The sequence below is a fragment of the Mytilus californianus genome, unplaced genomic scaffold (assembly GCF_021869535.1).
Source record: "Mytilus californianus isolate M0D057914Y unplaced genomic scaffold, xbMytCali1.0.p SCAF_2, whole genome shotgun sequence".
NCBI lineage: Eukaryota > Metazoa > Mollusca > Bivalvia > Mytilida > Mytilidae > Mytilus > Mytilus californianus.
The window spans coordinates 31707271-31779359 of NW_026262668.1; the positions used below are offsets into that span (position 1 = coordinate 31707271).

Genomic DNA, 72089 nt, shown 5'->3' on the forward strand with positions numbered 1-72089 from the left:
GATTTTACTCATACCTATATATTGCTCGACTTGTGGTCAATGGACTGTAGTTTGGTTGGTATGTGTCACTTCGGTGGTGCAAGTCAACTACTGTTTGTAAATTCCAAGATGAAGCACTACCATAAGCAAGACTTATCCAAGCTGCACTTGCATAACTAAAACAATACATGTTATGTGTTTTCTCAATTAACCAGGTAGTCTCTGTGTTATCAAAAATTTTAATTGCAATTTGTCCCTTGTCTTAAATAGTAAATAGTAAAAGTCAATACATATTTGTTTAGGGGCCAGCTGAAGGACGCCTCCGGGTGCGGGAGTTTCTCGCTGCATTGAAGCCCCATTGGTGGCCTTCGGCTGTTGTCTGCTCTATTGTCGGGTTGTTGTCTCTTTGACACATTCCCCATTTCCATTCTCAATTTTAATAAATACAAAAACTTCAATTTATCTTTTCATAAAGTATATTTATATCATTTTGTCATAGTATGATAATGGTTATCCCTTTTTAATTGGTATAACATGGATTCTTTCCCCTGACACAAGTGCGTCTCTTATTCTGAACTTGTGTTCCTGATATTAGTAAATCCAGAAAAGCACTTCGATCACATACAATTTATAAAGTGTTCATTTCGGTTTTGTGGCACTTGGTCGGTACTGCTGCTGGTGGACTGTAAACCCCAATGTTTGAATGAACAGAGTTGTCAGTGCTTGGGTTCTTATATGATTTATAATATTTTTTTTTAATTTTTCGTTTATATATTAAGAAATTATTAAGAAACTAAGGTTCCGACTTGTTCCATTATTCATATGAAGCTGACTTCATACTACAAGAACTTCTTAGGAAGAAAGAAAAGAAGTTCGCAGTATCCTTTAAATTTACTTTCCGCTATATAGATGATTTTCTCCCTCTAAATAATTCATAATTTGGTGACTGTTGAACGCATCTATCCCATCAAACTTGAGATAAAGGATACAACAGATACAGTTAAGTCTGTCTCATATCATGACTTACATCAAGAAATTTACAATGAGGGCCGGTTGAAAACAAAACATTACGACAAAAGAGATGATTTTACCTTCCCAATTATGAATTTTCTATTTCTATCTAGCAACATTCCAGCAGCGCCTGCATACGGAGTATATATCTTTCAGTTGATACAATATTCCCAGGCTTGTATTTCCTATCATGATTTCCTTGATAGAGGGTTGCTGCTCACAGGGAAGCTTTTAAACCAAGAGTTCAAAGTGGTGAAGTTGAAATCATTCCTTCGTAAATTTTACGGACTCCATCACGAGTTGGTTGGCCGTTATGGAATATCCGTTTCACTGATGACAGCGGAGAAGTTCCAATTGTCGTAACTACAATCCTGTCACATTTCCCCAAATTTGACCTACCGAATTAGACTTATTATCGGGTTTGATCTAACATGAGCAACACGACGGGTGCCACATGTGGAGCAGGATCTGCTTACCCTTCAGGAGCACCTGAGATCACCCCTTGTTTTTGGTGGGGTTCGTGTTGCTCAGTCTTTAGTTTTCTATGTAGTGTTTTGTGTACTGTTATTGGTCTGTTAGTCGTTTTCTTTTTTAGCCATGGCGTTGTCAGTTTATTTTCGACTTATGAGTTTGAATGTCCCTTTTGTACTTTCGCCTATCTTTTAAAGCAAATTTGACCTTAGCTGAATTTTGGTTGTTCTATCAATGTACCATTTGATCATATAGCTCCTAACGTTTCTACGTATTTATACATTGCTGGCTTTCAAATTAGTTCGAGCGTTCCTGATGAAGGTTAATCTAGAAAAGCGCTTCTGACGCACGAAAATTGTAATGTGTTATTTTCATTTAAGGAAGAGTCCGACAGAATGTCTTGCAACTCCAGTTACTTCTAATGGCTTCGGATACAAGATAAACTATCTCATTCTTCCTTTTATATATTGATACAATGTAATTTCCCACCCCTAAGAAAATATTAAAATCTTAAATAATGTCAATAAAAAATGCAATTGGAGTTTAACATCAGCATAAACATTTGATTCTTTGGCATATTTAATCGAAATTCATTTATTATTCCTATTTGAAAGTTGTTATTTAGACATAACCAGCAGGATCTGAAAAAAGAATGGTATTTGCTGCATCTCTGCTAAACTAGATGCATTTAGGAGTATTAGCAAAGATTAATATGCTTGCAGTCAGAACATTGTGTCTGACAGAGTGTCATTACTTCTTATGAACTGTTGCCTTGTTACAAAATGTAGCTAGTACGTTAATTCCGGCTTAGCGTGTCAGTCTATTTTGCAAAGCAGAATTAATATTCAAATCACATCGTGCTGATATACATGTAATATTTTCCACTGGACGTTACACAGTCATCCATTCATCTGTTATTTGAATTTTTAAAGCTCGTTTTTTCGATTTACAAACATTTAGTTTTTTGAGAAATATATTAATAGAATGTAAATGGAGTTTCAAATTAAATAAGCTTTTGTTTTGTTGTTGTGTACAAATTGTAATGTTGTACAAATTAACAGAATTTATGTACAAGTTATCAGTGTACTATGAACTGCTTAACACAAATGGATGATACAAGCACGCAATCTTTTGTTTCGCATATTTCTGTCATATTTCCATGACTACATGATTGAGCATTGATACAAAAAACATTATAAGAACACAATTCCTATGCAAATTAAATTGGCTGTTATGATTTTTTATGAACATATCTACACAGTCATTCCTATGCAAATTAAATTGGATGTTATTTTTTATATACACATTCTATGCAGGTTTACCTTTAGTAAATCATATATTAAGTAAATTTTTACAAATGTCGTTACTCTTTAATTTTTCCTTCTGTATGATATCAATGCAATAATTGAAAAACGCAAGTATCCTTCAAGGAGGCTGGAAAATCAATGTTGTGTTTACTTGATCTTGTATTTTCATGCAGAGTAAGATTATATCAAACTATGCTATAAATATTTCCATAATCCCTACGATTTAATTTGTTTTGGCTATTGTTTTACAATTCTCATATAAGTGACGGAAATACGAGATTTAATTTACTAAATAAAAGAGAAATGATTATTTAAGGGTTTCTTTATGTCATGTTTAATTACAGTTAGTGGTTTATTGTTGCTCGATAAAAGTCCAGTTGTAGTAAGTGCAATGTGAATACTCTGTAAATACCAAATCGAATCAAACTTTAATTATCAATAAAAGAAAACTCACAAGCAACGAACATTTTACGCGTTATGCATGTAATCACAGCCAAGTAAGAGTTACTTTAATAATAAAAAAAATAATATGTATTATTTTACCTAATTCTGTAAGGACCCTTGGTTGGAAAATTAAAGCTGAATGTTTTCTCTCCTTCTTCCCAGTCTTCGGCAGCATTTGATCCGGTTCGTACATAAGGTCCAGAATAAACAGTGAGACTTGATCCTCTATTTACAGGGACTGCCCTCCATGATGCTGAACTAGCTCGGGAAAAGCGCCATGCAAGTTTGTACTTAAATTCTACCTATGAATATACCGTATATCATGTTTTTAATATAAGAATATCTTAAATTAATCAATATTTTATCTATTGATGGTAATTTGCAAAAGTCAACTTCTTAGTTACGTGGATTGTATTTGTTTGTTCAGTATTTGTATACGTCAATCATAGCCTTTACGCTAGTCTTTACCTTGTTACCTGTACCTAGGTATCTCCAGCTTATTGTTCCACCACGAAAGTGATCCCCATATACCACTGTAAGAACAAAACAAATGCATGTACATACAAAAGTTACATTGGCATTCATTTTACTTGTAATTTTTGCGCTTTGTAAATTTTCTATCTAGAGGAGGTGTCTAACGTTCTTAACAGCTACTGATTGCCTTAAGTCGGACCGTATTTAAAATTGGAAATTGTTTCTGCTTTATATCAAATGAGTATCCAATGAAAATCGACAAGGATGTCTAAGCCTTTTACTAATATCAGAAAAATGTTCTTCCATATTTACATATTTAAAATCAGGAAGATACAAGAATCATGCACTGAAATATACGACCATTCGAACTGTAGTTACTACACGTACTTTACACGTGTTTCAAAGACAATCGGTAAATTACTTGCTACACAGTGTAAGAACATAATTAGATTTCAAAAAGTAGAAATAAAAATGTGTTTTATTCTTTTTTTTATATTTTAATGTGTAACTTAAACAAGTTAAAGAAGTCAGTCGAACATGGAAAGCATACTAGTTATGGTAATGAAAAGATAAATTATTTTACTTCAGTTGTAGCGTGACAATGAATATGTGAAGGTCATTAAACGATCAGAAATCCTTTATTCTCCAAAACCAAATTAAACATTAACATACAGTACATGAAGTTTCAAAATAAATAACTAAGTGAAACTGCGAGCTACTGCTCACTGACGATACCCCCAGCCCAAATACTTGACGGTAAACAGGAAGTTGTTGAGTGATGAATCTGAAACGCATCACACGGTATAGCTGACTTATATAAACACTGAAACCAAATTTTAGAAATCTTTGTAAAGTTGTTCCTGAGAAAAATGTGACGAAAATTTTCAACTTGGATGTCATGTGTAAAATGATATAAGTGTTCGGTAAACAGGAAGTTGTTAAGTGATGAATCTGAAAACGCATCACACGGTTTAGCTGACTCATATAACCCCTGAAACCAAATTTCAGAAATCCTTGTAATGTAGTTCCTGAGAAAGATGCGACGAAAAATATTCATGGGACGGATGGACAGACTGACGGGTGGACGGATGGACGGACGGACAGACAGAGGTAAAACAGTATACCCCCCCCCCCCCCCCCCCCACTTTTTTTAAAGCGGGGGTATAATAATTGAATAGTTATACCAAAAGAACGATCGCGAAGATAAAGCCAAAATTCAATATTAAAAAAGACAGGGTTAAGATTTAACAAAAAACGATTTTTATTTCGCCGTATGTTTATATGCATGTGCATGTGCATATACCAGTCCCAAGACAAAAACCTCGTTCGGATTCATGTTTTGAATCATATCGTAATTTTTTGTCATTTTGGGGATATGTTTTGATGTCAAATACATGTTTTTGAAAAATCTCTGTTAAATTATAGTTGACCTCGATACATTAAGCGGTTAACACATTGTATGTAAACTAATATATTGTTGAAGACCGTATGCTAATTTTGTTGAAAATCGTTTTTTGATTTTTAAAGATGACCGGATGGGCAGTTGGACAGTGGGAAGTTAATACACACATGCGATTCTAAATGTACAGTGCACAACACGTGTTTTTTGGAAAAAAAACCCTCAAGATCAATAGATAGGATAGCTAAATATAATATATTTCGTATATGCATCAAACCCAAAAGACACTTAATTAAGAAGAGAACTAACTTAAGGTCACTTTTATTTATATATTCCTATGGATGAAATGAGATTTGTGTATTCGTCAACGAGACAATAACCGAACGATATAAATAGTATCTAGAGGTCAATATGCAGCCCTCAACAATAGTCAGATGTCTACAATATGTAAAGCTTTTTTATTGCCCAGAGTGTAACGAAAGCTGTTCATTAGTTGAAACAAAACAATCGAAGATTGGCCATAGAAACCATTTCTATAAGTATAAAAGACTCATTAAGATATGACATTATAACACCACCGATGAGGTTCCTAACTTGGTACAGTTATTTAAGACAAGGTTAAAGGCAGAAACCAAATTGGACTAAGCCGTATCAATATAAAATGTCTTTTACTCTTGACCAACATTTTTATCTAGGCTGCGACTAAAGTCGCAGAATGCGAGACATAGGTTACAATCTGGCGGCGTCGGCGTTAACCATTTGTATAAAGCTTTATATTAATTTCAGAAGGTAGAAGACCCGAATGCTTCATACCTTGTATACAGATACCTTATGTTACCAAGTTTCCGTTTGTTATATGTCCGTTGTCCTTGACCTCATTTTCATGATTCAGTGGCTGCTTGACAAAATTCAGTTGTTTTGTCAAGTGAAATACTCACTTATTATAAGTAATAGGATAACTATATTTGGTATATATGTTCCTTGCAATGTCTACATGTCCATCAGGTAAGGTTCACTTGACCTGTACCTCATTTCATTGATCAGCGCTCTAGGTTAAAGTTACGTAGTCAAGTCCGTATCTCAGATACAGTACTATAAGCATTAGGTCAACTATATTTGTTGTATAGAATGATTGTAAGGTACACATGTCCGTCTGATAGGTTTCATATTACCTTGATCTCATTTTCATGGTTCATTAGAAGCTGTTTAGTTTTTGTGATTTGGTCTATTTCTCAGATTTTATAAGTTATAGGTCAATTATAGTTTGTGTATGGATTGATTGTAAGGTGTACATGTCTTTCTGGCAGGGTTCATATGACCTTGACCTCATTTTTATGGTTCATTGGTCTATGATAAGTTTTTGTAATTTTTTAGTTTATTAGATACTATAAGTTATAGGTCATATTTGGTGTATGGAATGATACAAAGGTGTACATGTCTGTCTGACAGGGTTCATATGACATTGACGTTATTTTCAAGGTTTATTGGTCTACGATAAGTTTTCGTAATTTTGTTAGTTTATTAGATACTACTATTAATAGGTATTAACTATATTTGATGTATGGAACGATACGAAGGTGTACATGTCTGTCTTGCATGGTTCATCTGACCGTGACCTTATTTTCATAGAACATTGATAATGTTAAGTTTATATGTGATACTTGTAGTAACACCTTCATATTACAGACTTTCAATTCAATTAAATGATAAGTAAAACATGCGAGACATTTCAGCGTGTGCACTCTTGTTTAATATTGAAAGTTGCGATAATTTTTCGCGAAATATTTCACATATTAATTTTTTCCACTCTTTGCTTCAAGCGTACAGTAGTATATTTTGGCAGTGGGTGGGTTTTGTTCGTCCGTTCGTCCGATAGCATATAAAGATTGATACGCAGTATAAAGTCCTGTATTATAACTGTGAAGTTGTATATTGTCATTGTTATTGAAACCACTGCAGACATTCAGATCTTGATAAAATATTCAAATATTTTAAATTCTTTCAAAATATGTCGTGAGGTGCTTGTATTGAAAATTTCAATTAAAAAAAAATGGCTCATGACAAAACATCTCCCCTGCAAGCACTTAACAAACCAACTGCTAAGGAGCAAGTGCTTCTAATGTTGTTGTACATCTGAAGTTCACAGTTATGCAATTTATTAAGAAGTAGTAATTTATCTCTCACCTTATTACTAGTTCACGACGGCGCCTAGCCAAGGTTTGAACAAAATATTTTGCTAGCTGTCGATAATGTTAAAGGGTCTCTGTAGCCGAGGGGTTCAACTCCAATCTTTGATTCGATTGTCACTTATGATCCTTTTGTAGACGAAAAGCGCGTTTGGCGTATTCAATTGTAATCCATGTATCTATGATGAGTTTATATCTCCGGGAACTTCGGCTTCTTCTACCAATAAAAACTGACTGCCAAGAAAGAGCCAACAGTGCTGAAAGTGGCGCTAAACACTTACCAATTAATCAATCAATCGATAATGTGCATTGAAGACTGATTTGCATGCCGGGTGGTATTACTAACAAATTACAGGGTATAACGTGAGGGTACCCAAATTGCACCTATTTTGACATTTTTTTCACCTACGTTTATTTATGATCTAGACAAAAGTTTCCATTCTGTGTTTATTTTGTAGATGTATCATTATTTACTATATGGTTCCACCAATTTAATTTTGAATCCATATTGAATCATAAAAAATGGGTTTGAACAGACCTTCAAACGCTTTAATGATTCTGTAATGAGGAGTATCCAAATTGCCTCCATACTTAAATTCACATCCTTAAAAGTCGAATAACAGATATTTTGTTTTATTTCTTTAAATATTTAGAACAATTTGACATTAGTCCATGCTTACTATTCATTTTTTAAGAATTGAATGTTTGTAACATATTTTATTTGCTAATTTTTAAAAGATGACTTTTTTGTGGACGTCGCATGGCGACGTTTCCGTACATTTTACTTTTTCCAGTGAACACTACATCTTTTTATATATACTGTGAACTTTTTGTGTGTATTTAAATATATTTACCTATTTTGAAAGACGTGCATAGTGGCAAATCATAAAAATACAAATAGTTTAGTCTCTAGGAAAACTTGTAAGATTTCCTCTGCTATTTTTGCTAAATAGGTGCAATTTGGGTACCGTCACGGTAAATTTTTAGTTAACTAGCAAAGAAATCTAAAAAAAAAACTTCATCTTTAGTTTTACTGTATAGTTATTCAAATAACGAAACAAAACAAAACAAAACATTTGATTCGAGAGTGGAAAATTTTGTTATGAGATCAAACCAATCGTCTGTAAGATCATAAAATAAAACACCACAAAAAGATAAAACAACATGTAGCGTTGACTTAATTGGTTACACGTGTCGATCAATATACAGCGACAAGTACTTGAAGTAGCTAAAAAGATTTAAATTCTATATAATGACTAACTATAAAACAATAAGTGTTTTGCACTCAATGAATTTTAAAAGGTTTGTAGTTATGGGAATTTGCCTTTTACATCGATTTGTTCGATAGTGAATTCTTGTCAATACAGTATATTATAATAAGTTGTATTAGTGCATATATCTACAAACGATCTTAATATGATCAATTGGTTATTGGATTTGATAGTTCCTGACACTACATAACAATACGTAAAACTACACTACTTATGAGAAACTAACAATATCATTTTGAATGTTTTCAATTATTTGAAAAGACGAGTTGATTATTTAACATAACAAAAGGATTTAAGTGTCTAAACATTAGGGTTTATAGTTCTCGTATCAGTTTTTCAAATTGGCATAAATGACAGTATATTTTATAAATATAATTCAATATAAATGTTTAGTGTAAAAGTATTCCCCTAAAAATTTTATTTAATTATGTTTTAGTCACAAATCATATAAGTTGATTTATATGACAATAAAGTTTGAATTGAACTAAAAAAAAATATTAAAAAAAAGCCGGTCGAAAATTTTTCGTCTTGTAATTAAAAAAAATCGCAAAATTATTCACATTAACAGTAATTGATTTTCTGTTTTTTTTTTCTTTTAGCCATTTTATTGTCTTTTTATCTTTGACCTATGGACATTTATAGCCCCTTGGTATCTTTTCCCATTTCTTAACATTTTAATCCCTCGTTATTTGATGTCCAGTATGGATTTTGACTGATGAGTTATCAAGTTGAAGTTAAAGTTGAATTTCACACATAACTTGCAAACACGTAAAAGGCTACGGTTTGTTGATTATCGATTGTTATTTGCGTAACGCCAAGTAGAAAATATTTCCTGCATATTGAGGATGAGACCAAATAAACAATAAATACAAAAGATAAGTTCTATATACGGCAGGTCGACCGGAATAAGTGGCGAGAAATTTGGACTGCCATTTGAAACTGAGGGGGTAGGATTTATATATAGGGGGCAGAAACTTTGCCTTGCAACAGGAGAACTACGTACCCCAAGAAGAGTTGTTGCATTCTGTAACGGTGCAGAGTGCGTGACGACACTCATCCTATGCGTGGAATCGGATGTTACGTTCCTATTCCGACCGGGCGAAGACTGAAAGAAAAAAATCAAGCTTATGACTAAAATAGATCACTCCAAGAATTAAAGATAATCACATCATATAATGAAAACCAATTAACAACCTTTATTATACTTTAGTGAGGTGAAGTATCAAAATCTGATTCACTCAAAACTGAGTTAAATTTTGAGTTTGAGTTTTAGTCAGGGTTTGAATTTGTATTCGAAATAATCTTCATAATTTTATGTAACTTACAAGCTTATCAAATACATCACGCATACACATGTACGATCAAATATACTATTCAAAATAACAGAGGACAATCAACATATCTAATATTTATACATAAGTGCCCTGCAAGCTGAACGGAAACGAATTGTGGAAAAGAGCAGAGAATTGTTATTTGAATATAGCTAAACAGAATTAAAGACATTGCAGGAACTGTCGAGATAAGACAGCAATTCAACTTCGTGACTTTGGTTATTTTTGTTGTTTTTCAATAATTTGTCATGAGACTTTCGTCTTTTTCGATCCACCATATCACGACTTTTACAATTTGGAACTAAACGATATGAATCATTTGAAGTGTGCCATTCAATGTGCTCAGTTCTATGATATAAATACTATTTTCAAGATCGATTATTAAAAACTTGAAGTTAAGAAACAAACAAATAACTCTTTTATCTTTTTGAATAGCATGATTATCAATGTCTTTTTTTACATCTGATTCAAATATTTCTTTGAAGAAGGATACTGCGATATGTTTTTTAAAACTCTATAAACATAAATAAATAAAACTTTTATAAATTTTGACTTGGATGGAGAGTTGTCTCATTGGCACTCATACCACATCTTTTTATATCTATATAATACTTTATTTCAATGAAGAATACTCTAGAAGGAATAAGCAAACCCATGTAATGTTTTGAGGTGTCCTTTGCAAAGCAAAATGTATATAAAACGTAAATAAAAACCGTATAAGGTCGACGATTTGTACTGTCGGGTGATGTTAGTCCCCCAGTAGCACCCAAAAACAAGAAAATTAATAGATAATGCCGATTTAAGCGTGCCCGACGCGGGTTTCTTGAATATCATTCACCCGGCACACTCTAAATCAATAAGATTAGCAACCATATACAAAAAAATGAGAGCATTTGACCAAAAAACTACCTATGGTCAACTTTGCCCGGATAAAGTTGTAAACCTTAAATTCAATACCTTTATATACTTTACAAACTGATTTACTACCATAATGTATAATCTTAATCATACCAGTACCGAAGCATTCGAAGATGACTTCCGTGACTGAGAGCCAACTTGTAGCCAAGTTGTAGTAATTTTAAAGTATGATACTAACGTAAGTGAGCACTACGCGTGAAGTGTTACTGGATTTACCTGCACCTAAAGATTTTAGCATACTTTACCATCTATATTAAACCATACCAACACTTAATACATCTATATGCTAGAAAAAGACTCTAAGTGTAAAAAGAAACTAAATGGGTATCGACTGTTCATGTACCCGACAATGAAAGAATCGTTCATTGGAATGCACCGAGAGGACTCGAATAATTTTCGCAAGAAAGTGGTTGTGCAGGAAGGGAAGGCAAACCAGCAGAATCCTTTTTATATCTCCAGCTTCGATACAGATGATGGAATCTGCAGTAACGGTGCGAGAAAAGTTATGTCAAACAACGGAATGTATTAGACGAGAACTTTACAGATATTTTGTACTAAACAATGATGATAAACTTGAGCATGGTGTGAACATTACAAACACTCCCTGCCATTGTTGTAGTAACTGCATGTTAAAATGCACATGCGGTAGCTGTGTAGATTTTGAACACTTCGATATATCAGTTGTTTAATAACATTTTTGAATCAGATACAGTTGCATTACAGTTTGATACCAACAAATTGATTCTTTTGATGGAAAATATTATTGACTACTTGTATCAGGATTGCCTTATTGAAGAAAGCAATAAAGTCAATCAATCCATTAACTTAACTAAATGTAGTTCAATAATAAGATCATTTTGTGTTTAAAAAACAACAACGTTTATTACCATGAACAAACATACCAGCAAAAAAAAATTTCTGACATTATACATCAAAAACATGATAAACAAGCAATACAACACAATAACAAGTGACAATGGTTTAACTTCAACTAAAATACATAATAATTAAACTGAATAAATATATTACTCATTACAGATATCACATAACACTTGTTTGCACAATTTCGTTTGAAAATGTATAAAATTATCTGTAGTAAAGCAAACTTAGCCAAACTTCAGCAAGCTTTGTTGCATAATCAAATTGAGTTTCTAAGTAAGGGGGAAAGTATTGCTGTTTATATATTAACTTGATAAAGTTTTGTTATGCTCTGTGTATAATATATAGTGTTGTCAAATTGAACCTTTTGACATAACCGGTTACTCGGATAATCGTTCGATCGATTGACCGGTTAACCGGTATGAGAGTCAATGTTCAAAGAAAATGTACTCTAAGGGTGACTGGGATAAAGAAGTATGGTCACTTTTGGTCTTCTTCCGACCTGCAGTAAAACACTTGCAAAAGTGGGGCGTCCTTTTGACTGTGTGGGATGTATGAATTTGCAGCCACGTCTGGTCAGAAAGGGGACAGTAAATCCAATGCCTCGTTTAGAGAATTTGTGCGTTCTTCACAGGTTATAACCCTTGCAGCAACTCTAGGGTGGATCCGTAGGTAGCCTGTTGTAAGGCTTAATTTCTGTCCCTATCAAATATAACCTCTTTTCCAGTAGTATTCCAAAATGTCCGGACTACTATTGCAGGACCTACTTACTGAATTAACTGGTTAATTTGTTTTCATCCTGGAAGACAAGCAAAAGATACCAAAGGGATAATCAAACTCATAAGTCGAAAACGAACTGTCAATGCCATGAACCTACATAAAATATTTTCCATTGGATGTTACGCAAAAAACAATTTATCAATCAACGAATCAAAGAAATGTCTGCAGTACATTATCACGGTGTATGGTTAATATTTCATATGATGTATTAAAGTTTATCGTCACACTTTTTCCTAAATCATTATGTATAATTCAGTTTGCATAGCACTGGAACAACAGGTAATAAAAAAAAACACAAAGTTTGCATTTCACAACCTTTGAAAAGCAGTATTTCGTTTGAAATAAGATGATAAAGTCTTGAATGTGGATGATTTTGTATTTTTACATGTACGTTCACTCACTATTATGTTAAAATGAAATGAACTACAAATTTGTAAAATATGGTTGGCTTGAAGCTGATTAAATGATACTAGACTAAGTGTATCCGTGCTAATTAATTCAGGTAAAATTGAAAGGAATACATTGTTAATAAAGTCACAAATGTACTGGATAATAGATCTCATTAAGTATCAGGATGACTTTGTTAAAATGTTAGTATTGTATTTTATGATTTCAACTTGCATTTATATCAACACTATTAGAATAAAGAAAAAATCGATCAACCGGTTTAATAATTTTGGTATTCGATAATCGGTCCTTCCGACGGTTAACCCAACACTAAATTAATATATGATATATAAGTTTAGAAAAAAAAAGTTGATTAATATAACGAAATTTAACGACTGGATTATTCGGGTTACTGTTTATATCACTTTTTGTTCATGCTACGTTATGTTGCTAATTTACTGTTTACCACAATCGTGACTGATTATCTTAAAGATGAATCCTCAATTTTCCTGACTGTTGCATGCCCGAGCTGCATACTTTTTATTTAATTTCATGTCAGTTCCTGATCCTGATCCTAAGGTCATAACATTGACACAACTTGTCGCATTGTACTATCGATTTCATCTTAATATGGTGCTCTGATTTTTCGAAGTAATATCTCGCGGTACATTGGTATACTTTTTGTAGGCGCAGGATCGGAATGCTAGATCTCGAAATCGTCGTGTACTTTCTAAATATTCTCCTATAATATGTGCTGTTCTACCGTAGGTCTCTTTTGTTGTTGGTGCCAGTAGTGTTTTCATATCTGTCGGAATGTTCAATGTGTTCAACTGTCTCATCAGTTGATTTGCGGATTAAAGGAGTAAAAGTCAAGACTGATAGGCTCAGAGTTAGAATAATGGGTGTGACATGTCTCCGTGTGGACAATAACCTTGGAACTTAACTAGCACGTCAACAATCTGTCTCAGTGTATCGGTCTAGTACAAAGCAGGGGTTTTATATTCTATATCATCATTTCGTGTTCTCGTCCTGATATGCATGTAATATTTGCCACTTCACGTTAAACACCAATTCATCCATCATTCAGTTATTCGTTGTACAAAAGTTTTCCCTAAGTAACACGAATTACGTGTATGAAGATGATGTCAATTTTCTTAGTATAGGATACAAGTACAATGCATCAGTACCAACTCTATGTACGATTTACAGTCTCAAATCTTAAATTTGAGTACCCCTATGATCCCTTTGTGGTGATGTTATTAACTTTGTCAAATAAACGTATTCCAAACCATTTATCAAATCAAAGGGTGCAGCGTGCAAACTAAGATGAATTCTAAACATACCTTAAATACTAATCCTGTCCGAATCATTAAGTCTGTTTCAAATTTTCAGAAAATTAATATTAACACCGTCGGGGGACTAATATCAGGTTTTAATATTGCTTTAATTTACGCTTTACTTTTAAGTGTAAGTTTTGTATTTATTCAATGTTTTGATTGTTGAAAGGTGTCTATCCTTAGAAAAAAATGCTAACTTATTATACCCCACTAAAGAAGGTGTGAATAACAGTTGCTGTGGAAAATGAAACGAAAATTCCACATATATGTATATATAAACGCCTTAAAAAAGTACAAAACAACGCCAATATTATTAAAAAGAAAACATTAAATGTAAGTATCTATTATACATATTTCAGATAACAGATATCCTTCATCAGTATAATTATGATGTAAAATAAATCATATCAATCTATTCTGATTTAACTATAACAATCTTTAAATTTATACATTTAAAACCGAACAACGCTTGTACAATTCTAAAATTTCAAAAATGAAGTAGGTTAGGTATTTACAACAGAGACTGCATAGATATACTTCTAACAAAAATAGTAATGTGCGATATGAACTGGTACATTTCTAAAATTTCACAGGTGACGAAAGTTGAGTTATTACAACAAAGACTGCGTAGAAATACATTCCCAATGAATAGCACTGACCGATTTGAGCTGGTATAATACTCAAATTTCCAACTTGACGAAGGTGAAGTAATTTCAACAGAGGCTGCGTATTTACACATTCCAAATAAATAGCAGTTTGATAATTTTTTTAATTTTTAATTTTGTCAAATGTTAAGCAATTCACCGTGGCTGCGTATTTATACATCCCAAATGAATAGCACCCTGCGATTTAAACTGGTATAGTTCTAGAATTTCAGAGTAGACAAAGGTAAAGGAATAGCAACAGAGACTGTGTAGTAATATACTATATAACCTAAATGAAAAGCACTGCGCCAATTAGAACTACACCTTTTCATTGATCCCTTTTGGTGCCAAGGTTTTTAATTTTCTTATCCAAAATATTTCCCGAGTGAGTCTATCCTCCCTAGAGCAAGCGGTGTTGTGGTCTATGATTGTAATGGTCAGTCGATTGAACTCTGCCTTGGTGTGGCCAGGGAATCTCAAGTGTCGACTTACAGGAAGGTCTGGCTTGCAATCATTGTCGCTACGATGGCCGTTCATACGTTTGTAAAATGGCTGTTCTGACTCTCCAACATAATATCTAGACGTTTTATATATATTATATATATAAAGTGCCTAGAAAATCAACCTAACAATGTTAGAGTACATCTGATTCTTTACTTCCACCACGAGTTGGGCTGGAACCTGTACTGTTCAATTCTCACTTCTACGACAACACCGCCTAGCATTGTGCAGACGCCTTATTCCCTCTCCCCTCCTCTAACTATATCTGATATATATATACATATATATATAGGAAAATTTAAAGAATTAAGATCCAGATTACATGTAACAGGAATAAAACATCGAAGAAAGTGAAATGTATCAAGCGGTCTTGCCTATAACCAGATAAATGTTGGAAAGACTTCATGATGCTATGACTTGTTTTTTATTTGACTTTTTAACTTTCTTGATTTGAGCGTCACTGATGAGTCTTTTGAAAACGAAACGAGCGTCTGGAGTACAAAAGTTTTAGCCTGGTAAATATGATAAGATTTGTATTCTTTTGAATAAGTTTTGGATTCTCAAATATGTTTGGCCTCGAGCATCACTGAAGAGACATTTATTGTCGAAATGCGCATCTGGTGCAGTAAAATTGTTCCCGTTTATGTTAATGTAGCTGCCGAGAGAAAAAAAATGTGCCAAAATGTGTTATGAAAAAAAAATAGTAAGCCTAAACTTTAATTTAGCTAATATCTGGTAGTGACAAACATATGATATCTGAATTTGGTTGATCTATTTGGCTCAAAATATATCTTGTTTCCCCCTTATAGAATAACAAATGAGCACACATCGATTTTATCGTGCTAAAGGTTATAATTATATAAAAAGATACATAACTTGAAAAAACAGTTTGTTTGTAGTTATCGAAGTTAGCATCGCCGAATGTGTACTTACCACAAGCAACACGACGGGTGTTAAGTGTGTGGCAGGATCTGCTTATCAGGCCAGATATTTTAAAAGGTTGGTATTGCTCAGTCTTCTATTTTCTATTTAGTGGTTTGTTTGATGTTGTTTGTCTTTTTGCATTTTTTTCGTTTTTAGCCATAGTTCTGTCTGTATGTCTTCGACTTACTTGTATCAGATTTTATTGTCCGTTTGGTATCTTATTGTTTTTTTTGTTTTTTTTTTATCTTGCATAAAACCTAGAATTGGAATGAAAATGAAACCAGACACACATCGATCTCAATACCAATTATGACCAGTAGACAACTGACTTTTCAAACATTCCGATCTCAAAATCACTTATATGAAAAATTTAAAAAGAAAGACATTTCTGGCACGGATTTCGAATATGAATTAAATATGACCTGAAATCAATTTCATACGAGTATTAACCATTACGTTGTCTGTTTTTAGGCTGGGGAATTTCTGCTAATGAGACGTCTCGTCCACTTTAATAAGATATGAACTAAATTAGTCAATTTTTAATATGATAACTTTCAATTCGACATTGATTTCCGTCATGGGAAAAATTCATACCCTTTAATTGAAAATAAAATTTATACAAATATCTTTGCTTTATTTGAAATGCCTGTCATATGATTTCGTAAAAAGCAAACACACTCCTTATTTCTATAGATTCATTGTATTCAACTATTCTTCCCTGACCCTTAAGCATCACGGACCCGCGGTCCTATAATTTCGTAGCGTGGTCCTTTAAGTCTAAGCGCGGTCCTTTATTTCTGGTCTGTGGTGGCATAATTTTCAGTCATAAAATTGTATATCGGTCAAATTTTATCCGACTTGTAAAATGTTAACCATTTGGTTTAAAATTCCAAGTGAAAGCTAACCAGCACATTGAGTGTTTTCAACGTGAGATCGAATTACTTGATGATGATAATCTGTAGTTGATTGGATTTAATCGATTAATTAGCACTTGTAACTTGATTCTTTTTTTGTTTTAATTAATATAAAGATAGTTTATGCCTTCTGACGATATTATTAAGTCAGAAATGTCAAAGTGGCAATGTCCTTAATATATACATGTATTCTAAAATATAAAAAGTGAAATCCCTACAAGGTGCTTCAAGAACTACTACTTCTGCCTGGAAAATTATTCCTTATAACCTTTCAAAAATACAAATCATTTACCCTGTCAGACTACCCTGCTTAAATACTGACCCCTGTGTGAACTACTAACTACAAAAGAAAATGTATAAAACCTGTCAAAAATAATATCTCTTTTAGAAATAGTAACTCTGCCGGAAATAGAAACTCTTTGTCTTAAAATTTAATCCTTTCAAAAATACAAACACTGTCGGGGGATGTGGGTGGGGCTAATGGAAATTTTCAATATTGCTTACACTTTACTTTAAAATGTAATTTTTGCATTTAATAATTTTATTGTTTTGATTGTTGAAAGCTGACTGTCCATTAAATTGCTAAAATAATTAACCCCCCCCCTCCCTTCTCGGCTATAGAAGTTTTGAACTTCAGTTCTTGTGAAAAAATTGAAACGAAAACGCCATATATGTACAGGACAAAATTTAAAGAAATAAGTTATCGGTTAAAAGGAGATAAAACATTGAAATAAGTGAAACGTGTTAAAAGGTCTGGCTCATAACTAGATAAATGTTGGAGAAATATTAGGACTTGTACCTGCTGAGAAAAATGTCTGGATTTGACAGATAAAGTTCAAATTAACGACACAAAAAGTACCCGGATGTTCACGCCCATAAACAGCGCCACCTTTATTTTTCTTCGTCGTCTTTTAGAACGATGCCCCGTTCCTTAGGAAATTAAAACATTTAATCAACTGAAACATAGAATGATAAGTGTAGAAAACCAATAAAAATAAATAAATATTTTCACATGATTGATAAAGCATGATATGCTGGCAATGGGAGTAATGTCCTTGAATCAAAGATAGAAAATGAGTTTGTTTCCTATGTCAAAATGGCGGTTTCAAATGTTTACATTTTTCCATCTAAACCAAAGCTGACACAATTGCGAGTCCGGTCATAAATATGCAAATTATTTATTGTTTTTGGTAGCTTATCCAGCAACATTTACTGTAAAATAAGTGTCTTTACGTTACCATCCATTGTTACAAAAGTAGAATGTGTTTGCTGAGGACATCTCCGGAATAATGTGTATTCAATGTTTACTGTAAAAAGCAATGTTATCTTCACTATAGTTTCATGCATACACAAGTTATAACAACAATTATAATTTGTATAAACTTATAAAGTATACAGACATATGATTAATTGTCTGCCTTAGCAAAAAAAATGTGTAAATTAAGCCGATGGGTCGATTTTTAATTCAAGCACAGCAGATCAACACGTGGTCGTTAATTATGTGTTTTACTTGAAATGCACGTTGTTGTCCCTGCATACTTAGCAATAACCACTTTTTTGTTCTTATTGTTTAACAGTAAATAAAAATAGTGTTTTGCAGAAGCTATTTTATTACTTTCAAGAGTTAAATACATGTAATACACTTTACCGAGTAAAAAAGGTCTAGCTATAGGTCCCTGTAAAAAAATTAGGCTATAATGATGTAAATTTACCTTCTTCACATAACAGCTGCAGATTTTGCATTTTGTATATTCTATATATGTATATAGAGAACAATGGGGTAGGTGTACGTGGGTTCAATTCCAACCCTAGACAGTAGTTTTAATAGGTGAATGCAAAGAGGGCAGATTGGCCTAGTGGCCCGGCTTGCGTCTTCACGGTTGTTCCTACATCTTAAAATTCTGCTCGTCCCAGCTAGGTCTCCAACATATTTCTATAAGTATAGAGCAGCTGCTGTAAGGATACATAAGGAGGCATTTTATATATATATATATATATATATATATATATATATATAGTCCAGCGGCTAAGTCTTGTCTTCCCTTGTCTCTTTTTTTTTTTTTGACTAAAAAGTCTAGAGCACCCCTTGTGATTAAGCAATCCCCTGGAAAGCCGCCAACTCACAACATCTCTTTTTCCTATGGCTATTCTACAATGTACCTGAAAACGATGTACCAGTGTGTTCATTTTTTTATGTCAGCATGTACAGTAACTTATAACTGCTTACAGCCAAATTATTTGAACTCTGGTGGATAGTTGTCTCATTGGCACTCATACCATATCTCCTTATTTAACTGTGGGTTATTAGAAGTAGATGACTAACATTCAATCATTCGAAGAAGAAAAATTCTGCAATAACTAACATGTTGTCATTTTGAGATTTCAATTCATCTATAATTATATCGTCAACACAATTTGGTTGCATAAATGGTGTCACCATGCTTGTTATTGTCCACTGTTTTGTGTAAACACTTCATTTAACATGTTTAAGTTCCCCAATTTAAAGTATTTACTGATTCCAGGTTAAATTTTGAGCTACTAGTATTAAGAAGGTACTGTAAACTCATAAATTATCAATGGTTTTGATCAATGCTTTTAATAACTGATTTAGTATTGCAATAATACAAACTCGCATTCTGATATCTGATCCTATACCTGAATGCGCAAATTTTTCTGAAATTGTAATAATCTAATTTTTTGTGTGGCCGTAAAATGAGATTTTATGTGAAAGTTAGCAAAATTGTCAATATTTTAATCACATTAAGGCCTACGAAAAGTGAATCGCAGAGCTTGACAAACTAAATACTGAAAATTCAGAAATTATTGGGATGTTTTTTTTTATTAACGGGAATAATTTTACTAGGCGATTATCGCAATAAAAAAAAAATCGTATTCTGATATCTGATACTATGCAGATTTTCCTGAAATCGCAATAATTAATCTTGCATTTTTTTAATTTTTTTAAAATCTCAATGATAAATGCACGCAATAATTTCTGAATTTACAGTATTCAAGTCAGCTTTGTTTTTTTTTTCAACAGATTTGCCTCTGAGAGCAGTGAAATATGAATTTAGATTTAAATTAAAGTTGATGCAGTACATGTCATGGCACAATAACACTTTATTATTTTTAAAAAGCATATCCAGACTCTATTTACTGATCACCTTAACTCGAATTATTTTCTAATTAAAGGACTCTTTCCATTTGTTGAAACGTTGAAACTTAACGTTTATTTGTAGACAGTCAATTTTGACTTCAAAATTAAAAATAATCACAAAATTCTATTGAAAGAAATAATTTGAACTGTGTGATATCATATTTCATTTCAGCTTATTGTTTAGTTTTCTTTGCATTGTTTATAATATTTTTAATCCATTCCGGCTTTTTGAATGTTTGGATTTTTTCTTAATTTAGGGCCAGCAGAACTTGTACATCTTACATAGTTTCTAAAGTTTCTAATCTTAAAGCAGGTATAATAAAACTGTTAAAATTCTGTTTTGAATTTTAATTTTGAAACATGTATTGTCTATATTTTCAATTCATCTATATTGTATTTTATTGTGATGGAAGGTTCTTTTCTATTGTTACACGAGTTCTGCTGAAAAGAAAAGAGCTTATAGATTCCTTGACTTTGTATGTTGCTCATAAAATCGGTGGGCGTATTTTAAAATTCATTTCTCTTTTTCTTAGTCGGATACTTTCTCTGAACCTGATCAGTTTTTTTTTTTATAATCAACATTTTGCGTTTGATATCACTTCTTCATTGGTCAAAATCCAATTAGTAATTCAAAGACAGTAACGGATTAAGCGCGGGCGTAGAGTTCATACGCCTCTCCAACCCTCTTGATATATTATACATGGCATGAAATCGACGATATGTCTTATGTTGTATGAAATGACCCCCCCTCCCCACCTTCGAAAATCCTGGATCCGCCCCTGAAAAGTTTTTCCTCTGAATTTGCTGTTGTGAAATTGGGGAAAAACTACCAATAACCATGCTTGACGATCATCGATGTCACATAGCAAGAACCCTTCTCTTTGCAAATCATTGAAAAATAAAGATAGTTTGCTAACATACACGTATTGTTACAAAAACCTTAAGAGAAACATTCTCCTACGGAATCTCGAGCAATACGTTATTTCTCCACTCTTGATAGTGAAATTTTATGTACGTAAATTGCCCGGCAAGTATCACAGTTTGAAAGTAAATTGTCTCGTGGAATGAAATATTGTTTCACAATTGATGCTTTGCTAGAATGTATTGATCACTATGTTTTTTTATTATATGTTCTGCATACGAAGTCAAAGAAATATTTGATAAAGAAACAAGTTAATCAAAATAACTTTGTTAAATATCATTACTGATGCAGTGTTCTACTTCATCAAAATTAAAACTTTCTACTTCAGATGCTTTTTTGTTTATATAAACTAATTTAATTAAATTCAAAGTGAAATACATATCCAATATAAATTAATGTTCAAAATTAATTTGTTTTAACAAAGCTAACAATAAACATGTACAAACATTGAGTTTACTTTCATATGCTTTTAAGAATATTTATGCTATAAAGAAAGTGAAACAATGACTTGTTTCTCCCTTATGGAATAACAAATGGGCACAAATATATTTCATCATGTTAAAAGTAATTATAGATGATTAAGTGGTACATGTACACGAAACACAGTATATTACAATCTTAAAGATACGTATATATGTCAATACACATGTATATTAATACAAACCAGCCTTTAGAGGCTTATGATACACTGTCGTTCATTTACGAAATAATTTATAGATAAATTTCGAAATCATATTAATTCTTATTATATCTGAGGCTTAAATCTTATAGATATTTTCAATATATAAGTTGTGTTGAATATATTATATGCAACATAAAAAAAAACTGGTTTGTTTGTAGTTATTCAAGTTATCATGATCACCGATTTGTACCTACCATGAGCAACACGACGGGTACTATATGTTGGGCAGGCTATGTTCAGGGGTTAGGTTGTTCAGTCTTAAGTTTTCTTTTGAGTGGTTTGTTTCCAATACAATATACTTTATTCTCTAAAAACCAATAAAATTAAAGGTACAGAGAATGACATGCAAAAACAATATACAAATAATACATAGTATGGTAGAGGTGAGTTAACAATGTTGTAGTATGAGATACAATATGAAAAAAAAAAAAACCAAAACCCCAAATAAACAAAAAACAAAAAACAACATTGTAATGTGCACTGATGTGTCTTTTTACCGTTTTTAGTAATGGTTTTGTCGGTCTGCCTTCGACTTATCGCCAGTTCTATTGTAACTAAGGTATCTCCAATTCATTTTTGTGTGTGTGCATTTAACCTAAGTAGGAAAGAAAGTGTAAAACCAGAATCACATCGATTTCAATACCAATTATGACTAGTAGACAACTGAGTTTTCAAACATTCTGATCTCACAATCAACAAAATTACTCATATGAAAAAATTAAACAGACAGATATTTCTGACATGGTTTTCAAATATGAATTAAAAATGTCTTGAAATCAATATCATACGTGTATTAACAAATACGTTGTCCGTTTTAATGCTGGAAACTCTTGCTTATGAGACGTCTAGTTCACTTTAATAAGATATGAACTTAAATTTAGACAATTTTCAATATGAAAACTTTCAATTCCAAATTGATTTCCGTCATTGAAAAATTGTATACCCTTTAATAGAAAATAAAATCTATAAAAAAAAATCCTTTGCTTTAATTGAAATGCCTGTCATATTATTTCGTTAAAGAATTGTATATTCCTAATATTTTATCCGACTTGTGAAATCCGTTTTGGTATAAAATTCCAGGTGATACCAGCACATTGTTTGTTTTCAACATGTGATTGATTAACCTGATACGATAAACCCGTAGCTAATTGGATTTAATCGATTAATTAGCACTTATAACTGGATTCTGTTTTCAACGTGTTATGGATCTACCTGATTTACCTGATAAGATTAACCTGTTGTTGATTGGATTTAATCGATTAATTAGCACTTGTAAGTGGATGATTTTGTGCTTTGATTGATATAGATAGTTTATGCCTTCTGCCAAGATTATTTAGTCGACAGTGTTAAAGTGGCAATGTCCCTATATACATGTATTCTAAAATATGAAAAGTGAAATTCCTACTTAGAGCTGCAGGAACTACCTCTACTGCCTTTCAAAAATACTTATCCGTTACCCTGTCAGAAGTACTTACTCTGCCTTAAATATTGACCCCCTGTATGAACTACCAATTATATATAACTCTTAATAGAAAATATAAACCCTGTCAAAACTACTATCCCTTTTAGAAATAGTAACTCTGCCGGAAATAGAAACTCTGAAACTGTAAAGGGGGAGAGAGGGGGACCGTGTCTGATATTAGTTTTCAGACATGGTTTTCGAATGTGAATTAAATCTGTTTTCAAAACAAATTGCATATCCAATATCATTCATGTACTTACCATTAAGTTGTACGTGTTGCTGCTAGAGACTTTTAGTACCCGGAGGTATCATTTACTGAAATTACTCCCTTTGGTCTCACTGGTATAATTTTATTGATTCAGTGCAATTGTATTTGCTAATGTATCGCTCTCTTTAATTAAATATGAACTAAATTATTCACATTATAATTTTCAATTCTTAACTGTGTTCAATCGTGGAAAAGTTTTATTTGGTTTAAATGAAAGTAAAATCTATCAAACAAACTTTGTTTTAATTGAAATTTCTGTCATATGACTTCGTTAAAAGTGCAAACAATGGTTATTTTATAGATTCAATTTAATTGCAATAGTATACACTGCAGATAAATTATTGTAGTTTATCGAATGAATTAAAATTAATTGCATTTTCAGTATTTTTCGAAACTTTGAAACTTAGTTTTTAATATCAAAATAACTGTCCATTGTTTCAGACACTCATGCAAATATATGAAATCGCTTTGAAATTGAGTTTACCTTTTCAAAACGCAAAGTTTGCTGCTGAAAAATATCAGACGTGTAAGGAATCCTTCAGAGTAGATCAAAACAAGGAAATAAGGTCAATGGATCTCAAAGTTATAGGGAGTATGTCTAAAGGTCAATGTGCAGCATTCTGTGTGAAAAACAGTGATAACTGCTGTGAGATTACTTATGTAACATTGAGTGGAGAGTGTAAACTGGGACCCTCTGGTTGCTGTCATACGGAATTTAACAACGTTTCTGGTTCAAACCTTCTACACACCAGTCGTAAATTTAGCGGTAAGTCAAACATGTGCTTTGTGATCTTTCCTTAACCGAGAAACTGTTCTTAATGATAGAAGTATAGAATCCCTTGACATATTACCATACATGCATGCTTTCATTATGGTAAACCCATTTAACTCTACACGTGAAGCTGTCATTATTTCCGCAGCCACAAATCAAACCAGCTTAAGTCTTTACTACTCTCGACATTTTGGGCACGTGACTGAATTAGTATGTCTCCTTTTTACCCTGGATTTAAAGTATTCGAATTGTCATCTGATGAAATTCCTCAGTGAGTTAGGTGGACAGTTTTTTCTACATGCAATAGCTTTTTGTCTGGACACGTCCCTGTATTTTACTTGGTTTCTTACTATCTGACTTTTACCCTGAGCAGCTGGATGGATGTCAGAGTATAGCAGAAATCGCTAATCCAACCTAAAATTCTTATGTTTGTCTTGATTTGTATCGGAGTGTATGTTTGCTACATTTTGTACTTGCTATCTCCTAAGTTTCTAAGAAAGTGTGGAGATATATAATGGTTATGTCTGTCTCTTTGTTCATGATTGATAATTCCTTGTTCATCGTATTACATCTTCAGCAAAAGTGTGGTTATATAGTAATCACTTTGTCCGTCCGCTGCCGCATGTTTTCTGCGATCCATCCTTATCTTGTAAGAATTCTTCCCGTCTAAAATAATTTGTTAGAGGTGCCCGCCTACCTTGCGGGACATATTGACTATATACCTTTTGTTCCTCTATTGATAAGCTTTCGAATGACGTATAAGGTATATCTGTAATTAGGGGCTGAAGGGTCGCAGCAGTCCATTCCATTATTCAAAATATCCATTTCATTATTCAAAATTGGCTATTTCTTAATTTTCACGCGTATTTTGGCATTTAGGTCCTCCGTAACCCCTCTAATAGGCATTGCGGCACATATTGATTATAACCATTTTGTTCCTCTGTCCATAAGCATTCGAATGGTGTATAAGGTTTCTCTGTAATTAGGGGCTGAAGGGTCGTAGCAGTCCATTCCATTATTCAAAATAAGCTATTTCTTATTGTTGACGCGTATTTTGACATTTAGGTCCGCCGAAACTCCTTTAATAGGCGTTGCGGGACATATTGACTATATAACTTTTGTTCCTCTATTGATAAGCTTTCGAATGACGTATAAGGTATATCTGTAATTAAAGAGCTGAAGGGTCGCAGCAGTCCATTCCATTATTCAAAATATCCGTTTCATTATTCAAAATTGGCTATTTCTTAATTTTCACTCGTATTTTGGCATTTAGGTCCTGAGAAACCCCTCTAATGGGCATTGCGGCACATATTGATTATAACCATTTTGTTCCTCTGTCCATATGCATTCGAATGGTGTATAAGGTTTCTCTGTAATTATGGAATGAAGGGTCGTAGCAGTCCATTCCATTATTCAAAATTAGCTATTTCTTATTGTTGACGCGTATTTTGACATTTAGGTCCTCCGAAACTCCTCTAATAGGCGTTGCGGGACATATTGACTATATACCTTTTGTTCCTCTATTCATAAGCTTTTGAATGACGTATAAGGTATATCTGTAATAAGGGGCTAAAGGGTCGTAACAGTCCATTCCATTAATCAAAATATCCATTTCATTATTCAAAATTGGCTATTTCTTAATTTTCACGCGTATTTTGGCATTTAGGTCCTCCGTAACCCCTCTAATGGGCATTGCGACACATATTGATTATAACCATTTTGTTCCTCTGTTGATAAGCTTTCGAATGGTGTATAATGTTTCTCTGTAATTAGGGGCTGAAGGGTCGTAGCAGTCCATTCCATTATTCAAAATAAGCTATTTCTTATTGTTGACGCGTATTTTGACATTTAGGTCCTCCGGAACTCCTCTAATAGGTGTTGCAGGACATATTGACTATATACCTTTTGTTCCTCTATTGATAAGCTTTCGAATGACGTATAAGGTATATCTGTAATTAGGGGCTGAAGGGTCGCAGCAGTCCATTCCATTATTCAAAATATCCATTTCATTATTCAAAATTGTCTATAATTTCTTAATTTTTACGCGTATTTTGGCATTTAGGTCCTGAGTAACCCCTCTAATGGGCATTGCGGCACTTATTGATTATAACCATTTTGTTCCTCTGTTGATAAGCTTTCGAATGGTGTATAATGTTTCTCTGTAATTAGGGGATGAAGGGTCGTAGCAGTCCATTCCATTATTCAAAATAAGCTATTTCTTATTGTTGACGCGTATTTTGACATTTAGGTCCTCCGAAACTCCTCTAATGGGCGTTGCGGGACATATTGACTATATACCTTTTGTTCCTCTATTGATAAGCTTTCGAATGACGTATAAGGTATATCTGTAATTAGGGACTGAAGGGTCGCAGCAGTCCATTCCATTATTCAAAATATCCATTTCATCATTCAATATTGGCTATTTCTTAGTTTTCACGCGTATTTTGTCATTTAGGTCCTCCTTAACCCAACTGATGGGCATTGCGGCACATATTGATTATAACCATTTTGTTCCTCTGTTGATAAGCTTTCGAATGGTGTATAAGGTTTCTCTGTAATTAAGGGATGAAGGGTCGTAGCAGTCCATTCCATTATTCAAAATAAGCTATTTCTTATTCTTGACGCGTATTTTGACATTTAGGTCCTCCGGAACTCCTCAAATAGGCGTTGCGGGACATATTGACTAAATACCTTTTGTTCCTCTATTGATAAGCTTTCGAATGACGTATAAGGTATATCAGTAATTAGGGACTGAAGGGTCGCAACAGTCCATTCCATTATTCAAAATATCCATTTCATTATTCAAAATTGGCTATTTCTTAATTTTCACGCGTATTTTGGCATTTAAGTCCTCCGCAACCCCTCTAATGGGCATTGCGGCACAATCGATAAGCTATATCTATAATCAGGGGATGAAGAATAGCAAAGATCCAGTGAAAATAAAAAAATTACAATGTATAGTATTTTGATTTTTATATATGTCTTGGTATTCAGGTCGTCCATACATTAAAATAAGGTATTTCTGTTAAAAACAGTTAGGGAAACCCACTAGTTTATCCTCCGAAACTAAATAAATAAATAAAGATGAAAATTTCAAAGAGAGTTTTGATTTATTTTTTCTTAGATTAATTTGAATATTTGTTATATAACACCAAAATGACGAATTCAGAAATACGGGATATAGTGTCACAGTCAAAAAATCAATTTTCGATTTCATTATTCACTTTTCAGCTTGAATACTGAAATATGAACTATTTCATTATTCATTATTCATCACTTAACGTTGAATAGTGAATAATGAACTATTTCATTATTCATTATTGAATTTTGAATAATAAAAAATGAATAATGGACGTACTTCAGCGCGGTAAATTGCACAGAGAACCCTATTTGCATCTATTTTGCAAAAAAAGCAGAGGAAATCTAATAAGTTTTCTTAGAGACTCATCAACTCGTATTTTTATAATTTGCCATTATGCACGTCTTTCAACATACTTAATTATACACAAACGGTCACATCATATATCAACAGATGAATTATCCCGTAAAAAAAGAAAATTTGCGGAAACGTTGCATGCGACGCCAACAAAAAGTCTTCTTTTACACTTGAGTAATTTAAATATTTCATAGACATCCATTTCATACCAAAAAAATGCATAATAAGCATGAACTATTGTCAAAGTGTTCAAAAATGTGAAGAACTAAAACAAAGCATCAGTTATTTGATTTTTACGGATGTGTAGTTAAGCATGTGTGCATTTTAGGTACTCCTCATTACGGAATCTTTGATTGTTTGGAGGTCGGTTCAAACCCATTTTTCTGTGATTCGGTATGGATTCAAAATTAAATTCGTGGTAACTATAAAGTAATCTACAAAATAAAAACATAATGAAAACTTTTAGGAGAACTAGGTAGGGAATGCTCACATTATCTGTGCTTATAATGTGTAAAACTGTTGTATTCGCAAAGACTTTTTTTTTTTAATTTAAAGTGAAACAGAGGGAAAGAAGGTTTCATTTGTGCCTAAAACGGGTATTTAATTTGAAATAAATTTTATAAATTCAACTAAATTAATATTCTTGCGATATAAGAGTACATAGATTTGATTGTAATTTTTATCAGAAAAAAAACCTGGTCTGCTCTCACAAAAACTGGACCGATTCACCAGAAAAATCACGATCCCTACTGGCCGCTATACCTACATTGAGTATGTAAAGAACTCAAAAACTGATCGGCGACTAAAGACATTCACGTTTTTATTTACAAGTGACTTCGTCACCAAATCAAATATTCATCTATAGCAATAAATGCACCATTTTTAAAATATAATATAATTCCAAATTTTTTTAATTTTGTATATACATCCTATATCACCGTTTCCGAGTAACAGACACATATTTAACCTATTTAATTAAATTGAACTTTTGTAGACAGTCAAAACACTTATATAATAATTTCGGTAGTTTAACTGCACAGATGTCACATTCAACTCATTCGTATAAGTCTCTTTACAGCATAATTGCGCAATAAGATCGATTTTAATTCAACCTATCTAATTGAAATATTGGTCTTTGATTTTGTCATGGCTTTTGTTTATTAGAGTACGCGACTTACGATAGATCTAAATGATCATCCGGTTGTAATTCAACAGATTGTAAGAATGCTTGTCGTGCGGATTCCTTGTCGCCTAATAACTGCAAAGCAATTCCTAAAATAGTGTAGACTCCTTCTCTAGAAAAATTTATTCGTTCTCCTGTCAAATACTTTTCTTGTATATCCGATTGAAGACCTTTGAGTGAATCTTGACATTGTCGGACATTATTCAGATGATAATGACAAAGAAAATTAAGGAAATAAGCATATGCTGTAGATGGAAACCAGTGTACTTCACTCAAATCTACCATTTCAAATTCATCCGGAATTAACGTAGAATGCATCCTGAATACGATAAAATCTACAAGCATTATTTTTTTTAGATACATTAAACTCTTCCTTTGGAATGATGGAAGTTTTAACAATTGGTAATGGATATCCGACATCGTCATGCCGCGGTACAGTTTTTCTTGAGTACATTTCGATAAAGAATACGTAATGATTAGTAAAGTTTTATTGTATTGCTTTGTCTTATAGAAAAGAGAAGCTACTGTCAGCCATCCAGATACGGCGTCATGATAGACATTCTGTATAAAAGTACTTAGACAGGATTTGTACTGTTTGTATCGGTATTTATTATAACTAAATTTACTTTCCAGTGGTATATTTTGGGCAAGTCCGTTAGACCACATTGACATGTAGTATTTATATAAGTATTTTATTGAAGATTGCTGACACAAAACTTTCCGTATTAGTCAATTTTTGGTTATATTCGATTCCACTTCTTCGGAACCAAGATTCACGGAAAAATTTGCATAAACAAATAACTTGGATATAAGTATTTTCTCAACGTCATTTACAAATAATGTATGTGGGTCGATTTGAAAATTCCACATTGATACCTGAAAGTTTGATAGTTGATCTGAAAAAAAGATGCATCGCCAACCATATCTATACAACGTACATAGTTTCTCTAAAAGTATTTCACGAGCACGGCCTTCTATTTTGTTATCGAACATGTTGTTTTCTGGAATGAAGTAATGCCAGCAAACTGAGTGCTCAACACAATAAACCAGCCTGCTAAAACATTGCATAAAACAAGGTATGATATTATCAGGTTTCCATACGGATTGTGGCAGTTCTTCAGATAACCAGAAAACAATTGTTTTCATGAAATAAGAACAGAGTAAATCTTTACATTCGGAGTAAGTAGCAATTACATCTTTCAAAAGAATTTTTAAAAGAGAATAGCACAGTAATTGAGTATGTGTAAAGGAATTTATTAGAAATTTTTCACCAACCGAAAAAGATATTCGCCATTCTAGATCCTCTTTTGGTGATCCCTTAACTCCGATCGGTACAAAAAGTACTCCGTGGTTTATAATACTTTGTTTGACATTATTACTCGGCCATGAGTTACTTGATCGTGTTATCCATTGTACGGCAGGTGATATCCACGTTCGACAATGTAAACAACTTGCTCCGTCAAAATCTCCTGATTTGTCCGATATACACGGTCCATGAATTAAATTAACTCCAGACAAGAACTGTTGTTTATATAATGCACTCGAATAATAATGTTTACCATAATGTCGCTCACAGCATTCAAAAACATTATGATGTCTGGTATATTCCAGTGTCAACAGTGTAAAACCGGGTTTTACATCGTCTCTTTCAATAGAAAAATACGTTATATTTTTATTAAAGCATTTTAAGTTTACATCCTCTAATACCTCGAAACTTGTATTTACAAACATTATATCTAAATCACTTCCACGCATATCTAGTCCTTCTCCAAAACTTCCACTGGTTATATCTGTTAGCTTTTCGTTACTTGTAATATCGTCCCTGACCATGTTCATCAATCTGATTGTTTTAACAAGATGTTCTGATCCTGCTATATTTTGACACAGATAGCGATACAGTGCTATTGATGTGTTTGGTATTGTAGTGTCTGTAATAAGTAGAATTAAATTAAAACTGTGAATAAATAAACTGATTACACAGAGATATGTCTCTCATATCGGCATAAAATTCAGAAAAAGACAATATGATGGACAGCAACATTGCTTATTAATTCAGTCACTGGACCATGATCTAGTGGGCAGGGCCCGAAAATGGTCGACAAACCGAAATGTTCAGGCAGTAATGTAACTTTATAGAAAATATCGTTGTTTATTGTAGATAGTTCCTATAATATAAATTAAGCAGAAAAACTGAAAATTGAAAATTGCTAATTGATTCGAAGTCACTGGACCATGTCCAAGGGGCAGGGCCTCAAAATAGTCGTCAAACTGATATGTACTGATAGTAATGCAACTTCATGCAAAATATAATTGATCTATCACAAGTAGATCCTATCAAACTAACTAAAGCAGAATATTTAACACTGAAAATTGCTAATTAATTCAAAGTCACTGGACCTTGTCTAGGGGACAGGGACTCAAAATAGTCGTCAAACTAATATGTACTGATATTAATGCGACTTCATACAAAATATCATTGATCTATCCCCAGTAGATCCTATCAAACTAACTTAAACAGAAAACTTAACATTGAAAATTGCTATTTAATTCAAAGTCACTGGACCATGTCCTAGAGGGCAGGGCCACAAAATAGTCGTCAAACTGATATGTACTGATAGTAATGCAACTTCATACAAAATATCATTGATCTATCCCCAGTAGATCCTATCAAACTAACTTAAGCAGAAAACTTAACATTGAAAATTGCTTATTAATTGAAAATCACTGGACTATGTCCTAGAGGGCCTCAAAATAGTCGTCAAACTGATATGTACTGATATTAATACAACTTCATACAAAATACCATTGATCTATCACAGTCAAGTAGATCCTATCAAACCAACTAAAACAGAATATTTAACATTTGAAAATTACTAATTAATTAGAAAGTCACTGGACCATGTCCTAGGAGGCAGGACCTCAAAATAGTCGTCGCAACCGAGACAATAATTATAAAATTATTATTCTGTAAGATATATATATATATATATATATATATATAGGTTAAGGCCATAAATGATAACTCTATTTCATCCATATTGAATATTTCTGTCTCTTGTCCATATTATATATCCGGCCGTCCGTTCAGGAAAACACATTAAACTTTAGACACCACCCAACGATCCTACATGCAACAGGAGAGATAATCTTACTAATTACTTCAGTATTGCAATATAAGGTAAGCACACATTCTCTTAAACGGTTTGACGGATATAGGAACTTTAAACAGTTTATACACAAGAATCACAACGTACAACCGACTCTTATCTTTTGTTTGAAAAACCCAATTTACGGAAATGTGTATACAATGCACAAAGAATCAGTTTTTCATAGTCTTCATTTTCTTCTCATCTCTGGCATGAAAGGGCACTTAATTGTTTCAGCCTCAAGGTTCGATATCGAAATATAACATCTAAATTAAAGATATATATTATATATAAAGTTTTTTTTTCATGATTTATACTGTTTATTTCGGTTTTTCGGAATCATTCCGATTAATGTTTTCTCTTGTTAGATGTGACGATCTACCTAAACAAGTGATTATCGATCATTATTCAGATATCCCCCAGGGCTTTAAAACAGTAGGATGGCGGAGGACATTTTAGCGTATTGCTAAAACATTTTAGCGAAAAAAAATCGGATGTTTTAGTGCTAAATGATAGTTCCTATTTTCATGACATTTTAACGAAATTTCAAATTAAAGAACCTTTGCTTACATACCCCGCGCCCCCACAATGTCACTGGGCAAACAAATTTAAATCTCACCAGATTCCTAAGTTCAAAGACTCATAACTCCTACAAAAGGCAACTTTTCTTGTGGAAATGCACGTCAACATATTATGTTTTTATTATCTAAAGTTTCATGAAATTCCTGTTGTGCGGTTTAAGAGGAGTTGTGCTGACAAGAACATTACTGACGGACGGACTGATGGACAGACGGACGAGTCAAAAACACTATACCCTACAAAACTTCGTTCCGTGTGGTATAATTATCAACCGTAGTAGAATAATAAATGTATATACATTTAGTATCAAGACAGTAATCATGTCAATTTACTAGATACAGCACTAAATGTCTAAAAATAATTAACACAAATTTTAGAAGCCTGTTCTAGCCTTGAATTTAGATCACAGTGAACGTACGTGATGGGGCTCTTGAGATACATGTACAATATGTTCAATACTGTTCATAAAATTGCGATATGTACTATTCCTTCTCTTGATATATTGTCTAAATGGAGGTGCAGATTCGTCGATAATTCTATCTTTATATATGTTATTGTTTGTAACTTGATTATGTAATAATAATACACAGAAAAACCTTCACATATTGCACTTTAATTTCCTGTTTGTTTCAACAATACATCTATTTCCATGATTAACCAAAATGTTCAGCCAGTACAAAATACTGTTCACTGTTTAGTATGGTCAGTATTATTTGACATGGGACGTTGTCGCTAAAATGGGCTTTCGGAAATATAGGTGAACAGATAAATCCGGCGCTAAATTGGGTTATAATGTCTGCTCTGAAATGTCCCATGGTAGTTTTTAATTTTTTCGCTAAAATGGCCTGCGCCCAATCAGGAGGACCTTTTGGATTATAATACAATAGGGTTATGCAATTGATTATAATTGCTAAAAAAAAAGGTAGTGGCTAACAAAATGAAAGCAAATTTGGACTACACCTTCAATAATATCGCAACTATTTAGTGAATACGGAAGATACTTTAATGATGGCGGTGATCTTTTGACGAATGAGGAAGATAATTTAACGATGGCGGTGTGCCATCATAAAATAGGTCATGGTGATCTCTGCGAATGCCTATAGTTATTTCCGATTTGTAATCCTTAAGACGTTTTTATATGACACTAAAACTAATTTTAAATAGTATTTGCAATTTTTGTAGACTAAAATTGAATCAGTTATATTTTGAGAATTATTTGTTTAGGTACCCCCTTTATAGAAGATCGTCCATGAATACAATGGACCATGATGTGCATGATGTATCCTAAGTCTCCGTGTGCATTTTAAATTAAACGGTTATATACAGACAGGGCATTGCGTCAATTTTGATCATGTTAACTTAAGTGCCTATTAATCGAATACTTGTTAGCTTATATTTCACTTGGTTTCTAGAAAATAGGACGATTTTGCTTATATTTATTAAAAAAACATCACAGAATTACAGAAGATCATGTCATTTTATAAATTAAAGGAGCCGGTAAGACTTATATTTCACTGAATCGCTTTAAATCTGCCAAATTAGATTTAACATGTGAAAGCACAACTCAAATCAATTCCTTATTTATGAATAAGGAGAAAATAAAATGAAGTTCAAACTGATTTCCTGACACACTCTTCGTGTATTACAGCGATGAGAGATCGTAGTCGTCGAGTTTGAAAAAAAATAAAGGTTGGTTATATAATGTAACTTAAAAAAGATGCATGTCAAGGGGGAGATAATCGAATGGGGGGGGGGGGGGGAAGAAGGGAGGGGGTCTTGTGAGTTCAAGTTTTTTTCCCCATTGGGTTAGACATGTATATTGCAACATGAGGGAATCAGAGAGCTTTATTATTCAGGATATTCCTTAAACCCTTCCGTTGCATAAGTCAAGGATATTAGGAAATAAATTCTTCCCGGTTTCAACCTTAAACCAAACAAATGTGACAGAAATATTAAACATTTGACGCTTATTTTATGCCCTTATTGGATGCAGTCTTTTACCGTTGCGTTGTTGGGTAAAACTAGGATATTGCCATATATCCCCGTTTTTGAAATTTTATTTGAAATCGAGGGTTATCTACGGTGAATATCTAAATACTTATTTTATTTCTCCTTCATGTTCATTGTTTACGTGTGTTGCTTTCATTTATAAACTACGTTGATGTAAATTCCTTTTGATTTAATGTTTCCATGAGAAAACAAAAACTAATGATATTATGAAATAAAACCTTTCCCATGCATAGTTAATAGCATTGTAAAAATATATATATACAAGTTATTGTTTTACCTCCCATCTTGTTAGCCTGTCGAGGTTAAGTGCAAAATGTGTATTTCCGAGAAAAATATCTACTTTGTTTCCGTTTAAAATTAAACGTATCAATAACGCCAACGCAATTCTTTGTAAGTACTAGGGCCAATAAGTCGTGATGTAATTTCACTTTTAGATACAATATATAGTCTTGTAACCTATTTCATTTTTTTTTTATTTCAGTTAAGTTTATAACATACACAGTTGTATATGTCCGTAGTATGGATAGACTTTACTTTGTTTTCCTTTGTTTAACTGATTTTCGATAAAAATAATAAAATGCTCCGTTGGGCGCACCTTGATACGATAGCAGAGGTCGATCCCAGTTGGGGCAAGTATGGACCTACATTCAAGCTTGATACAGCTCTGAATTTGGATGGTGATTAAATATTTGACACAGCATGGGTTTCTGACACAGAATGAATGTGGTTAAATAACTGAAAAATTTGAAATTGGACTTTTACCTATTATGGTCCAATATCCAAAATCTAAATACACGATTAGATTCAGCATATACAAGTACACCAAGAATTGAATTTATTTATTTATAAATGGACAATATTAGCTAATTTTTTTAAAGGGGTTCACTTCATCAACAAAAATATCATTCTGAAAATTAATTTATACAGAATAACAAACAAACCTACTATCTTCTTCCAAAAATTTACAAAAAAAATGAAAACAACAATTTCCATTATATCATTCATCATTAATACAATGTCTTTAAACTTACTTTTTTTCAAAATATCTGATAATGAACAGTAAATGTCTAAAATTAGAATTTGATGCTATATCTATTTTTAACTATGACTCTACTTACAATTTCTATATTAATTGTACAATACAGCTCTGAATTTGGATTGTGATTAAATATTTGACATAGCATTGGTTTCTGACACAGAATGAATGTTGTCTAAGAACTTAAAATTTGAAATTGAACATTTACCTATTATGGGCCAATATCCAAAATCTAAATTTTTACATGGTTAGATTCAGCATATCAAATAACCCCAAGAATTCAATTTTTGATGAAATCAAACAAAGTATAATTTTGGACCTCAATGTGGACGAATTTGATAATGGGGCCTTTACTCCAAAATTTAAATACACAGTAATATTCAGCATATCAAAGAACCCCATAAACTCATTTTTGTTGTTGAAATCAAACAAATTTTAATCTTAGACCCCGATAATCTTTCAATCAGTTTAATTGAGGTCTGGAGCTGGCATGTCAGTAACTGCTAGTAGTCCTTTGTTAATTTGTGTATAATTGTCATTTTGCTTAGTTTCTTCTGTTACCTATTCTGACATTGGACTCGGACTTATTTTAAACTGACTTTTACCTTGCGTATTGCTGTGTGTTTATTTTACATTGGCTAGAGGTATAGGGGGAGGGTTGAGGTCTCACAAAACATGTTTAACCCCGCCGCATTTTTGCGCTTGTCCCAAGTCAGGAGCCTCTGGCCTTTGTTAGAATTGTATGTTCTTTTTAATTCTAGTTTAGTTCAATTATATGTTTCGGAGTTCAGTGTGACGTCCATTTTCACTGAACTTTTTTGTTCAGGGGCTAGCTGAAGCCCGCCTCCGGGTGCGGGATTTTATCGCTGTGTTGAAGACCCATTGGTGGCCTTGGGCTGTTTTATGCTCTTTGGTCGGGTTGTTGTCTCTTTGACACATTCCCCATTTCCATTCTCAATTTTACAGTAACTTATAACTGCTTACAGCCAAATTATTTGAACTCTGGTGGATAGTTGTCTCAATGGCAATCATATCACATTTCCTTATTTAACTGTGGGTTATTTGAAGTAGATTACTAACAAACATTCAATCATTTGAAAAAAAAATAATTCTGCAATGACTTACATGTTGTCATTTTGAGATTTCAATTAATATATAATTATATCAACAACACAGTTTGGTTGTAAAAATGATGTCACCATGTTTGTAATTGTCCACTGTTTTGTGAAAACACGTCATTTAACATGTTTAAGTTTCCTAATTTAAAGTATTTATGTACTGATTCCAGGTTAAATTTTGAGCTATTTAGAAGTTACTCTAAATTCATAAATTATCAATGGTTTTGATCAATGCTAGTAATAATAACTGATTTAGTATTGCAATAATACAAACTCGCATTCTGATATCTGATACTATACCTGAATGCAACTTTTTCTGAAATCGTAATAATCTATTTTTGTTGTGGCCCTACAAAAGAGATTTTTTCGTGAAAGTTAGCAAAATTATCAATATTTCAATCACATTTAGGCCTAGGAAAAGTAAAGCGCAGAGCTTGACGAACTAAATACTGTAAATTCAGAAATTATTAGGATTTTTTTTTTTTATTAATGGGAAAAATTTGACTAGGTGATTATCGCAATAAAAAAAATCGCATTCTGATATCTGATACTATGCTATGCAGATTTTCCTGAAATCTCAATAATCAATCTTGCATTTTTTCAATTCTTTAAAAATCTCAATAATAAATGAATGCAATAATTTCTGAATTTACAGTATTCAAGTCAGCTTTCTTTTTTATTTTGTTTTTCAATTGATTTGCCTCTGAAAGCAATAAAAGAGAGGCGAAAGATACCAAAGAGATATTCAAACTTAAGTAGAAAATAAACTGCAACGCCATGGCTAAAAAAGAAAAAAACCAACAGACAAATAATAGTACACAAAACACAACATATAAAACTAAAGACTGAGCAACACGAACCCCACCAAAAACTAACGGTGATATCAGATGCTCCGGAAGGGTAAGCAGACCCTTCTCCACATGTGGAATCCGTTGTGTTGATCATGTTAGTACAAACCCGGTAATAAGTCTAATTCGGTAGGTCACATTCGGGGAAAAGGAGACGGAATTGTAGTTACGACATCTGCAACATATCCGCTATCACCTGTGAAACGGATATTCCATAACGGTCAACCAACTCGTGCATGATGGAATCCGTAAAATTTACGAAAGGATGATTCAACTTCACCACTTGGAACTCTTGGTTTAATAGCTTCTTTGTAAGCAGCAGCCCTCTATCAAGGAAATCATAATAGGAAATACAAAACCTGGAATATCGTATCAACTGGGAGATATATACTCCGTTTGCAGGCGCTGCTGGAATGTTGCTACATAGAAATTGAAAGTTCAGAATTGGGAAGCTGAAATCGTCTCTTTTGTCGTAAAGTTTTGTTTTCAACCGACCCGCATTGTCAATTTCTAGATATGAGACAGACTTAACTGTATCTGTATCAGTAAAACATGAATTTAGATTTAAAAATAAAGTTGTTGCAGTCATGTCACAATAACACTTTATTATTTCTAAAAAGCATATCCAGACTCTATTTACTGATCCCCTCATTCGAATCATTTATTATTCAATCAATAATTAAATCAAAGGACTCTTTCCATTTGTTGAAAATTAACGTTTATTTTGCGTTTGATATCACTTCTTCATTGGTCAAAATTCAATTAGTAATTCAAAGGCAGTGACGGAGTAAGGGCGGGCGTAGAGTTCATACGCGTCTCACACCCTCTTGGTATAATATATTTAGCATGAAATCGACGATATGTGTTAGGTTGTATGGAATATCCCCACCCCTTCAAAAATCCTGGATCCGCCCCTGAAAAGTTCTTTTTTGCTTCTGAATTTACTGATGTGAAATTGGGGAAAAGCTACCAATAACCATGCCTGACGATCATCGATGTCACATAGCAAGAACCCATCTCTTTGCAAATCATTGAAAAACAAAGATAGTTTGCTAACATACACGTATTGTTTCAAATCTTAAGAGAAACATTCTCCTACAGAATCTCTAGCAATACGTTATTTCTCCTCTCTTGATAGTGAAATTTTAAATACGTTAATTGCCCGGTAAGGCTCACAGTTTGAAATTAAATTGTCTCGAGCAATGAAATATTATTTATTGAAGGCCGTACGGTGACATATAGTTGTTAATTTCTGTGTCATTTGGTCTCTTATGGAGAGTTGTGTCATAGGCAATCATACCACATCTTCTTATTTTCATCTTAAGTTTTCTTTTGAGTGGTTTGTTGACTGATGTGTCTTTTTACCGCTTTTAGTCATGGTTTTGTCGGTCTGTCTTCGACTTATCGCCAGTTCCATTGTAACTAAGGTATCTCCAATTCATTTTTGTTTGTGTGCATTAAACCTAAATAGGAAAGAAAGTTGAAAACCAGACATTCATCGATTTCAATACCAATGATGACTAGTAGATAACTGAGTTTTCAAACATTCCGATCTCACAACAAACAAAATTACTCATATGAAAAAATTAAAAAGACAGACATTTCTGACATGGATTTCGGATATGAATTAAATATGTCCTGAAATCAATATCATACTCTTGCTAATGAGAGGTCAAGAATTAAGCGCTCTTTACCTGAGGCATTAACTGAAACGGTTAAAGGGTTGACAATGAAAGGAATTTGATCTTTTAATTTTAAAACAGACCGATTGAGCGCTTAATTCTTGACCTTCAACATGTCAATGAGTTTGTTGACAAAAAAAAGTTTAAATTTGAAGGTGTGTTTAAAGCTTTATAATTTGTGATTGAACATGGGTTCATGTTTAAATTTGATTTGACCTCAGAATCAAGCATCTTGTTAATGGGTGTTCGACAAATAAAGCGTACGATCAAGCAGAACGATTATTCTTCAACTGCACAGCAGAAGGACTGTTAAAAAATGGAATTAAATAACCGCTCGAAATAACATTTAAAACAAAACTGTTGGCTTTCAAAACGTCTTTTCAAGAGGCAAATTTTTTCTTTAAACTACCGACTTAAAATGATGAATTAATGTAACTTTTATCAAATAAAAAAAATGTGTACTTAACTTCTTCACCATGCAGACTGGTGTCTCGTTGGCAGGGCAGTTGTAAGCGAACTGACCTTCTCCGTTGCAGTAATAGCACCTGGTTTCCTTTTTATCTTCGAAATACTCTAGCTGGGTGTACGCCTGCTTTGCGGGTTGATACTGATATCTAGGTGGTTTTTCTGTACGTGCTGGGCCCACGAAAAAGCTCGTTTACTGCTGTTGACTTAGGATGAGGACTGTCTCTGTTGTTTTTCCTCTCTTTTTCTCTTCTCTTTATTATTGCCCGATATTCGGCTTGTCTCAATTTTGTCGCGTCGTTGGTAAAAGGTTAAAAGGTCGTCTGTGTATTCTTCTACCACGTCCAACTGTAGTTATCTGCAATTCGAATAATTGTATTCCTTTGTAGCAACTCCTGACTCTGCTCAAGCAATTTTTTAACCGAACCATACTCATCTCTCTCCAATAAAGACAATAATTTGTCAATCTCTTCTTGGCGGGAAGAATTAAATTGAATTTAATTCTTCCCGCCAAGAAGAGATTGACAGAGCATTGTTATTCATGTTGTCTGCCGTTTCCTTCGAACTTGAACATATGACTGGACGTGTAAAAAGGTCTTGAAGGACGGGTGAAGGTTACCGTTTCTCCTATTTCAGCAATTATTTACTGTTTGTGCTTGACCAACGCGCTGTCTAGTTTCTGTGAAAATAGAGATAAGGCATCTGCTGGAGAAAACTCGGACTCGGTTACTATTGGCTCTTTAGGTCTAGCCGTAAAATCATCCCCCGACTGGTGACTAGCGGGAGAATGCTAGACTTCATCGTCACTGTTTTACATGTTTTTCAGTATACCTGTCGAATTGGTTAAGTGTGAACTAAACTCGACAAATGAAAAAGGCGGGAGAACAACAATTTGTAGTCGAGTCGACCGAACTACTTACAAAAACAAATGCGAAAGCAAATACATACGCTAAAGATTCAAATTAAAAATAAATAAATTTAATCGATTAATTAGCACTTGCAACTGGACTCTTCTCCCTATAATATTTGGTCAACAGTGTCAAAGTAGCAATGTCCTTATATACATATAAAAATAAGATGTGGTATGATTGCCAATGAGACAACTCTCCACAAGAGATCAAATGACAAAGAAATTAACTACTATAGGTAACCGTACGGCCTTCAACTATGAGCAAAGCCCATACCGCATAGTCAGCTATAAAAGGCCCCAAAATGACAAATGTAAAACTATTCAAACGACAAAACCAACGGCCTGATTAATTTACAAAATAATGAACGAAAAACAGATATGATATACAGTAACAAACGACAACCACTGAATTACAGGCTCTTGGCTTTGGGAAAGGCACATACAGAATGTGGCGGGGTTAAACATGTTAGCGGGCACCCAACCCTCTCCCTAACCTAGGACAGTGGTGTAACAGTACAACATTTGAACAAACTATAAAAATCAGTTGAAACGGGCTTACCTCATCAGATAGATACAAAGCAAAAACCAGTAACAAAAACACAGAATGGACGTGGCAGGGTACTTATACATCCCCACAACAAAAAGACGCCAAGTACAGATCTGAGAGTACTTGCAATTACTGACAGCTAGTTCAAAGCCAATAACAATTAATAAAAAAAATCATGCATCTAGGACTAAAATGTATTCTAAAATATGAAAAGTCAAATTCCTACTTAGAGCTGCGGAACTACTACTACTGCCTAGAAAATTAACCCCATAACCTATCAGATATATTTATCCGTTACCCTGTCAGAAATGCTTACCCTGCCTTGAATATTGACCCCCTGTATGAACTACTAATTATATATAACTCTTAATAGAAAATATAAACCCTGTCAAAATACTATCCCTTTAAGAATAGTAACTCTGTCGGAAATAGAAACTCTGGGTCTTAAATTTTAATCCTTTTAGGAAAACTTACACTGTAAAGGGGGAGGGGTGGAACGTGGCTGATATAAGTTTTCTGACATGGTTTTCGAATGTGAATAAAATCTGTTTTAAAAACAGATTGAATATCCAACATTATTCATATATTTACCATTAAGGTTCATCTATACACTTTAACAAAAATGGCTGTGTTTACACCATGAAATTTTCTCTGAGTACAGACAAAACTGTGTAATTTTAAAAGTTTTAATGCCTGGCAGCACCTAGATAAATTAATGTTACATCCAATTTATGTTCTAAAAAGTTAAAACACTTTATGGATTTTGATGAACATTTTCTTTCCTTGCCACAGAAGATGGTGAAATAAACAAACACCTGAGTTTTCTTTGATACAGTCCACTCATTTACACTATTTAAATCACCTTTGTTGTGAGTGGATTTCTATTGTCCCTCTATTGTCCATATCAATCAATTAAGGAATAACTGTACTGTAGTTGAAGAGTTGCCACCGTCAATTGGCGATTTGACGGTCGCAAATGCAGTTTTACTGGCGACGCGTAGCGGAGACAGTAAAACGGATATTTGCGACCGTCAAATCAAAATTGACGGTGGCAACTCTTCAACTACAGTACTGTTATTCCGATTCTAATGCATTACAAAAAGAAATAATACGTTAAAGCTTGAAAAAATGTATAAATTTGAAATTTAATAAAATTCCGCGAAACTTCATGAATGATTTTGGCGCAAAGACGTCATGGCTAAACATGACGTCATACAGATGAAAACTTACAAACTGAAGGTTATTTCGTTACTTCTACGATTAAAATTTGGATAAAATCACATCAAAACGGCAATTTTGAGGTAGGTGTTGTTTTATTTTCTATAACATTGTAGTAATCGAACATTTGATGATCCATGAATTCAAAATGGCGGGTCCCTCCTTAGTTACGACTGGTCAACTGTGGATTTGACGGTAACTTTTAGCCAATGAAAAAAATTGTTACATAAAAATTGCATTAGAATATGATAATATGATACAATACAATCATTACCTTAGGGGGACCATCTCAAAGATTTCACATGACTTTGTTTATTTTTACACCACCTATGGCAAGGAAAGAAAATGTTTAGCAAAATCCACAAAAGTTTTTTTCTTTTTAAAACACAAAATGAATATAACTTGTATATATCTAGGTGCTGCCAGGATTTAAAACTATTAGAATTACACAGTTTTGTCTGCATTCAGAGAAAATTTCATGGTGTAACCACAGCCATTTTTGTGGAAGTGTATAGATGAACCTTAAGTTGGTGGGGTTCGTGTTGCTTAGTCTTTGGTTTTCTATGTTGTGTCATCTGTACTATTATTTGTCTGTTTGTCTTTTTATTTTTGGCCATGGCGTTGTCAGTTTGTTTTCGATCTATGAGTTTGACTGTCCCTCTGGTATCTTTCGTCCCTCTTTTGTACGCGTTGCTGCTGGAGACTCTAAATGCCCGGAGTTACCATCCACTAAAATTGCTCCCTTTGGTCTCACTGGTATAATTTTATTGATTCAGTGCAATTGTATTTGCTGATGTATCGTTCTCTTTAATTAGATATGAACTAAATCATTCACATTATAATTTTCATTTCTTAATTGTGTTCAATCGTGGAAAGATTTTATAGGGTTTAATTGAAAATAAAATCTATAAAAAAACTTATTGTTTAATTGAAATACCTGTCATAAAACTTTGTTAAAAGCGCACGGAATTGTTATTTTATAGATTCATTGAAACTTCAATAGAATATACTGCAGATGAATTAATTGCAGTTTATCGAATGGAATTAATTTAAATGCGTTTTTAGTATTTTTCAAAACTTTGAAACTTAATATTTAATATCAAAATAACTGTCCATTGTTTCAGACAGTCATGCAAATGTATGAAATCGCTTTGATAATGAGTTTCCTTTTTCAAAACGCGAAGTTTACTGTTGGAAAATATCAGACGTGTAAGGAATCCTTCAGAGTAGATAAAAATAAGGAAATAAGATCAATGGATCTCAAGGTTATAGGGAGTATGTCTAAAAGTCAATGTGCAGCATTCTGTATGAAAAACAGTGATAACTGCTGTGAGATTACTTATGTAACATTGAGTGGAGAGTGTAAAGTGGAACCCTCTGGTTGCTGTCATACGGAATTTAACAACGTTTCTGGTTCAAACCTTCTACACACTAGTCGTAAATTTAGCGGTAAGTCAAATATAAGCTTTACGATCTTGCGTAAACCGAGAAACTGTTCTTAATGACAGAAGTATAGAATCCCTTGACTTACTACCATACATGCATGCTTTCAATATGGTAAATCCTTTAAGCTCTACACCTGAAGCTGCCATTACTTTCGCAGTCACAAATTATACCAGCTCAAATCTTTACAACAAACTCTCGAGATTTTGAGTACGTGACTGAATTAGTATGTCTATTTTTTAGCCTGGATTTTAAGTAATCGGATTGTCATCTGAAGAAATCCTTCAGTGAGTTAGGTGGACAGCTTTCACTGCATGCAGCAATATCTTTCTATCTGAACCCGTCCCTGTTTTTCACTTGGTTTCTTATTATCTGACTTTTACCATGAGAAGTTTGATGGATTTCAGCGTACAGCAGAAATCGCTAATCCATCTTGAAATTCTAATGTTTGTCTTGACTTGTATCGGGGTGCATGTTTGCTACTTGCTTTCTCCTAAGTTTCTAAAGAAAGTGTTGAGATATTATAATGGCTATGTCTGTCTCTTTATCCATAATTGATAATTCCTTGTTCATTTTATTATATCTTCATCAATAGTGGGGTGATATAGTAATCACTTTGTCCGGCCGCTGCTACCTAAATCTTCAACCCATCCTTAGCTTGAAAGAATTTTCCACGTCAAAATTTTAAGAATTACCAGCCCACTACCATCCATCTTTTACATGCAACAGATATGCGTTCGACGAATAATGTCTTTGACTTTTGTAGTTTATAACGTTTAGTTTAGTTGCATTTAGATGTGAATTTAAAGTCCTGTTAAGCGTTAATGGAAAAAAAGTAGTATTACATTTTCCAAGCTTTTGGTTGGCCTTTCGTGTATCCAAGACAGGTGAAGGAAGTCAACTCTGCACGCTGTGGTAGAATAAAAAGGTATAATATATTTTTCATTCATTTATGAATAACTGCAATGTGTTTATTTACAATATAGATTTTGAAACACATTGAAATATATTCTTGAGAGTTATTTGAAAAGACTTCCAAATTAAATTTTCATAAATTTGATGTAAAATAACGGTGGGCTTGGATACCATAAATAAGCTCCGTTTGAAGATAGTCATGCTACCATTTGACTTTAATTTCTAAAACAGAATGATAAAGTACTAATATAACACATAACTGTTTTGTCCAGGTTTTTCATAAAAAAAGTGGTCAATGTAGAAAATGTTAGTATTGTCTCCTATAGAAGAATAAATACTACCGCTATTTCCTATAAGTTACAAGCTACAACTGCAGGGTTGTTGGGAAAAATGTAAAACTACTCTAAAAGTAATTTTTTGTGCTCATGGAGGAACCGAAACCATTTTAGACACACGTGTATATTGAAAGTATGTACATTCATGTAATTATATTTGTACATGCGCAACTGTTATGGTTGAGGCTCTGTATACTGCATTTCAATTTTGATTCATTTATTGTGCATTCGATTTTATTCGTTTCTGTTTTAAAGACACATTTTGCTGCGTGTGCTCCAATGCTGGAGGGAAATACATAAAGAAGAAAGAAGTAGTAGGCATAAAAACCCATTCCGATAAAAATGACGGAAAGGACATCCGGAAATCATTTTGTTTTCCGAACTTTTATTCGTTTCTGTTTTAAAGACACATTTTGCTGTGTGTGCTCCAATGCTGGAGGAAAATACATAAAGAAGAAGGAAGTAGTAGGCATAAAAACCCATCCCGATAAAATTGACGGAAAGGACATCCGGAAATCATTTTGTTTTCCGAACTTTTCCCCCAAAAAAACTCAAGTGAATTATCATCAGGGAGGATAACAAACTACAGTTTGCCTACTAAGTCTACCTTTAGGGTATAGAGCCAAATGAAGTCGTACTGTGCGACTATAGGTCTCTATTCCCTATTGTTTTGGCCAATTATTTTCTATTTTGTAAACCCCATCAACACCCTCGTAAACTCTCATAAAAGGCCCTGTCTTAACAAAATGAAGTCAAACGGGAAAAACCATGCAACGCGAATTTTGATAAACAATAAACGAACAATAGGAACCAACGACTTCCACTGATTAACAGGCTTCTGACTAAACTAGAATGATTGTGTACCCTATATTTCTGTCCTCACGAGGCGATCGATAGTGGGCGAAATATAAGAAGTGGATTATTCTGGATAGATTTTTCCTAAGACATGTACATGAAGCATGTGGCGGGTTTAAACATATTTGATAGCAATCAATTTTTGTGTGCCTGTCAAAGCTCAGAAATGTAGTACGTGTTTGACTTACACCTAATGGGTTTGCTATTTGAAAAATAGTGTCAATTGCAGAACATTGATAGTTTCTGTATAATTGATACTAGGGACGTTTAAGAACTTGACGGTCTTTTTTGTGTCGTGTTTTTTTTATTACTTTGTTTTGTTTTTTAGGGAGGTGTTGCTGCTGCTGCTTCAAATATATTGTAGAGATTCCTTTTTATTGTTGAATATACTGTATATTGATTTTTAGAGGTCTTTTATTTGTTTGGTTTGCTGTAACGTTTATCGTATTTATAAAACAAATAAACCACATAACTTATGTTTTTCAGACTATATTTATACATTGTCTGTTACAAATGGTGGAGTTTTTGGGGATTGGACATACCAAGAATTTTGTACGAAAGGTCATTATGCCATTGGTTACAAAATGAGAGTATGTATATTTCCATGGTTACTATAAATGAAGCTTACGGTTTTTGATCGACGTCAACAGGAAGTACACACCAAATGGTGTGTTGGCAGGAGAGTTTCATATATACATTTTCTTTTAACGTAGAGAAGTATCAAAAGCGAAAAAAGAAATAATTAACCTTTCTTTTTTATTTTGGCAGGAGGAAGGAATGGTTGGATTTATGTAGTTGGCGTTTTTTTTTTAGTCTGTGGGATTTATTTTTCGACAGCTGCCTCAAATGCCAATTTCGATAAAACAGAAAAAAAAACGCTAATATCAAAAAAATTGTTTAAATCCATTTTTTTTCTTCAAAAAATGAAGCTTAGTCATTTTAAAAAGAGACACCATGCAAAACATATAATGAAATTAACTGATAATAGGTGAGGCGAGTAAGTGGTAAATCCAAAGACTGGCTCACTTCTTTGTGTTGTCACAAGGATATATTGATTGAGAGGGTATATGCTTCCTGATTTCGTCATAAATAAATTGGATAAGGTTGCTCGTGTACATAATTGACCTTTTCAACACCAATTTAAATCTAAATTTTGGAATCAATAGTACTATATATTGCTTCCATCTGTCTTGGTATGCTCGAAGATTAATAAAAATTAGAAAATATGAGTACATGTATATCCGCACGTTAACTCAGCATATGCATACATAACATTATTAGTTACAAAGTGAGCTAGTGAACTAATACGGTATAGTAAATTCCATATGGGATGAGAGAGTGTATAGAAGGTAAGATGATTCAATTGTTATTTTTCTTCTTCTTTGACTTACAGATTGAAGGGCCACATGCAGATAGTTCAGAACTTAATGCTATCGAAATGATCTGTGGAAGTAGAGGGGGTGTTCGTTGTGGTGACACCGCAAGTTCTGGTCAGCAGAAATGGGGAGATTGGACAGAGGAAGCACTTTGTCCAGCAAGAACATTGCTTGTCGCATTCTCTCTACAAGTGCATCAATACAATGTAAGCTGTTTATGTTTAAAACTTTTAGGAATACATATATGTTCTGGACTGAAATTATCACGTGTTTAGATGCATTGTTTAGAAATGATTAACTAACCAAGAAGCTATCAGATTTCTAAATAGAATATTTATCAATGGTACAAAAAACGCCTTGTTAAAAGTTTACGTTTTTCTGTGCATCTTAAGTTTTTCATTTAAGTGTTGTGGTGGTTTTTTTTTACCTTCTATGAAATGCGATAAGATGACTATCCTGCTTATTCCAAAGAATAAATAGTTTGATTACATTAATTGCAATGAAAAGGAAAACTCGATATTTCACAGGTGAAATAGAATCGATAATTTCACTTCTCTCACGTCACAAAACAATGCATATGGGTGTTTATTTTAAGAAAGATCGGGTTTCTTATGAGTTTAATTTATAATTTAATTTTGAATGTAACACATCTTCTGATTGGCTCAAAGTTTTTTGTCTATCAGCTTATAGACATAATTTTGTCATGTGACCTTGACGTCATCAAGGTTTTTTCATTATTTACCCCTTTAAAAATGGAATTTAGAATCAAATTATAAGGAATGACTGTAACATTTTTTTCTGTCTATTCGAAATAACCTCAAAAATGTGGTGCACACTTTTAAATTACACGCTTCGCGGGTTATTTAGTGTGCACCACATTTTACATGTTTTTTCTTCATAAACAGAAAAAATGTTACAATCATTCCTTAAATAGATAATAATGATTCTAATAAATTTAATACAAATTGACAAATACAATTTAACGGAAATTGATATTTGAAACATTAAAAAGAGAATTACGATGAATAAAGTAAGTAAACTTTCTATAAAACTGTATGCTTTTATCTTGATAAAGGGTAAATGTTTTAGCAAATAAAAATCATCTTTCAGGAAAGTAAATAAGATTGTACTTTTTGAATTAAGTACATCATCATTCATGGATTGCAGTTTAAATAAACCTTAACATACAAAAGTGTTTTAGGATTTTACTGTAATCCAGTCTCATTATTAAGATCTTAAATCGTAAGTGTGCTTCAATTCAACGTTAAGAAATACATTGCATATTTATTACGTAATTTCATTAACAGATCATCATGATTTTCTAGTTTTTGCCACTATTTTCATGGGAACGACTGATCTCAATTTCATGTGACGCTCTTTTGTAATTTTTTAAAAGTAATTTTTCAATGGTATATTGAGCTCGTGAAGCCATCAGAATAATCGGTAAAATGATCTATAACCATCTAATGAAAATTCAAAAGTATGTTTTTTAATTTCTTGTATGTTATCATTCAAGAATTGTGACGTTTTCAATACAGACAATACACTGAGCAAGATCGAAAATTATCTGCTGTGAAAATATGACTATAGGAGTATTATCAGTATCAGTCAGCGTTTAAATAATTCTTTGTGGACTGCAGCTTAAAATTCTACCAAATCGTCCTTAGATATTTTCCCCTACTCCTTAAGGATGTACACCTCTGAGGACCCAAAAATTTTTAGAATTAAACTTTTTTTCTTAACCTGATTTTTGGGTTTAAAAGACTGTAAAAAAATAATTGACGAAAAAAAAATCATATGGTGGTGCACTTCTTTTTTTGCTACGGCCATTTGAAAGTACCAAATTCTGATGACTTTCCCATTTTTCATCAATTTTTACCCATTTTTGTTTGGGCTATTATCATGAAAACAATCACAGTTTCACAATTAAACCTTTTTTCATACTTTCAATAAAGATGAAGTGGACCAATCTGAATAAATTTAACTTAAAAAAAACTATAGGTAGGTGTTATTATAAGAAAGTTTTATAAAATTTTGTTGCTTTTTCGTGTCAAATTTACCATGCTGCCAATTTTGTAAATTTGGGATTTTTCTCTTTTTTTTTAGAACAAAAAAGATATTATTTCAACTTCTTTGTTTTAAATGATTGAAAAATACATATCTAAGAAATTTGAAGAGAAAAAATTGATATGGGATGTACAAGTTTCTGGTAAAATCAATTCTTGTGCCCCTTGCCCATTTTCTCAACATTTTGGATAATGAGACTGACTTGATTGATAATGAAATTTGAAAATTTTATTACTCAAAAACTACTTATTGTAAATACACATTTTTTTCACAGAGTCAAGTTTGATTATAATATTTTTTAAATTCATTGATATTTTTCACTTGTATCACATGTTTAGTAACGAGATTTCAACGAGACTGAGACGTCAGAAGAATACATCAGTAACAAAGATTTATACATCAGATAACAAGGAGTTTATTTATTTTAGTTTTGTTAAGAACTGCTTCAACATTAAAGGTCTCAAATTTGGTCCAAACAATTCATCGTGGTTAGTGGAAGGGGTACAACGTACCGTAACTTGGGGAGTTATGTATATGATTTGAAAATGTAGTAGGATTTGATCCATTTGTAGGAAATTGAAAATACATCTTTTCTGCATTCAGTCCTCGGGTATTATCATTTACAAAACATAATTTTTTCGAGCTTGCCTTTCGATAATAATGGTTTGCTGAATAAATTTATTGGCATTGGAAAAAATAAATAAAACACATTATTACCAATTTTAAATTTAGTTGTATGCACAAACTTACACAATATTTTTGTTTGTTTGTTGTTTTTTTTTTTGTTTTTTTTGGTTTTTTTTTTTGTTTTTGTTTAATGGAATTGTAAAAAAAGAAGATGTGGTATGATTGCAAATGAAACAACTCTCCATCAGAGGCCAAATGACATAAAAGTTAACAAAAGTTATGCCATAACTATGTTTGAAGTACAGTTATGTACTGTCTTTCGGATACAAACCGCATGATATTTCTTTTGGTGAGCGACGTCATTCGATACAAAAATTGACAAAATATGTTATTAAAATTTGCAACTTGTAGCCCTGAAACGCATTTTGATTTTGTTGAAATATGTAAAATTGTTCATATACTATTATATCTTCAATTTCCACATTAAGAATTGACAACTTTTAGATTTTGACCCTCTGAGTAGTGAAAAAAAAGGGGAAACATGGCCTACCTCTTTACCCTAGATAGTATATTTTCTTTTGTCGTTGATGCCCTCAAATAGTTTACATATTTGGCTTTTCATACTTTTAGTTTCATACCTGGTAAAGCTGATTGTAGAAACACATTCCGCGCATGAGTATCATATCATAAGTTACTGAAACCAATATAGGGAGGTAGGTTTGACCTGAATCTTACAAAATATGTCGCCCATTTCATGGTTCACACTATCATAAAAAATGTAAGCTTTTAACTGAACATACCACTCCGCAGAAATAGTGACAAATCTTAAGTAATCTGTACAAATAGATTTTCGTTAATTTCGTTGATCATTGATGCTTATTAATCATGTTTAAAATATATTAAAAAACAATGTGTTGGTAAATACAAATGAGACAGCAATCCAACATAACAACAACGATATCTAGAGGTCCAAACATATGTCCATGGAATATGTCAAGATCTAAATCCGCCAAAGAGCAGAAAAAGCGGGAACTTTCCAGAGACTATCATTGATCTTTCATCAACACAAAATATTATGAAAGACAGAAAACATTTACAAGTTCATGTAATGACTTAATTTTTTTACGACTGGTTAAAACGGTTTACTATTATAGTATAACTGATTAAACATTCAATTTTAGAATAGTATTCGACGAGTGACCGAACAACACAATAATTTACGAATGCTCGTAGTGCATGAGTTAATTTGTCATTGCTTTTTGGTCACGAGTTAAATTGTGTCTTTTCGATTCCAGTATATTAATTTTTGGATAAGTTATTCTTCCATCAAATTGACTTTTATAAGGAATATATTTTATACGCATTCTCTTTTCGTTTAGCCAGGGTTGGTGGCTCATCAGGCCGGAACACAGGCTACGATTTATTTTGAATTTAAATCATCCACAAGGTCATGACAAATCTCATTGTTGAATTAACCGTAAATAATGTGCAGGCATGTAAGCAGTTGCCTACTTTTGTGTGCCAACCTGAAAAATGATAACAAGAGAGAGAGAAAAAAAGTGTTATTTGATAGTTCTTGATTTGACACCGGACTTCGTAGTACATGTATTGTACCCGTGACCTCTTGAAATGTAAAATCGAAACCCTATTCACGATTTTATTCAGTATGCTTGCATAAAACTGTCTGCATTCGTTACGACAATCCATAAAAACCTGTCACATGACATTTGCCACTAGTCAAGACGAGATTTATTCACGTCAGTAAGTTACAAATGCAAAGTATTATTTGTTGTTAAAGATGTTCGCTCCTCTGTTTCAAAATCACAAGCTTTTTAAAAGACTGTAATAACTTGATAGTACAAAATGTATATAAACAAAGGAACTTAAAAAGCAGAAAAAAATGAAAGGTCCTTGTTTTTAAAATATGATCGATTTAAAATTTTGCGGGAAATAATTGTCTCTATATTGTATTGTACACCCAACATTGGAACTTTTTTTCTTTCAATAACTATGAAAAAAAATACAAGGATTTTATAAGATTTTCAAAAACGGCTTTTTAAACTATTTGTATTATAATAAGTGCAAGGATAAAAACAGATGATTCCGAATACCTTACAGAAAGTTAAAAACAAGCGCAGCGAACAGTCGGTGGCATAGCCTGAATCGTGTCATTATCACCTCTAGTCACAACGGTCGCAGTTGTCAGAAATTTTATGGCAATTCTACGTAAAATCACCATTTTCAACAATTCGTCGAGTAGTAAGCGTTTAACTATAATGAAAATTGTTATAAAAAGATTAAGGACAAGTCGCCGTTGAGTTTTATTTGATGATCAAAAAGAATGTCTTTTTAAGCAGGAAAATCGGTTTCTGTCAAGACCAGTCATCAGATTAGTTTTTGTTTTCTTAATGATTAAAGATTGTTACTAAATGAAAATTGTATTTCCGGATGTTCAATGGTGTAGCTTCTTGAAATCTGTTCAGTAGTAAAAGTATGCCATTAACCTATTTAGCTAAGATTTCTTCTATAAAAAAAGGTACAAAACATTCATTTTGGAATTGAAGATGCTTTTGGTGAGTAATATTTAGCTTAAACTGTACCAAATTGCTAATTTTGATTTGAAACGATATTGCTGCTCATCATGACTTGAAGCGTTTCCAACGTGTGACGTCATGGATACAACAGTTACCCTGATTATCATGTATCGGTTTCCTATTATGTGTTCTACGTTCTGTTATTGTTTAAGAAAATAGCGTCTAGCAACAAAAACAATAATACTCGAATATGAAGAGAATTCACAACGCAAACAATCACAAAACTGTTCAACACCAAAATTTATTAAACTACACTTTAAATCAAAGGCCTGAATAAAGAAACAAGATGCAACAAGATCAGAACATTTAAGTTATAAACTGACCAGTGGTGTCCTATGGCCGTTTTTCAGCACGTCTATTTTTATAGTGTTTAAACGGGCATGCATTTACTATCATGAACATCTCAATACAAACGGAGGGGATAACAGAGAAGTAGCATTATTCCGATCAGCAATAAAAATAACAAAAAAACGCAGTTAAAGAACAAATTAAAGTTTTCGAAAAAGGGTTTGATACGTTGAGAAGATCAATCAAGCGAAAATCTTATTGCATCAATATATATTTTACAACTTCTTCTGTACTTGTTAATGGAAAAGGACCGAATACATTTTTTAAACAGATCTGCAGGTAATTGTGGTTAAAATGAAAGAATGTGAAATCAACGGGAAAATGTCAATTTAAATGAACTAAACAGAATTTTCGAAAAGGTAATATTGATGAAAAAACAAGGAAAAGAAGATTGCAATAATAATTCTGTAAGAGATGTAAAGAAAATGAAGCAATTAAATCCCGAAGATACACGTACTATTGAAATATCAAACAGTTCAGATAACAGTACAACAAAGTCAATAAAAGATGATGTATCGTCGAGTACAGGTCTGGAACCGTCAAAATTGTCAGTCGGTACAACTATAGGTACGTCAGATGATAAACAAGCAAAACTTGAATATATAAAGCCGACCAATTGAAATGAAAGAAACACATGATCAAATGAAATAGGGGACAAATTATCACAATTAAATACTCAAGACTTCAGTACAACGCTAAACTACCTAACTACCGTTGTAACACATTTAAAACGAATAAAAATTATTTACCCAAGCAAACAATCTGTCAACTGCGAATAGCAAACAATATTACAAGGAAAAACACTGAGCATTAGTGACAAAATAAACCTGTACGAAGTGGAAACAGTAACACCACAAAGAAGCTTTACGCAGGTGGAGAACCTCAGTAACCAAGGTACATGTATTGTAGATGAAAATCAAACAATGCCGAAAACAACATTTGATGATATATAACAGCCAATTCACAAACCACAAAATCCTATGTATGACAAACAACAAACACTGCCTTTATCGGAAAGTAGAGTTCTAATTGCAGGCTATTTGGTTCTTAAAGGAATAAACCCATCAAAATTAAAAGAATACATGGATGTTCATGTTCACCGAGGATCTAAGTTCATATAATGCAATGGTTATTTATTTCGGGGGAAATGATGCCAGCAGTAATAAGAATTTACAACAATTGGTTGAAATTTACCAAGAAATGATTTACTATGAAAGAAGTAAAAAATGTCGAGCAATTGTGTTGGGAATATTGCTAAGGTTAGACTGTGATGTCACTGTATATGACAGGATCTTAATACAAATGTGTCAACATAATGGAGAAAAATTTGTATCGAATTATGAATCTTTTGTTTATATGGATGACAACATAGCCAAATCCTTTAACCATATACATGGCATTCAACTCAATTAGATATTAAAGAATAAAGCTGTTGACAAACGTGAATAAAATTATTAAAATTATTCAAGGGAAAACCATTACAACATCAATTATACCAACACTACAAAAAGTTCCGGTTCTCGAAATTATACAAATAATTCAGACGGAGCCCTCTCAAACCAAGATATCATTTACGGAGTAATATGACCGCAATAGACAGGCGAAATTTCAACCATTCAAGACTCAACCTAAAGGAAACAAAAAACGTAATGGACAGACATGAATTCAAAATAAATAAATTGTTTTGATTTGCATATACCAAATTCTGTACGTAATGAAACGAAAAATGAACAATTATTTGATATATTTGATGTGGTAAAAAGCCTTTTTTAAAGATGAAATTGGTACGGAAACATTGCAAATTGAAGGTTATAAAATAGAAAGAAAAAATAGAAAGACTATTAAGGACGTCGAAAATGTGATTGCGTACATAAGAAATTGTGTATGTCACGAGAGAAGAATTGATATAGAAATACAAAAAAAACATGTAGATGGTATTGAATCTATATAGATTGAAATTCAATTTCCAAACACAAAATCTATTTTGAAAGGCATTTTTTATCGTCCGCCAAGTTCATTGCAATCTTGGATGGATTCATTTAAAATTGAAATAGAAAAGACGTCAACAGAAAATAAAGAAATTAATATACTTTTAGGAGATTTCAATATAAACTATAGACCATATTCATACTACCGATGTCGACCATGTTATAGAAGTAAATGTGCCTAGTTATGCTGTCAGTGATCACAATTAGGTATACGTAATAAGAAAACTCAACTCAAAAATATAAAAAAATGGAGCATTCATCTATAAAATACAGATCGTTCAAACAATTTGATCAAAATGAATTCATTGAAAATTTAACAAATACTCCTTTTCATCTCATTGAGTCAATTGGAGATATTGATGAAGCTGCAATGTATGGCATAATTTATTATATTTAAATACCCTAGATAAGCATGCTCCTAGAAAAAATTAAAAGGGTGAAGAATACTCAACAACAAGAGTCGTGGACTTCTGATATAAATAACCCTCGACACTAAAGAGATTATTTTCATAGAATTGTAGATACATGTATGTATAATTATAATTATACAATTTGGCGTTAAAAGGTTTCATTTTAGTAGAAGCAAAAAAAAAATTTTTCAAAATGCTATTTCAAATTGTAAAGATAGTAAAACTAAATGGAAGTATGTTTAACTTAAAAGTTTAAACCCCCAAAAATCACATAATGATATTACGCATTTAAAATATGAATATAATCTAATTGAAAATGATGTTGATATAGCAAATACATTTAATATATAGATATATGAAGATGTGGTATGAGTGCCAAGAGACAACTCTCCATCCAAGTCAAAATTTATAAAGGTAAACCATTATAGGTCAAAGTACGGTCTTCAACACGGAGCCTTGGCTCACACCGAACAGCAAGCTATAACGGGCCCCAAAAATTACTAGTGTAAAACCATTCAAACGGGAAAACCAACGGTCTAATCTATATAAAAAACGAGAAACGAGAAACACTTATGAACCACATCAACAAACGACAACTACTGAACATCATATTCCTGACTTAGGACAGGTGCATTTCACAAATATTGGTGAAGGTATATTTGGTAACAGATTATGTAATGACGATGAAGGTCCAAGTTTCGATGTACTCAATAGATTTGTAAAATCAAAGGAGCAGTGAAAAATTCATTATACCAGAAATGAGTATTTTAGATGTAAAAATGTATTTAAAAACAAATGACAAGTCCAAAGCAACTGGTTTAGATGATGGACCAAAACTGTTGAGTATGTGTAGTGATGTCATTGCACCAGCTTTAACATATCTATTACGTCTAAGCATTAAATGTGGTAAATTTTCTAGTATTGTTAAAACTGCAAGAGCTTGCAAAATTTTCAAAGTGGCGATGCTTTAAATTCTGATAATTATAGACCAATAGCAGTTTTGCCTTGTCTCTCCGAAATCGTAGAATAACATATCGCTGATAGTTTATATATATATATTTAAATAGTAATGACCTTCTTTATACTACACAGTCAGGATTCAGACCTAAATATTCGTGCACTACTGCACTTACTTCATTAGTAGATGATAGTAGATGAATGGTTAACACAAATAGATAATGGAGAGATAAACGGAGTTATATTTTTACATTTAAAGAAAGCTTTTGATCTGGTTAATCATGTAATTATATTGAAAAAAAACTTGAATATTTTAATGTTTCAAACTGTACAATAGACTGGATTAAGTCATACATGTTTTAACGAATTCAACAAGTTAAGGTCAATAATGACATGTCTGATACTAAATACATAAAAACTGGTGTACCACAAGGCTCCATGCTTGGCCCTCTATCATTTATTTTATACATCAATGATTTACCACTGAACATAGAAAATTTATTGATAAATTTATATGCAGATGATTCAATTTAACATAGTGAATATAATAATGTACACTCATACCACATCTTCTTATATCCATGATCTTCAAAATTATATTTATATTATTGAAAACTGGTGTTCGGAAAATTGTATGAAACTAAATGCCAAAAAATGTAAATCAATGATTATCGGTTAAAAACAGAGGCTTTGTTTAACTGGGAACAATTTAGATATCAATATTTCAGATGGACGATTAGAGACTGTAAATTGTGACAAAACTTCTTGGTTAATACATCGACAATAACCTAAATTGAAATGAGCAAATAAATTAAATGTCATGTACAATGTCAAATAGAATCAACTTATTAAAAAGATATGAAAGTATTTACCTATGCATAAACATATTATTTATTTAAATGCTTATATTCTGCCATTATTTGATTATTGTTGCAATAAATGGGATAGTTGTAATGAAAGTAATAAGCTATTAAAGAAATCTGCTAGTTATGGTAGAAGCTGACATAATGACATCTTCCACTTTATTGTTTAATAGTTTAAATTGGTTGAATGTGGAAAAAAACGAATTCAATATCAAAAGGCAATACTTGTATTTAAATCATTAAAGGATGTGGTTCCCAACTATTGACGAGCAAACTTTCATGTTACTGATAATCCTAATTATAATTTACGTTCAGCTGATGAAAAACTGTTGAAACTTCGAAGCCAAAAACAATTTTGTTTAAGAAAACCTTTATATATTCTGGTTCTCAAATATGGAATAGTTTACCAAATGAAATAAAGATGAGTAATACACTTGTATCTTTAATAGCAAAATGTTACAATTTTTTCATGAAGAAGGCAGATTAATATGCTTTTTCGTTAATATCTATATAAAATTGTATATTGCGTATATATCATTATAGTATTGTATGTACTTTCTGTTATGATATTATTATTTTGAGGACTCTCAGGAAGATTAGTTTTAACTAATGGGATTATCCTCTTGAAATAAAGATTATTCATTTATCTATTTATTTATTTAAAGTTTGAGTGATTCATGGAAAAAAAACACAATAAATCATAACGTAACGATTATTTTGTTTTTCAACGGTTTTGACAATCTACATACCGAGACTAGTAATTAATTTTTACCGAGAGTAAAAGACGATTGTTTGGAATTCTGTGGACGGAATTTCTAAAAATTGATATTCAGACTTTATCCCCAGTGGATGACGTCGAAAGAGTGAAATCGGTTTTTATTTTACTTTTACTTAAATCATGGCATTTCACCGTTTCCAGTGTATCACACAGACTGCAGTGTATCACACAGACTGTAGTCACCAATAATTGCTTACCGCTTTGTCGTTTGTACTCTGCTGGATGGTAATTGTCTCATTGGCAATCAAACCACAGCTTCTTATATTTATATTTATTACTTTTTATACTTCATTTTACAGACTCATCGATACATATTTTCTCTGTTTACCAACGTGAAATTATAACTTATTTTTCTGTTGTATGATAGGTGGTCGAAAGTGATAATACAGGTGCCAATTACGTCAAATTTAAATGCAGATATTTTAAAGATGATGTAAGTGACTTCGACCTGAGCTATCCTCCTGGGTATGGAATTTATGGTACTTATGGTGAATGGAGTGACGCCTGTCCAGTTAACAGTGCAATATGTGGTATACAAACCAAAATCCATCCAGTTCAAGGAGGAGGAGCCGACGATACCGCACTTAATGATGTTAAATTCTTTTGTTGTGAATAAAGCGCTACCGTCACCATAGCAACATGTACAATAATTAAACATTTTCTTTTTTTTTTTTTTAATTAATCAATTTTATTGCACCTCTGCTGTTAACAATTTACTCAATCTACAGCTTCAATTAAGTATCCCTTTAAATTAGTTATTGAATATCTAGGGAAAGATATTCAATAAAGTATATCTATAAAGTAAGTTATATTAATACAGATCAATACATTAGAACAATTCTACATAATTTTTGTTTTTTACCGGAATACGGTACGTTTCTTAACCTATAATACTGTATATGATTTTTTTATTAAAGCTTCACTGAACCGCGAAATTGATGATGTATTGATCTTTGATACTGATAGCACGACTCTTCAGCCGACAATAGAATTTTGAACTTAAAACTTTTTGTTTTGTTTACAACACTGAATTATATAAGAAGTCTTGGATGATGAGGTAAAAATGTTTTTTTTCACATATTATTTTTTGACAGTAAATGTTGATTTCTATGATAAAGCCGAAGATCGAAAGTTGATCGAAAGTACACGTGGTCTTCAAATTATACATGTATGCAGTAACGTTGCATTGTGTTGTGTATTCTGCTCGCTCTCCTGCTCATTATAATTTCGCATTGTGAACAGGAATAAACATATTTAATAACAATTCTAATTCAGTGTAGCTGTAATAAATTATAAAAGAGTGAAATTGCGAATTTCAGTTAATGCACACCAATTGACAGGACACATGTGCAGTCATGTATTAATGAGGTCACAGCTAAGACTTGTATCTAATAATTGTCATTTCATTTAAAGGAATTCGAAATATTCCCTTGTTTTGAGTATTATTTTCTTGTTTTTTTTGCTTCTGATTTTATTTATGTTAATAATGTCCCAGATTTCATTTTTGAAGATTTTGAAGATATCAATGACCTTATCTTTCTTGTTAGACATATAATATGCTTTATAGATGGAAAAGAAAATTATAGTTAATAGATAGTTCATATCAAAATAAGCTTCATCATCAATGTTATAGCCGGTTACTAAACTTTCAAGACTAAGTATATGCTTATCAATTTTTAAAAATGCTAATAACTGGTCAACTTTAAGCCAATAATGAACATTATATGAACAGGAAAAAAAGAAGTGTTTATAATCATCATGTTGCTTACAATAGAAGCACAAACCACTTGGTACTATTTTCAATTTATAAAGTAATTCATTACAGGCTAATATATAATGTATTATTTTCCATTTAAACATTTTAAATTTGTTGTTTTCAAGGTAGTTAAAAATAAAGTTAAATGTGGACTTCAATTTTGTAGTCATTTTTTTATGAAGAATTCTTTCCCACATTAAAACTCCTGTCGGTTTATCATGTGTAAATTGACTTTGCAAGAAAGTATATACTTCTTTGTTACTCATATCTGGTGAAATTTCATGTTTTAGTAGTATATTTAACTTCACTGATGTTTTTATATTGACAACAGTTTTGTAAGAGCTTTCTTGTTTTAAAATATTTTGCCAGTGCTTTGGTATAGCTTTTTTAACTAATGAAAATTCTCTAATCCAATCTTGTTTATTCTTTAAATTTTTTAGTACAGTTTCTGATGAGATGTATCCGTTTTCATCTAATATATTATTGATGTACAAAATATTACTATTAATCCAGTTTTGAAAGAACAGACATTTCCCATTTTCTTTGATAAGATGATTTCCCCATATAAGTTGTTTTCTAACCTGAAGAAAGTTTCTTGGTATGATTGTTTGACCTCCTTTTATTTCTACCCATGTTTTAATTAATTGTTTATAGAATTCAGGTAAAGATTTATAATCTATTTTATTAAGCAAATTAACATTTGTTAAATTCATTCTGAAAAAAAGAAAATCTTTCCCAAATTTATCAAGGTAAAATCTTGGAATAATTTTCCAGTTATCATTTTCCTTTTTGATAAGTTTTAAAACCCATCTGATTTGTAATGATTTTAGATAGCAGTCTAAATCAATCATTTGTAATCCTCCCTCAATATATGATTTACTTAATATAGTACGTTTAACTTTACCTTTTTTTCCACTCCATATAAAATTATATATTAAATTCTTGAACTTTTGCTTTATTTCCTGTGTTATTATCATACTTGATGCAATGTATGTTAGGTTTGGTAAAATTAAAGACTTAACTACATTTATCTTTTTTATTAATGTTAAGTTTCGTTTGTTCCATCCTTGAATTAATTTTTCACATTTGTCTATTTGCTTTTCTGTATTTAATTTATGACATTCTTGATAATTGTATCCAAAATATATTCCTAGAATTTTAATGTGGTCTTGTTTCCAGTTTATATTTTCAAATTTATCTTTTGAATTTTTTAAGTTTCCCAAGCCACAAACCTTCTGTTTTATTTCTAATCAGTTTAAGTCCAGAAAGGCTTCCAAAAGTTTCAATAATGTTAAGGGCTATACTTATTTCTTTGCGTGTTTTTAAAAAACAATTTAGTACCGTCTGCCAATTGACATATTTTTAGCGAGCAAGATTTTCCATCTAATTTGATTTCAAATCCTTTTAGTTTGTTATTTTCCCTTAATTTAATTGCCATTATTTCAACAGATAAAACGAAAATTAACGAGGATAACGGACACCCTTGTCTATTCCCACGGAATATATTGAAGGGGGCAGACACCCATCCATTATTTAAAATACACCCTTTTATATCTGTATACATAGTTTCAACCCATTTAATGAATTCCTTTTTAAAACCAAATTTTTTTAAAGATTCAAACATAAAACACCACTCCAGTGAGTCGAAAGCTTTAGTAAAGTCTAAAAATAAAATTGCACCATCTACTTTAAATTTTTCAGAATAATCAATGATGTCTTGGATTTGTCTAATATTAAATCCTATGTATCTGTTTTTTATGTAACCTTTTTGATCAGAGTGAATGATTTTTGGAAGTACTGATTTTAATCTTTGCGCTAAGTCATAGGCTAATAATTTAACATAATAATTTAATAATGTGATAGGTCTATAGTTATCAAGGGAGAGTGGATCATTTTTTTTATACAAAAGAGATATAGCTCCAATTTTTTGGGAGTTGGTTAATTAACCTTTTTTAAAGCAATAATTGAAAACGGGTAATATCAAATCTTTAATTTGTTCCCAGAATTTTCTATAAAACTCAACATTTAGTCCGTCCAAACCTGGGGCTTTGTAATTAAACATTTTCAATCGTTCGAAGTTTCGTAAAAAAGGAAAATTCAGAATGTTTAAAGATTACTATTCAATCATGAAACTTAAAACATACTAACAATATCGTAATAATGCCCCCTTTTGGAGCTACGTATATAGTAAATGTATACTTTTACATGTTCCACTCCAAACGTTGCCTAGTTTCGGGCACCGGGCCCCCTTTTCATAATTCTGGATTCGCATCTGTAAGAAGTCTTAATACTGTATCTCTAGTCTGTCATCTCTAAGGTTCTGAGTTCAAACTCCGCACCAGTGGCGGATCCATTTATAAGGGGGGGGGGGGGCACTGACTGCCATAAGAGGGGGCCCGCTAAAGTCATGCTTCACTGATTCCCTATATAATCAACCAAAATTTTCCCACGAAAGGGGGGCCCGGGCCCCCAGCCCCCCTTTTGGATCCGACTATGCGCACGTGGCAGATGCATTTGACTCCTATCTTAAGGCTGTTCGCTCCTCTTGTTGTAGAATTTTTGCCAGATTTTCGAAATCCTCTGGTTTTATCCATGTTTTGCCATTAAAAAATTTTGTCCCCTAACCCCTACTTTTCTTTTCATAATTTTATTACATATAGTTTTAAAAGCCATATTTGAAAATCTTACAAAATCCTTGTTATTTTTTCATAGTTTTTAAAAGAGAAAAGCGGACAATGTTAAAAGTTTGAAAAATCTAGAGAGAATCATTTCCCGCCAAATTTTCAGTGGCTTGTATCTCGAAAACAAGCACACGGACCCTTAATTTTTTTCTGCTTTGTTAGTTCCTTTATTTATATACTATCAATTTATCACAGTCTTTTTAAAGACTTGTTTTTTTGAAACAGAGTAGCGAACATCCTTAATTGACTAGGATTGTCAGTTTTCCTGCTGATGAAACAATCGAAACCAGTGCCTGGATTTCAATGAAACTTTTTCAGAATTGTTCAGATTAATACTGTTTTTCTATTTGATTTTTTCATTTTTTTTTTATCCAATCGATACTTGCGTTTCCACAAGCAAACGTTGACATTGACAAATTTACTAAAGAGTATAATGTAATACTAAGTAACAATCTTTTGTTATCTCCTACGACTCCAAAGCAGGAGGGAACACTGATGATGACTTCGTCTTTTTCAAACATCAAGATTGTCTTACGAAAAATCAGTGTATGCACAATCTGTATCGTACATAATGAAGATTATGTATATGATAACAAGCTGGTATCCATAACCAACAATAGATCGTAAACATGACCATGCCAGTGTTCTGAAATCTTGGTTGTTAACAAGACCTTCCAAAAAAGGCGACGGCTATTAAAACATCATCACATTAAAGTATTAATGCATGGCGAAATAACATCCTTTAATAGTTGATGCAACTTTAAGAAGTCTCATACCGTTTTTTCAACGTTTCAACTAAGGCACTAATAGAGGCGTCAAAATGCGTTATTATGGAGTAAAGGGAGAGGCGTCATCAGGAGTCATTATCACTGTTGGGAAAGCGACTGTCTGTAATTAAGTTACTTACAACCAAACACGGCAGAGGCTGAAATCGCTTAGGTTGAATTTGATCAAATATCGTTTATAAATATGAAAATAAGGAGATGAGGTATGGTTGCCAATGGGACAACTATACACCAAAGTTAAAATAAAGTGGATGTAAGCAATTATAGGCAGTTAACCTTACGGCCTAAAACAATGAGAAAAACCCATACCGTATAGTCGGCTATAAAAGGCCCCGACATGAAAATATGAAATAATTCAATTGAGAAACGAACGGCCTAATTTATAACAAAACAATTAACGAAAAACTAATATGAAAGACATGAACCAACGACAACCACTGAACTACAAGCTCCTGACTTGGAACAGGCACATAAAGAATGTGGCGAGGTTAAACATGTGTGTGAGCGCTCAACCCTCCCCCTAACCTGGGACAGTGGTGTAACAGTACAACATAAGAACAAACTATAAAAATCAGTTGAAAAAGGCTTAACTCATTAGATCGATACAAAGCAGAAAAACATCAAACATAAACACAGACCGGACGTAGTAGGGTATTTATCCATCCATCATCCCTAACAACAAAAAGGGCACTAAGTACAGATCTGAGAGAACTCGCAGTTACTGACAGCTAGTTCAAAGCTAATAACAACTAATAAAAAAATCATGTATCTAAGACTTTATCAATCAGTACATATCCAACATCTAACGGATTTAGTGTAAAGACGCATTAACAGTCAGAGAAAAACATGACATATAAAGCATATTTGGCTAAAAAAAACAATCGAATGTTCTTGTCTCTTCAACCAAAACACATAAACACATCGATACTGTTAACGAAAAACGTAATTATCTTTTAAGATATCTTTTTAAAAAACGCAATGACGCACCTAACTCTAATTAGGGATGTGTGTAACCTAATCTCAAAAAACATGTTTAACCCCGCCGCATTTTTGCGCCTGTCCCAAGTCAGGAGTCCTGTGTATAATTTGGAGTTTAGTATGACGTCCATTATCACTGAACTAGTATACATATTTGTTTAGGGGCCAGCTGAAGGACGCCTTCGGGTGCGGGAGTTTCTCGCTGCATTGAAGACCCATTGGTGGCCTTCGGCTGTTGTCTGCTCTATGGTCTGGTTGTTGTCTCTTTGACACATTCCTCATTTCCATTCTCAATTTTAAGTTGTCTAAATTTCAAAGATGTACGTACTTTTAGGAAAATGTACTTAAGTTTGTACATGTATGAGTGTTCCCATCTTCAAACTTTGTAGGATGTAAACATCACTGATCTTTAAGGATGTATGTACTTAGGTGAGGTTTCGAGATTTTTGACAGATGTTCGGACTCCTTGGTTTTTTTTCCTACGATACAGGGTAAAATGTGTTGTCCCATAACACCCATTTTTCTTTTCATATAAGACTTTAAAAGCTCATAAAAGGTCATTTACCAAAATTTAGGCAGATTCTAGATTTCTTTTCTTTTAGACCCAAATAATACCACTGCAAATATAAGGTAAAAGTCCGAGTCAGCCTTTTCGCGCCATTTAAAAAGATTAAATATCTCGAAAAGGAGCTCCATAATCTATCAATATTTTTAGCTTATTTTGTTCCTTAACTAATGCTCTTTTGACTTATAGTTTCAAATTTAATTTCTAGATTTTTCTTAATTTCACCTAAGTACATCCTTAATGAGTCGATTTTTCGGTTTTTTTTTTTTTTAAGAATAGTTATACAAAAAATCACGTAGAACACAACATAAGAGGATGTCACAGAAGATATCAAAGAGACATTCCGCTCAAAACTGACAACATCATCGCGAAATTGACAAAAGACAAAAAAAAGGTCTACTAAACACGGCGTAGATAAGACTGAGCAACGCAAACCTAACCGAACGCCAGAGGTGCAAAATTGTATCTCAAATCTTTTATTTACCTCTTAAATATGCAAACTATACATTATTGTTCTATCAATTTTGACAGAGCTTCAAACGTTCTGCATTTAACATATATAAAAATAAGGAGACTGCTATCCATCAGAGTTCAAATGAAGTGGATGTAAGCAAATTATAGGCAACCATACGGCCTTCAACAATGACAAAAACCCATACCGTATAGTCTGCTATAAAACACCCCAGACACATAAATAATGTGACGGGGTTAAACATATTTGTGAGCACTCAACCCTCTTCTTACATAGAAAAATGGTGTTACAGCACAACATAAAACAAACTGTAAAAATCAGTTGCAATTGGCTTAATTAAAATGATCGGTACGAGCACAAACAACAACTAACATACAGACAATAGACACAAAGCACAGAAATAAGTGTAATCGAAGTTTCTAGTTCAAAGGCAACTACAACTTAGAAATAAATCATGTTTTCCCTGACAAAAGTATCGATCAGAACACATCCAAAAGATTTAATGTAAAGACGTCATAAGCTGTCTGAGAAACGCATGGTCTTGTACAATGCCAAATCATAAGTAAACAGTTTCGACCGGATGTAGGATCATGAATTCTCATAACTGTTCATATATAGCAATATATATTTAGTAATGGTTTATTTTTTTCTAAAACAAAATCAATTGTAGTACCAATAAAAACAATATTTTTAGATTTTACTACAGCGTTAAATTGATAACCGTTAGGGATAAAACATTCATTCAAAGGATCAATTAGTTTACAAGGAGCTTATCTTAATTTACGGACATTATAAACAACATTACCGTAAATATTATAGGATGTGATATCCCGTTTTAATAAGAACTCTACAGGTACAGTCAAACTAACCAATATTTGTATCTATGAAAGAATTTGGTAAAGGTTTTAATTTATGTGGGGTAACAAAATCCCGGAATTAAAAATTTATTCGTTAATCATGAATTATGTTTATTGAAACCTACAACGCGACTTCAGACATGAACGTAACATTTTTAAATGCATTTTTAAAATGTATTTTTCCTTCTTAAAAAGATTGGTACCATCCTTCGATCAAAATATATTTGTTATAAAAAGATGTATGTAAGTCCGATACACATCCTAACAACAAATAATGAATGGCCCATGCAAATCGCCTATGTCTATAAAAGAAAAAGCTGTTAAAATGCCGAAAAAAATAAGTATAAATTATGATTGCACTATATTGACATAATAAAGATAGCAAAAATGTTCTAATACGTCAAAGCATCTCGATTATAAAATTGAGAATGGAAATGGGGAATGTGTCAAAGAGACGACAACCCGACCACAGAACAGACAACAGCAGAAGGCCACCAACAGGTCTTCAATGCAGCGAGAAATTCCCGCACCCGGAGGCGTCCTTCAGCTGGCCCCTAAACAAATATATATACTAGTTCAGTGATAATGAACGCCATACTAAACTCCAAATTGTACACAAGAAACTAAAATTAAAAATAATACAAGACTAACAAAGGCTAGAGGCTCCTGACTTGGGACAGGCGCAAAAATGCGGCGGGGTTAAACATGTTTATGAGATCTCAACCCTCCCCCTATACCTCTAGCCAATGTAGAAAAGTAAACGCATAACAATACGCACATTAAAATTCAGTTCAAGAGAAGTCCGAGTCTGATGTCAGAAGATGTAACCAAAGAAAATAAACAAAATGATTTATATGTCACTTAATTTCCATACGTGTCACCGTTGTGTTGCTCATGCATAAGTACAAATTAGGTGACCAGTCTCATTCGGTGATGCTACATATTTATATGCATAAGGATATCCTCATTCATGTATTTCTACAGAGACATTATACTAATAATATTCCATTTTATTCTTGCAACAATTTTGATATACAGAATACAGGCAAATTGATTATTTATCATGCATTATTGACATCCGTATAATTCCTCAAGCACTCCAAAGAGAAAGGTTTCATAACTGCTACAGTAGTAGACAGTGGAATTCCCAATGCAATTCAGTTTAATGTACATTTACATTATGTATAGGTTACTCGTGTAAACAATTCTCGTGTACAGATAATATTCATTACGTGGAACAAACGCACCATTTTTATGTGAATACTACCTTGGAAGGTCAGCTTAACCAAATTATGTTCTTTTTGACTTTTTGATCCAAATGTAAACAACACTACAATGGTATGAACAATGTATTATCTTTACTGTCCAACTGTATGATGAGAAACACTATTAATCAAGTTTACCAGATACATTGTTCAGTGAAACATCTTTAATAAAAACACGTACAAAAGAAAGTAGAAATATTTTCATATGATGAAGACATAATCTTTCAATCAGTTTAATTGAGGTCTGGAGCTGGCATGCCAGTAACTGCTAGTAGTCCTTTGTTAATTTATGTATCATTGTCATTTTGCTTAGTTTCTTTTGTTACCTATTCTGACATTGGACTCGGTGTGTTTGTTTATTCTACATTGGCTAGAGGTATAGGAGGAAGGTTTGAGATCTCGCAAAACATGTTTAACCCCGCCGCATTTTTGCACCTGTCACAAGTCAGGAGCCTTTGTTAGTCTTGGATGTTTTTCAATTTTAGTTCATTTATATGTTTCGGAGTCTAGTGTGACGTCCATTTTCATTGAACTAGTACACATTTTTGTTTAGGGCCCAGCCGAAGCCCGCCTCCAGGTGTGGGATTTTCTCGCTGTGTTGAAGACCCATTTTGACCTTTCGGATGTTTTCTGCACTTTGGTCGGGTTGTTGTCTCTTTGACACATTCCCAATTTCCATTCTCAATTTTATTGCAAGTTAGACTACTTGTCGTTTCATTCGCAAATACATAAAAAATACAGTAACATTTACTATTGATCTGAATAACCCAAAAAGTATACAAAAAAGAGTCATATTGTTGCTGTCATTTTTACGCGGTTTCCTGTCTTGAATAGTGTAACGCAAGGATAGAAGTCCACTATTTTGCTTTTGAAAATACAAAGTTCAAACAACGAGAACTCAAATTCTTGCATCAAGTGAATTTAAAAATCGCAAATTTAAATTGCCGCGAAGTTGTCTTGAAAGAGCTACATGCGAAAAAGTGTATACGCAATAATAACAGTATCAGTCTTCAATATTGCTTACGCTTTACTTTAACGTGTAGTTTTTGCATTTATCTACTGTTTTGATTGTTCAAAGGTGTCTGTTCAAAAACAATTTCTAATTCATTTTACCCGCACTCAAGAAGTTATGAATTGCAGTTCCTGTGAAAAATGAAACAAAAATTCCATATTTGTTCAGAACAATTTAAGAATATAAGTTCTCGGTTAACAGGAAGTAAAACACCGAAAGAAGTGAAGTGTGTTAAACCGTCTGGTTTAAAACTAGGTGCATGTTGGAGAGATTTGATGAAGCTATGACTTGTAGCTGCTGGTCAAAATGTGTAATAGACAGGAAAAAGTAGTCCATAATTTTAAATTTGCAAAGATCTGTTAGTGATTAACAGATGATATATGAATTTGGTTGATCAATTTGTCTCAACATATATATTTATTTCTCCCTTGTGTAATACATGTAACAAATGAGCACCATTTGATTTAATCTTATAAAACGTTATTATAGATAGATATTTTTATTCTAGAGTACAATTTGGTCGTCGTGTACATGAACATTTAAACATACGTCGATAAACATGTTTATGTTTTACATTTTGTAATTCACTTTGTTTAAACAAAAATAAAACATGTATGTGCTAAAATGCCCTAGCTACTTTGAAACCATGTGAACACAATTGAGCACATTAATTATGTTCCCATTGTTACTAAATACAATGAAACACAAATACAGTATTTGGGTACCGAATGTCGCAGTGACTAGCTCACATTTTCATTTTCAAATACAAAATATTTCCTCTGCCTCAAAGTCCAAACTAATATGTAAAGTCCTTATTAAAACAAAAGAAACTGCTTGACAGAATCCTGCACGTGTTACGTAACAAAATAATCTACAAAATAAAAACAGCATGTTTAAGTTACATAATCAATTTATAAAAAAAAGAATTCTAACTATAAAACGTGTCCTGGTTTAGTCACTGCCCAATCCTCGATAACTTAAAACTTGTGCCGTTACCTTATGAACTGACTTCCAAGCCGAATAACAACAAATGTTACACAACCTATTTAAACTAACCGTTATAAAATCATTGCGCATTCTTTCAAACTCATTCCGTATAACGCACATAAATACATATATTAATACCAACCAGCCTTTAGAGGCTTATGATGCGCTGTAGTCTATGTACGAAATATTATATAGATAAATTTCAAAATCATAGTAAGCCTGATTATATGTAAGGCTTAGATTTTATAGATATTTTCAATATATCATTTGTGTTTAATAGTAATATAAACAACATAAAAACGGCTGTTTGTAGTTATCAAAGTTATCACTACTGCAATAGCAATATAAACAACATAAAAACGGTTTGTTCGTAGTTATCAAAGTTATCACCATTGCAATAGTAATATAAACAACTTAAAAACGGTTTGTTCGTAGATATCAAAGTTATCATCACTACATTTGTACCTACCATGAGCAACACGAGAGTTGGAGGCATTATATCATGCCGAACCACCTGATATTTTCAGGGGTTTGTGTTGTTCACTCTTAAATTTTCTATTTAGTGGTTTGTTGACTGATGTATGTCGTTTTTATCAATGGTTTTGTCGGTCTGTCATCGACTTATAAGTCAGTTTTGTGGGACCTTAGGTATCTTCCGACTCTTTTTTTTTTTTCATTACACCAAACATAGGAATAAAAGTTTGAAACCGGACACAGATCGATCTCAATACTATATAAGACCAGTAGACACTAGACTTTTCAAACATTCTGATATCACTTTCAACAACATCATTCATTTGAAGAATTTTATAAGATGTACATTCCTGACATAAATTTCGAATGTGAATTAAATCTCTTACGAAAACGGTATCATATATAATTGATGAATTCACCATCAAGTTGACCGTGCTGCTGCTGGAATACCTTCCACTGAAATTACACCCTTTGTACACCCTTTGGTCTCAATGGTATAGTTTTATTTTTTCAGAGCGATTGTATTTGCTGATGTCTCGCTCTCTTTAATTAACTATGAGCTAAATTGTTAACATTATAATTTTCAATTCTAAGTTGAGTTCAGTCGTAGAAAGATTTTTTTATAAGGTTTAATTGAAAATAAAATCTTTAAAAAAAAATTTGTTTTAATTGAAATGCCTGTCATATTACTTCGTTATAAGCGCACACAATTGTTATTTTATAGATTCACTTTGACTACTGTAACAATCTAATACACTGCAGATGAATTAATTGCAGTTTATCGAAGGGATAAAAATCAAATCAGTTTTCAGTATTTTTCGAAACTTTAAAAATTAATATTTAATATCAAAATAACTGTCCATTCATTCAGACAGTCATGCAAATATATGAAACCGCTTTGATATTGAGTTTCCTTTTTCAAAACGCAAAGTTTACTGTTGGAAAATATCAGACGTGTAAGGAATCCTTCAGATTAGTTAAAAATAAGGAAATAAGATCAATGGATCTCAAAGTTATAGGGAGTATGTCTTTTTAAAAGTCAATGCGCAGCTTTCTGTATGAAAAACAGTGATAACTGCTGTGAGATTACTTATGTAACATCGAGTGGAGAGTGTAAACTGGGACTCTCTGGTTCCTGTCATACGAAATTTAACAACGTTTCTGGTACAAACCTTCTAAACACCAGTCGTAAATTAAGCGGTAAGTCAAACCTGTGCTTTTTCTTAAAAAAATCATCGGAAGATACCAAGACCATGTTAATAAATATTCCGTATCAACTTCATAAATAATACATGATTTGTATGGAAGTATATATTCTAGGTACTGATGTTGATTATCATCTTAATTACGTGTGATAGTGTTCTTTTTTTTGTCTTTGTATAGTTTTCAACATTTACTGTTTCCATTTTTTGTAATATAATTTGACGTTGCTCGGTACATGTATTTATTCATCCCGCCAATGTTTTATTGAGCTATGGTCATTTTTGTATTCTTGTCTTTCATTTTTGTTCATGTACATTGTCTATAGAGTGTCTCTGTGTCATTTTTTTTTAGTTGAAATAGTTATTTGTTTTACAAATGTTTTATAGTGATAGATATTATGGCATGATGTTGACCGCTGTACCCCAATTTTTGACATTTTTACCTATAATGTGTTTGTTTTGCGCTCACATTGTTGTCAATGTAATGGAATTCTATGCGACTGTCACACAAGTGAGAGGTTAAGCTAGCTATAAAACCAGTTTTAAAAAATAAAATAACAAAAATACCGAACTCCAAGGAAAATTGGATCGGCAAGATCAAAAGCTCAAACACATCAAACGAATGGAAAACAACTGTCATATTCCCGACTTGGTACCGGCATTTCCTTATGTAGAAAATGGTGGATTGAACATGGTTTTATAGCTCACTATACCTAATAGGTAAAAATGTCAAAAATAGGGGTACAGCAGTCAACATTGTGTTATAATCTTAATCACTATAAAAACAAACAAATATGTCAACAAAGAAAAACAAAATGACATATAGACAAAGCCCATAAGCAAAAATGAAAGACAAGAATACAAAAAATAACCACAACACAACAACACATTGGCGGGATGC

At 32.6% G+C, this 72089-nt stretch overlaps 2 protein-coding genes across 3 annotated transcripts; one reads left to right on the forward strand and one right to left on the reverse strand.

Annotated features, from left to right (window-relative positions):
- Positions 1-24154: 24154 nt before the first annotated feature.
- Positions 24155-58799, forward strand: LOC127729712 (vitelline membrane outer layer protein 1 homolog). 2 transcript variants are annotated; one of them, XM_052237569.1, is made up of 4 exons: positions 24155-24414; positions 46633-46736; positions 47540-47728; positions 58522-58799. In XM_052237569.1, exons 1-4 carry the CDS (start codon positions 24219-24221, stop codon positions 58768-58770), a joined length of 738 nt encoding a protein of 245 aa, XP_052093529.1. In that variant the 5' UTR covers positions 24155-24218; the 3' UTR covers positions 58771-58799. The 2 variants fall into 2 exon arrangements, with proteins under 2 accessions (XP_052093529.1, XP_052093528.1); XM_052237568.1 differs by lacking the exon at positions 24155-24414 and adding an exon at positions 43708-44047.
- LOC127729709 (uncharacterized) lies at positions 28791-30963 on the reverse strand. The gene has a single exon (XM_052237566.1). The coding sequence runs from the start codon at positions 30873-30875 to the stop codon at positions 29769-29771; it is 1107 nt and encodes a 368-aa protein (XP_052093526.1). The 5' UTR covers positions 30876-30963; the 3' UTR covers positions 28791-29768.
- Positions 58800-72089: the final 13290 nt, after the last annotated feature.

What these genes read in the sequence shown, in the direction of transcription:
- LOC127729712 (XM_052237568.1), top strand. Translation starts at nt 43,729, where the DNA reads ATGCAAATGTATGAAATCGCTTTGATAATGAGTTTCCTTTTTCAAAAC. An exon ending in CCATTGGTTACAAAATGAGA is followed by an intron (nt 46,737 to 47,539) that starts GTATGTATATTT and finishes TTTGACTTACAG; the next exon opens with ATTGAAGGGCCACATGCAGA. An exon ending in TACAAGTGCATCAATACAAT is followed by an intron (nt 47,729 to 58,521) that starts GTAAGCTGTTTA and finishes GTTGTATGATAG; the next exon opens with GTGGTCGAAAGTGATAATAC.
- LOC127729709 (XM_052237566.1), bottom strand. Translation starts at nt 30,875, where the DNA reads ATGAACATGGTCAGGGACGATATTACAAGTAACGAAAAGCTAACAGAT.